The sequence below is a fragment of the Aulostomus chinensis genome, chromosome 4, assembly GCF_037954235.1.
Source record: "Aulostomus chinensis isolate RoL2024-O1b breed Wild chromosome 4, RoL_Achi_v1.0, whole genome shotgun sequence".
In the NCBI taxonomy this organism is placed as follows: Eukaryota; Metazoa; Chordata; class Actinopteri; order Syngnathiformes; family Aulostomidae; genus Aulostomus; species Aulostomus chinensis.
The window spans coordinates 31745073-31805895 of record NC_141323.1 but is presented as its reverse complement, the minus strand read 5'-3'; the positions used below and the strand labels follow the sequence as shown (position 1 = coordinate 31805895).

Here is a 60823-nt window from a genome sequence, read left to right as displayed (position 1 = left end):
CAGGTAACATTATTGACACTAACAGTCATGTGACTGAGATCCAGGACAAGTTGTCTTTGGCTGTTTACATGAACACAAATATTCTTCTATTATTCTGACAATGATGATATCCATTTTTAACCTTTATTTAACCAGAGGAAACTCCCTGAGTGACTCACATTTGCAGCACCACTCTGATAATGTTCACAAAAACCAAAACAAGCTGCTCAGTTCAGCCACTGAGGGCCTTGCTCAAGGGCCCCATGGTGGTGGTAGTGAGGGAGGCAGCAGTGCTGCTTGTAGCTCAATCCTGGTGAGACAAAGGTGAAGTGTACTGATGTTTCCAGTAGCTTTTTAATCTTTTCAGCTTTCAGTTGTATTTTAACATAATTTACTGTCTCTCTGTTTCATTTTTGTGTTCAGAAAAAAACCTTCAGAGCTAAAAGACAGATAAATGAAATCAGTTCTAAATAAAAACACAAATTTTAAACGTCAGATGTGCAACATGAACAATCTTCAAAACAATGAATCACAAAAATGAGTCATGTTCACCCATAGTGTGCTCATGTGGTGAGGTAGAGAAGCTAACAAGACTGAGAAACAGTTGTGACCAAAGCTCATGGTTTTAGACTCCATTGGTTTCCATCAGTCTGCAGGTGAGCCCACTCACTGTCTCAGTCACACCCTCAACCTCGTCCTGTCGTATGGAATTGAAGCCGAATATCAAGTTGTATTTCCACAGAACTCTTTTTAATCCCCGTCCCAATCTGTCCATCAGTCTCTTCCACTTTCTCTCTGTCTTTACATCTGTCCCTCTCTTTCCTTCTGTTTATCTGTCTTCCTCCCTTTTCTGTCTTGTCCTGCTCTCCTGCTCTCTTTCCCCCTGCTATTCAAAGCAGAAGGCCGTTCCTGTTGAGCCTGGATCTGCTCGACGTTCCTGCCTGTTAAAAGGAAGGCTTTTGTCACTGCTTTTGTGCCTGCTGATGGAGAATTGTTGGGTGTAGATTCATTGAAGAAGTTTGGTGCTGGACCTGCTGTACTTGTAATGTGTCATGAGATAACTTTTGTAGTGATTAGGCTCAATACAAATAAAAGTGACTTGACTTGACTGATGTCAGCATAGCCTTTACCTCAACACACAGATACAAAAACCCCACCCAAAACACAGAACATGGCATCAAACAGAAAAATGACAGAAGACCTTGTTCTCATTCCAACTTGGCGCTTCAAAGTTTTGAATGATTCCTACATGTTTGGAGCCTCGACTAAAAAAGGCCTTAAGAAAATAAAAGCTCACAGAGTTTAACCCCAATAACAGCCTATCAGATTCATTTACACTCCTTCTTCCTGCCTCTCCTGATGATTGAACTGACAACCCTCCCATCACAAGTTCACTTCTCTATGTGGTCAGGATGCTGATGTAAACCAGAGATTCCAGTTGAGTTCTCTGATTTAGAAATGTGGGATATTAAATCCTGGGATATTAGGTTCAGTAAGAAATGAGCAGGAATATTGTTTCCCAGTTTCAACAATCACATGAATTTTTCCAAGGAGGATAAATTCCTAGGAAATCTTTTTTCCTGTCTCATTTACAGGATTTGCTAGTTAACATGTCAGAGGCATGAACAGGTGAGTTCATGTTGACATGACTTCATTCTCATCATGAATCTGCCTCTTGTTGTCTTTTTCAGAGTCTGTCAGGCTGGTGGACGGGTCGGACCTTTGCTCTGGAAGACTGGAGGTGAAATCTAACCAGCTGTGGTCCTCAGTGTGTGAAGAGGACTTTGACATGCAGGATGCAGAGGTGCTGTGTGGAGAGCTGAGATGTGGGACACCTTCAGTCCTGGAGGGGGGACTTTTTGGACCAGCAGAGTCTCCATTCTGGGCTCAGGTGTTCCAGTGTGAGGGCCATGAATCTTCCCTCCTGGACTGTGGACGCTCAGGGTCTGGAAACACCTGCTCACCTGGCAAATCAGTTGGACTCATCTGCTCAGGTGCAGCTTTGGTTCAGGTCCTCCTCCATCCTGTTGCATATTCATGTATTAATGATGCTCTTGTCTCTGCTCAGATGCTGATGATGTCAGGTTGGTGGAAGGAGCAAACCACTGTGCTGGTAGACTGGAGGTAAAACACCTGGGAGAGTGGAGAGCAGCAAAGACAGACTGGTCCTGGACCCTGAAGGAAACAGCTGTGAGATGTAGACGGCTGGACTGTGGTTCTGCTGTCTCAACACAGCAGAGAGACGAGTCCTCAGAACGACTCGTGTGGTTCATCGACTCTGAGTGTGTTCAGTCTACATCAACACTGAAGGAGTGTGTGAGATCATGGAACTCTCCTGGTTTCACCATCCTGGAAATCACCTGCTCAGGTAACATTATTGACACTAACAGTCATGTGACTGAGATCCAGGACAAGTTGTCTTTGGCTGTTTACATGAACACAAATATTCTTCTATTATTCTGACAATGATGATATTCCATTTTTTAACCTTTCCTTAACCAGAAGAAACTCCCTGAGTGACTCACATTTGCAGCATCACTCTGATAATGTTCACAAAAACACAAAACAAGCTGCTCAGTTCATCTACTGAGGGCCTTGCTCAAGGGCACCTCAGTGGTGTTCATGAGGGAGGCAGCAGTGCTGCTTGGAGCTCAATCCTGGTGAGACAAAGGTGAAGTGCACTGATGTTTCCAGTAGCTTTTTAATCTGTTCAGCACTCAGCAGGATTTTAACATAATTTACTGTCTGTTTCATCCTTTTCTTCAGGAAAAACCCTCAAGTGCTAAAAGACAGATAAATGAAATTAGCTCTTTTTTTAAACGTCAGATCTGCAACATAAACAATCTTCACAACAACGAACCACAAAAATTAGTCATGTTCACCCATAGTGTGCTCATGTGGTGAGGTAGAGAAGCTAACAAGACTGAGAAACAGTTGTGAGAGAAGCTCCTGTTAGCATAGCCTTCATCTCAACACTCAATCAAGTTCCCTGATTCCCATAAATTGACATCAAACAAATGAAACACAGAGTTCCTTGTTCCAGTTCCAGCCAGGAGCTTCAAAATGCTGCCTGCCAGATGTGCAGGAACTTAACTGGATGCTCTTCAATATAAAAGCCTCAACTCCTGAGAATTGCCTTAACAAAATAAAAGCCCACGGGAAATTTTCCCTCAGAAATGGACCGACATTAGAGTCATTTACACTGCTTCTTCCTGCAAATCCTGAGGATTGAACCAGCAACCTTCCAATCACAAGGCAATTTTCTTTCCTTTTGGTAACATGTCAATGTTGGGGGTTGAGGATGGTGTGGGAGACCCAAATGCAGACAATTTTGGGAGGTGCACAAAAGAGGTTTATTGAAGCTGGGTGACTGGGGGCTGGACGTGGCGTGAGGGCGAAGGCTTGAGACGTGGCGTGAGGGCGGAGACAAGACGTGAGGCTGGAGGCTTGACCGGTGACTGATGAACTTGACAGTATACAAGACAGAACAATCAGCGACGACAGCGACATCATCAACAACGACAACAACAACAATGACCCAACAACCTAACAGGGGAAAACACACGGGTTAAATATGAGAGGGGAAACAAGACACAGGTGGTGCAATCAACCAGGTGAGACACATGAGGGAATCACAGGAGGGAGGTCAGGAAGACAGGACATGACTACAAAATAAAACAGGAAGCACGAGACAGGGATCGTGACATAACCAGTGCTCAATTTTGCAAGGGTCCAGAAGGTGATGAAAACCAGAGATTCCAGTTGTGTTCTCTGATTGACACATGTGGGATATTAGATGATATAAGATCATCAGGGCGGCTCTATGGGGAAGCAAGATCTGTCTCAAACAAATGTCCTGCCCCCTCAAATCAAAATTTTAGAAGTTAAAAAAAACACATTTTGATATACAGACAAAATTGATATATTATGAGTTGACAAAATTATCTGCAGTAGCGGAAAAAATGCAAAAAAAGGTGTGTGATACAGTCTCAGCTTCCTCTCATCTCCCTGTCACTCAGCTGCACGCACATCTGTATTTGTAGAGTCAACTAAGGACCAGCCCGTTTTTTCTTCTCACTGTTTGACTCTGTAAGAGAAGTGTTTCTTTCTGGATCCCACAAGCACCACAGTGAGCTGGTCTGCTGCATGGAGCCAACAAAGACCTTCAATGATGTTGGTTGTCGAGATCTGGATGGATGTTTTATTTTATTCTTTATTTTATTTATTTTCTATTGATCGGTTTTGTTTTTCAAGACTTGGTGAAGGGATTTTTCTTTAATAACCTGGCCTACCCTTTTAGTTTTGTTGACATTGGCAATAATGATAAGTGTTATTGTTGGGTTTGAATATATTTGATTCAGGCCATCCAATGAAGGTAGATGTCAAGATTTAGTTGTTGTCATCCTAAGAAATGTTTTTTGTTTTTTTTTAGTTTTTGTTCTTTTCTCTTTTTAATTTTGCCCCGAGGTATTGCCACCTCATCAGGGTCAGGGGGTTTGTGGGCCTCAGTGACCTGAAGAGTTACACCAGCAGAAGCTTAGCCTTCAGGTGGGCCAAGTGGGACCAAGTGGGACCGGTCTTAGGGTAAAGGTCTGATAAAGAGCAATCAAACTACATGATAATATCAGTTATCCAGAGAACCACCTACCCCCCCCCCCCAACACCGCCACCACACCATTTCCCCACATCTGTTGCCACCCTTTGCCCCCTTCACATTTCCATTTCATGGAAATCTATGTTTTCCTGTCTCATTTCCAGGGTTTGCCAGTTAACATGTCAGAGGCATGAACAGGTGAGTTCATGTTGACATGAATTCATTCTCATCATGAATCTTCCTCTTGTTGTCTTTCTCAGAGTCTGTCAGGCTGGTGGACGGGTCGGACCTTTGCTCTGGCAGACTGGAGGTGAAATCTAACCAGCTGTGGTCCTCGGTGTGTGAAGAGGACTTTGACATGCAGGATGCAGAGGTGCTGTGTGGAGAGCTGAGATGTGGGACACCTTCAGTCCTGGAGGGGGGACTTTTTGGACCAGCAGAGTCTCCATTCTGGACTGAGGTGTTCCAGTGTGAGGGCCATGAATCTTCCCTCCTGGACTGTGGACGCTCAGGGTCTGGAAACACCTGCTCACCTGGCAGATCAGTTGGACTCATCTGCTCAGGTGGAGCTTTGGTTCAGGTCCACTTCCGTCCTGTTGCATATTCATGTATTAATGATGCTCTTGTCTCTGCTCAGATGCTGATGATGTCAGGTTGGTGGGAGGAGCAAACCACTGTGCTGGTAGACTGGAGGTGAAACACCTGGGAGAGTGGAGAGCAGCAGAGACAGACCGGTCCTGGACCCTGAAGGAAACAGCTGTGATATGTAGACGGCTGGACTGTGGTTCTGCTGTCTCAACACAGCAGAGAGACGAGTCCTCAGAACGACTCATGTGGTTCATCGACTCTGAGTGTGTTCAGTCTACATCAACACTGAAGGAGTGTGTGAGATCATGGAACTCTTCTGGTTCCTCCATCCTGGAAATCACCTGCTCAGGTAACATTATTGACACTAACAGTCATGTGACTGAGATCCAGGACAAGTTGTCTTTGGCTGTTTACATGAACACAAATATTCTTCTATTATTCTGACAATGATGATATTCCATTTTTTAACCTTTATTTAACCAGAAGAAACTCCCTGAGTGACTCACATTTGCAGCATCACTCTGATAATGTTCACAAAAACACAAAACAAGCTGCTCAGTTCATCTACTGAGGGCCTTGCTCAAGGGCACCTCAGTGGTGTTCATGAGGGAGGCAGCAGTGCTGCTTGTAGCTCAATCCTGGCCAGACAAAGGTGAAGTGCACTGATGTTTCCAGTAGCTTTTTAATCTGTTCAGCACTCAGCAGGATTTTAACATAATTTACTGTCTGTTTCATCCTTTTCTTCAGGAAAAACCCTCAAGTGCTAAAAGACAGATAAATGAAATTAGCTTTTTTTTAAAATGTCAGATCTGCAACATAAACAATCTTCACAACAACGAACCACAAAAATTAGTCATGTTCACCCATAGTGTGCTCATGTGGTGAGGTAGAGAAGCTAACAAGACTGAGAAACAGTTGTGAGAGAAGCTCCTGTTAGCATAGCCTTCATCTCAACACTCAATCAAGTTCACTGATTCCCATAAATTGATATCAAACAAATGAAACACAGAGTTCCTTGTTCCAGTTCCAGCCAGGAGCTTCAAAATGCTGCCTGCCAGATGTGCAGGAACTTAACTGGACGCTCTTCAATATAAAAGCCTCAACTCCTGAGAATTGCCTTCACAAAATAAAAGCCCACGGGAAATTTTCCCTCAGAAATGGACCGACATTCGAGTCATTTACACTCTCTTCCTGCAAATCCTGAGGATTGAACCAGCAACCTTCCAATCACAAGGCAATTTTCTTTCCTTTTGGTAACATGTTAGGGTTGAGGGTTGAGGATGGTGTGGGAGACCCAAATGCAGACAATTTTGGGAGGTGCACAAAAGAGGTTTATTGAAGCTGGGTGACTGGGGGCTGGACGTGGCGTGAGGGCGAAGGCTTGAGACGTGGCGTGAGGGCGGAGACGTGGCGTGAGGGCGGAGACAAGACGTGAGGCTGGAGGCTTGACCGGTGACTGATGAACTTGACAGTATACAAGACAGAACAATCAGCGACGACAGCGACATCATCAACAACAACAATGACCCAACAACCTAACAGGGGAAAACACACGGGTTAAATACGAGAGGGGAAACAAGACACAGGTGGTGCAATCAACCAGGTGAGACACATGAGGGAATCACAGGAGGGAGGTCAGGAAGACAGGACATGACTACAAAATAAAACAGGAAGCACGAGACAGGGATCGTGACATAACCAGTGCTCAATTTTGCAAGGGTCCAGAAGGTGATGAAAACCAGAGATTCCAGTTGTGTTCTCTGATTGACACATGTGGGATATTAGATGATATAAGATCAACAGGGCGGCTCTATGGGGAAGCAAGATCTGTCTCAAACAAATGCCCTGCCCCCTCAAATCAAAATTTTAGAAGTTAAAAAAAAACACATTTTGATATACGTACAAAATTGATATATTATGAGTTGACAAAATTATCTGCAGTAGCGGAAAAAATGCAAAAAAAGTGCGTGATACAGTCTCAGCTTCCTCTCATCTCCCTGTCACTCAGCTGCACGCACATCTGTATTTGTAGAGTCAACTGAGGACCAGCCCGTTGTTCTTCTCACTGTTTGACTCTGTAAGAGAAGTGTTTCTTTCTGGATCCCACAAGCACCACAGTGAGCTGGTCTGCTGCATGGAGCCAACAAAGACCTTCAATGTTGTTGGTTGTCGAGATCTGGATGGATGGATGTTTTATTTTATTCTTTATTTTATTTATTTATTTATTTTCTATTGATCGGTTTTGTTTTTCGAGACTTGGTGAAGGGATTTTTCTTTAATAACCTGGCCTACCCTTTTTTTTTTGTTGACATTGGCAATCATGATAAGTGTTATTGTTGGGTTTGAATATATTTGATACAGGCCATCCAATGAAGGTAGATGTCAAGATTTAGTTGTTGTCATCCTAAGAAATGTTTTTTTGTTTTTTGTTTTTGTTTTTGTTTTCTTTTTTTTAATTTTGCCCAGAGGTATTGCCACCTCATCAGGGTCAGGGGGTTTGTGGGCCTCAGTGACCTGAAGAGTTACACCAGCAGAAGCTTAGCCTTCAGGTGGGACAAGTTGGACCAAGTGGGACCGGTCTTAGGGTAAAGGTCTGATAAAGAGCAATCAAACTACATGATAATATCAGTTATCCAGAGAACCACCTACCCCCCCCCCCCAACACCGCCACCACACCATTTTCCCACATGTGTTGCCACCCTTTGCCCCCTTCACATTTCCATCTGCCCCCTTATATGTGACTGTCTCGAACCAGCCCTGTTGGATCACATGAATTATTTCAAGGAGGATAAATTCCTTGGAAATTTGCGTCTTCCTGTCTCATTTCCAGGGTTTGCTAGTTAACATGTCAGAGGCATGAACAGGTGAGTTCATGTTGACATGAATTCCTTCTCATCATGAATCTGTCTCTTGTTGTCTTTCTCAGAGTCTGTCAGGCTGGTGGACGGGTCGAACCTTTGCTCTGGCAGACTGGAGGTGAAATCTAACCAGCTGTGGTCCTCAGTGTGTGAAGAGGACTTTGACATGCAGGATGCAGAGGTGCTGTGTGGAGAGCTGAGATGTGGGACACCTTCAGTCCTGGAGGGGGCACTTTTTGGACCAGCAGAGTCTCCATTCTGGACTCAGGTGTTCCAGTGTGAGGGCCATGAATCTTCCCTCCTGGACTGTGGACACTCAGGGTCTGGAAACACCTGCTCAACTGGCAAATCAGTTGGACTCATCTGCTCAGGTGCAGCTTTGGTTCAGGTCCTCCTCCGTCCTGTTGCATATTCATGTATTAATGATGCTCTTGTCTCTGCTCAGATGCTGATGATGTCAGGTTGGTGGGAGGAGCAAACCACTGTGCTGGTAGACTGGAGGTGAAACACCTGGGAGAGTGGAGAGAAGCAGAGACAGACTGGTCCTGGACCCTGAAGGAAACAGCTGTGATATGTAGATGGCTGGACTGTGGTTCTGCTGTCTCAACACAGCAGAGAGACGAGTCCTCAGAACGACTCATGTGGTTCATCAACTCTGAGTGTGTTCAGTCTCCATCAACACTGAAGGAGTGTGTGAGATCATGGAACTATCCTGGTTCCACCATCCTGGGAATCACCTGCTCAGGTAACATTATTGACACTAACAGTCATATGACTGAGATCCAGGACAAGTTGACTTTTGCTGTTTACATGAACACAAATGTTCCTCTGTTATTCTGACAATGATGATATTCCCTTTTTTAACCTTTATTTTACCAGAGGAAACTCACTGAGGGACTCACATTTGCAGCATCACTCTGATAATGTTCATTATCACATAAAACAAGCTGCTCAGTTCAGCCACTGAGGGCCTTGCTCAAGGGCCCCATGGTGGTGGTAGTGAGGGAGGCAGCAGTGCTGCTTGTAGCTCATTCCCGGTGAGACAAAGGTGAAGTGTACTGATGTTTCCAGTAGCTTTTTAATCTGTTCAGCTTTCAGTTGTATTTTAACATAATTTACTGTCTCTCTGTTTCATTTTTGTCTTCAGAAAAAAACCTTCCGAGCTAAAAGACAGATAAATGAAATAAATTTATCTCTTAGAAAAACAACAATTTTAAACGTCAGATGTGCAACATGAACAATCTACACAACAACGAACCACAAAAATGAGTCATGTTCACCCATAGTGTGCTCATGTGGTGAGGTAGAGAAGCTAACAAGACTGAGAAACAGTTGTGAGAGAAGCTCCTGTTAGCATAGCCTTCATCTCAACACTCGATCAAGTTCACTGATTCCCATAAATTGATATCAAACAAATGAACCACAGAATTCCTTGTTCCAGTTCCAGCCAGGAGCTTCAGTGTCTTTAACAGGATCAGCACACATCAGGAAAACCCTGTTTAACCTCACTTCATTCTGTGAAGGCATCAAATTGCTGCCTGCCAGATGTGCAAAACAGGAACGTAACTGGATTCCCTTCAAAATGAAATTCTCAAATCCTGAAAATTACCTGAACAAATTAAAACCCCTCAGGAAATTTTCCCTCAGAAACAGACCGACATGAGAGTCATTTACACTGCTTCTTCCTGCAAATCCTGAGGATTGAACCAGCAACCCTCCAATCACAAGTTAATATTTCTTAACTTCAAGCCACCGGTGCTCAAATTTGACAAGGGTCAAGATGGTGATGAAAACCAGAGATTCCAGTTGTGTTCTCTGATTTACACGTGTGGGATTTCAGATGATATAAGAGCATGTGAATTATTTCAAAGAGGATAAATTCCTTGCAATTCTAAATTTTCTTTTTCATTCTCAGGTTCAATTCCTTGGAAATCTGTGTTTTCCTGTCTCATTTCCAGGGTTTGCTAGTTAACATGTCAGAGGCATGAAACGGTGAGTTCATGTTGACATGAATTCATTCTCATCATGAATCTGCCTCTTGTTGTCTTTTTCAGAGTCTGTCAGGCTGGTGGACGGGTCGAACCTTTGCTCTGGCAGACTGGAGGTGAAATCTAACCAGCTGTGGTCCTCAGTGTGTGAAGAGGACTTTGACATGCAGGATGCAGAGGTGCTGTGTGGAGAGCTGAGATGTGGGACACCTTCAGTCCTGGAGGGGGGACTTTTTGGACCAGCAGAGTCTCCATTCTGGGCTCAGGCGTTCCAGTGTGAGGGCCATGAATCTTCCCTCCTGGACTGTGGACGCTCAGGGTCTGGAAACACCTGCTCACCTGGCAAATCAGTTGGACTCATCTGCTCAGGTGGAGCTTTGGTTCAGGTCCTCCTCCGTCCTGTTGCATATTCATGTATTAATGATGCTCTTGTCTCTGCTCAGATGCTGATGATGTCAGGTTGGTGGGAGGAGCAAACCACTGTGCTGGAAGACTGGAGGTGAAACACCTGGGAGAGTGGAGAGCAGCAGAGACAGACCGGTCCTGGACCCTGAAGGAAACAGCTGTGATATGTAGACGGCTGGACTGTGGTTCTGCTGTCTCAATACAGGAGAGAGACGAGTCCTCAGAACGACTCATGTGGTTCATCTACTCTGAGTGTGTTCAGTCTCCATCAACACTGAAGGAGTGTGTGAGATCATGGAACTCTCCTGGTTCCTCCATCCAGGAAATCACCTGCTCGGGTAACATTATTGACACTAACAGTCATGTGACTGAGATCCAGGACAAGTTGTCTTTGGCTGTTTACATGAACACAAATATTCCTCTGTTATTCTGACAATGATGAGATCCTGATTTTGATGAGGGTCATGTTGATGATGTGAAATACGGAATCCAGATGTTTCACTTTAAGCAGAGAGACCAAGTTGTCTCAAATATGAGTGTGTGTGTGTGTGTGTGTGTGTGTGTGTGTGTGTGTGTGTGTGTGTGTGTGTGTGTGTGTGTGTGTGTGTGTGTGTGTGTGTGTGTGTGTGTTTGGGGGTTCAGCCTCATCAAGCAATAACAAGAGGAAGGTGAGTCAGGAAGGGAAGTTTCATGGTTCTTGTTTTTTCCGATGAGTTTAAGCAGGATTAGTAGCTGAGAAAAATGGGTGAATATTAGAATGATGATTTCCTGATGTCTCCACAGAGTCTGTCAGGCTGGTGGGGGGGTCCAGTCTGTGCTCAGGCAGACTGGAGGTGAAGTCTAACCAGTCATGGTCCTCTGTGTGTGAGGAGGATTTTGGCCTGCAGGATGCAGAGGTGGTGTGTAGAGAGTTGGGGTGTGGGGCTCCGTCCCTCCTCCACGGGGGCCCGTATACAGACATGGAGACCCCAGTCATGGCAGCAAAGTTCCAGTGTGGTGGAGATGAATCTGCTCTGCTAAACTGTGGAAGGTCTGGCTCAGTGAGGAAGACCTGCTTACCTGGGAAAAGCGTTGGCCTCGTCTGCTCAGGTGAAGGTCATAGATCTGCTTCATCCCACTGCTTTACTTCTACCACTCATGATTCCTGTGTCTGCTCAGAGCCTGATGGAGTCAGGATGGTGGGAGAGCCCAGTCGCTGTGCTGGGACCGTGGAGATCAAACACCAGGGAGAGTGGAGACCAGCGGCCCCTGGGGGTCCTGAATGGCTCCACCAGTCTGCCTCTGCAGTGTGTAGACGGATGAATTGTGGCTCTGCTGCTTTGACAAATAAAAGACAGAACTCGCGATCCAGGCCTGTGTGGTGGATCAGGTCTTCTTGTGTCCAGTCAGCATCTGGACTGCGGGAGTGTGTAGTGGAGACTGATGAAGTTCAAAGTGCTACCAGTCTGATGGTGGTGTGCTCAGGTAAAACTGGACATTCCAAACAAGCTGCTGCTTCCTCGATGACACCAGCACATCTGCTGATTCAGCCTTTCTTCTGCTCCCCCCTCCACAGATTTGCTGGTCCAGCCAAACATCTCCTTCTCTGCCTTCACTGACGGCGTCTCTGAGGTGAGGCAGCAGGAGACTCTGCTGCTCCGGGGCTCCAACTTCACCATCAGTTGCTCTGTTGAACCACAGTACCCAGGAGGCCTGTTCCAGCTCATCTTCTCCACCTCCAGCACGGCACAGAACTACACCCTACCAGCGCTCAAGTACTCCGCCCAGTTCCTGTTCTCAGCAGCAGACCACACCCACCGAGGGAACTACAAATGTGTTTATCACCTGTCCCATGTTTTCCCCCATCACTTCTCCTCTGAGAGCCAGGAGCTCCACCTCATCATAGCAGGTGACAACAGGACCAGCTGGAGTCAGACAGAAGAATGTGACCCTGACTACATTTACATGCACTTTCTACTCCTCTGTTCTCCTGCTTCATGTTTTTAGCCTGAAAATGACAACATTCTGATGAAGCTGTTTACATGACTATGGAAAATAGTCCAGCTAGCTAATTCTAACTAGCTAGGCTAGTCTGAGAGATGAAGGGCGGAGCTAAAGTTCACTGTCAAATTGATCATTTTCTTGACAGTCCAACAGGCTCCTTAAGAACAACTTTGGACTCAAATGCCCCGTTAAAAAAGAAATCTATAAGTCCAAGGAAACAAGCACCTTGGTACAATTCAGAAAGCAGACACCTGTAAAGTGTCATGAGATAACTTTTGTTGTGATTTGGTGCAATATAGATAAAACTGACTTGACTTGTCATTTGTTTGTCTCCCGTCCAGTTAAAGTGTCTCACACTGTGAGACTCTACAGTTTTAATTCCTTCTGAAGTTCATTCATGACAGAAAAGCCTCAAACCTAAATAATATTGGTCTGTCCTACGTTTTCATTGAGAAATGCTCAGTTTTGAAAACCCACCCAGAATAAACTCTTTCTAGAATCCTGATTAAATCTGGACTGTTGTCATTTTCAGAATAACAGTGGAACGATGGCGGACGTGTAAAAATAGTCTGTGTTAAATGAATCCACCAACCTTCTGGGAAATATGCTTCTTGTCCATCATCCCCAGAACCAGACAAGGAGACAGAGACTCTCCTCTAGGGAGCTGAGACCCTCGCTAGTTAGCTTAGCACATTGAATCGTAGCGGTTGGGAAGTGTTAGCAAGTGTTAATAGTTTCTCCAGAAACATTTGTTCGTCCTATCATTTGCTCATGTGAAGGTCCCACTTCAAACTCAGTGTCAGAACGAACCTGACAGGAAACGATCTCGTTGCAAGAGGCCCCAGACTTGAACTGGACAGTTTGAACAAACAGGAAACAAAGAGAGAGGAAACTGCATGAGGTTCAACACGTTGGTGAAATCAAACCAAGAATGTTGTAATTACATGTTCTGTGTGTCCATGAGGGAGCTGAGACCAGCAGAGACCAGCAGACCATGAGTTAGCTTAGCATAATGAATGGTAGTGAGTGGGAAGTGTTAGCATCAACTGTCTCAGGATCATGATGTTGGTTTGTCCTGCAGTCCTCCTCCTCCTCCTCCTCCTCCTCCTCACCCTCTCTTCCAATGTCGGCCATGATCAGTAGCAGCAGTCGCTCTCCTGCTCCAACAAACATTTGGTTTTGGTGGCCAAATCACTGCTCCCAGTCAGGAAAGTAGTCCCAGCTATGTGTCTGATTCTAAAATTAGAATGTCTGTTAAAAGTGATCCACAAGCCCAGATATATGAATGCAGGTGTAGCGGCTCCAGACTGAGGGGTATCTGGACGCTACATGTGATACCCAGGATGAAGACTGAGGATCAATGAAGAGAGAAACGATGGATGAACGTCTTCTCAAGTCCGTTTGATTTCTGAGGCGTCGTTGGGCCTGTGGGAAAAATCTCTCAGCCTAACCCACGTAAGCGTCAGAGCTCCACCTACTGGTCAGGTGGAATAAATTCAAAAAATAGGGGGTGTCTGTTTTATGTGAAAACACATGAAATAACAACATTTTCTGTCTGTTTATATTAAAACTTCTATTTTCTTTTTTTTCAGTTCCTTCCACAGGCAACGACTGTTTGGGACTTTTATGCTAACACTTCCCACCTCCTACCATTCATTGTGCTAAGCTAACTAGCATGAGTCTCAGCTCCTAGAGAAGGGTCTCCATCTTCTAGTCTGGCTCTGGGGATGATGGACAGTCAGAGACTTCTCCTAAAATTTAGCGTGTTCCTTTAACATGCAGCCTTCCATCAAGAACCTTCAACCATCAACATGTCTGTGGCGGTCAGTGGTGATGTCATTGATCAAATGTGATGATTCTAAATGTTTTTCAGTGCCTTTAAGTGATTTCATCATCAGAGCGTTCATCCACCATCTGATCCTGGGGTCATGTGCTGTCTTCTTCTACTGCTACTTCAAGGTAACACGACGTAGCTTCGTAGTCCTTGGCTATGAGCAGTTGTTTCAGCAGCAACTGGAGGTCTGAGCTGTCATGTCTTCCAGGCCAAAATGGAGCGGCAGGCAGGACACCAGGAGAACATTGAACTCAACGCTGGTGATGCTACAGAGGAAGGCTTGGTTGATGAAGAGGCTGGAGTTCACCACCAAGACACCACGGACGTGTGACTGCAGGGCCGCCACAACTGAGCTCCAGGCTTCTTCTGCTTTCACCGTGATGATGTTTAAAGCAACAGGACGTCTCCTAATTGCAGTCTTGTGGTTTTTCTCATGTTTTCATGATCGTCCATCTCTGTTCTCAAGGTCAAGTCTCAGTTCTGGCCTGTTTTATCAGATAGATCAAAGGTTGTTGAAGGTCCCTGAAATGAAAACTCCATGTTCTCAGTTCTGATCCTGCATCTCTGTGGTCATGGCTCATTTATCTCTCCACACATGACAAACCAAAAACTTTTCCAGTGTTTTTACATCAAACTCCCGGTTTTTCTTTTTTTCTCTTCCTGTTAAAACAATTCAAACATTTGAGGACTCATCCTTCCCTCAGTGGTGTCGACTCATTTTCCATCCAATGGAAACGTCTCCTCAGATTTGGATGCTCCTCCCCCATCCACCACGTGATGCACTGTGGCCCCAAAATACTTTTTTCCCATAAACATCCAAGAAGAAGTGGCTGCAAAACATTGGCTTGATTGTTTTAGTCTCTACAGCCCAAACTGACTCGTTCCACTGACAGAATAAAACTGAAGGAAAGTCTGAAGGGACCATGATTCCATTTTTGTACCCACTTTTGTTAGCAGCAAGCTAACCACAAGTAGCCAGAGCAGGTCAAGTGAACATGTTCTGCTGTGCGGGGGTGCGTTCACTGCTTCTGGCTCATGTAGAGGTCTCATCCTGTCACATGACCCATGAGGACAGAGGTTCTGTTCATCATCAGAACTGTTGAGGAGCCGTCTGAGCACATTTTGTTGAAAAATAATCACAAAATCAACTTAGCAGAGATCAGCTCATGGTCCAATACTGGGCCTCCTCCTGATTAGTAGGCTGGATTTTTACAGTGAACATTTGAAGTCACCAAATGAGAGATGGAAACAAAATGAAGTCCAGTTTGATGCTGGAAAACCACTTCTTTGACAAAACTGTGTTTTTCTCAGCTTTCGTTAAAAAAATGACAGTTTTTCATGAAACCATCCTTCATTCAGGTGTTGATGAAAAATATAATAGACTCACTGACAACAAATCTTTTGAAATGAAAACAGACACCTTGGTCTTTGTTCTGATGAGCTCTGATGTTGTTCAACTGTTGGTCTCTGAGCCTCAGCACCCCTGCCTGTTTGAAGGCGTATTCTGTCCAAGTAGAGCTCATGATGTGTTCATCTGACCAAAATAAAAATGGATGAAAATGTCAAGAACCTCCCTCCCAAATGTGATGTCTTCCACTGAAACAACTCTGGAACATTGAGAGGTTTCCTCCTCCAACAGTCCTGTCTTCTTACCAGCTTTGCTCTCTCACTACTGTTTAGTGTTGGAGAGATTTTGTTCTGTGACACCTGTGAGGAAGAGACTTCTATTCTTCTTTATGATGTCATGACCTGATTTCTGGAGTGAAAGTAGTTAGTGTGATGTCATAATGAGCTCCATGATTTTCTGTTATTTTTGGTAAGAGTTTCATTGTTTCACCTGTACATGCGTAGTTACACCAGAAGGGGGCAGTTTAGCTCATAGAGTGCTTGGTGACATGAAAAATCTGTAAAAAAAAAAAAAGTGTTCTTCTTCTGTGGTGGTTCTGCTGATGCTTCCAGTTCTTGCCAATGCTGAAGTAATAAAAGAAGGTGTTGTCCAGCAATGCTGTCTGTCTTCATGGTGTCTCATTGATTCCTTCATCTACATATCAGGCCACAGCAACAGTGCTGTCCCTCACTACACAACATTGACACTGAGATTCCCACTAATGATGAGTCAGCACATCCTGACTGTTATGATGACCTCAGCCTGAATGCTCCTCCTTCTTGAGATGCCAGACCTCAAAGGACTCCAGTTTGACTCAGAGTCACTTCTTCTTCTCTTGGGCAAATAAATGGATGAACAAACACTAACATATCAATCATGATTTAAACCCACTGGCAAAACCAATGTTTCCACTTTGTTGATTTTTACAATTTCCTTTAATAAATACAAGTGGGTGGAGCCCAGATGGTCCAAACCTGTTTCCTGTCTCCTGTCATTGTGGAGAGTCTCTGTTCTGTCCTGCTGCTGTCCAGTTGTCTCAACTGAGCCAACTCAGACTCACACCCTCTTCATCAAAACATGATGTTTGGTCGAGTCCTGTCACATCAACAGGTGACGTGGAGGAAGTCATCAGGAGACACGGCGATGTACAGCTATGTGACATCAGCAGAACTGTGGAAGTTTATACTGAGTCTCCTGATGACAAGTGGCAGTATAGAGATATTAAAGAGAGTCTGAGCTAAAACTGAACCTTGGGGAACTTCAACCTTTGATCTCAGAGTTTTGTGTTTGATCTTAGAATTCCTTCTTTGATCTCACCTTGATTTCTCAATGATTTCTTTGTGGACACAAATTGTCTTTGATCTCTCAGTCTTCTTCTGTAACCTCACCAGTTGAAGCTTTCTCACCACTTGGATCTCATGTTTCTGACATCTCTGAGCTTGTTTCCTATCCCCCTGTCTCATATTGATGAGGTCATACAGCCTGATGATGTCTATGGTTCTCCTTTGAGTGGTTCCCTCTGGGAGAGTTCTCTCTCTGTAACTTGTGCGTGTGTTTGGTCGTATCCTGTTTCTCCTTGACAGCACTTTAGTGTTTTTACCACTGGTGTCTCATCTGTGATTCACCTTTTATTTTACTGTTTTGTCAAAGATGAAGGTGTGTTTGTTGTCATTCATTAATCATGTGATTGCTCATGTGACTGTGGTCACGTGTATGCCAGATGGCGCTGTTCTTTTCTTTTGCAGATGAAGCGCTTGTAACATCTCTCACTCTGATCACTTCATGCTATTGAAGCTACTCAGATGTAGCCTAACTAGCTCAGTCAGTAGAGCATGAGATGCTTAATCCCAGGATTGTGGGTTCAAGCCCCACGTTGGACGTTCAACTTGAACATCACTGCTTGTCCTCTCACTTTTTGCAGCTGTGGGAGCTTTGATTGTGAAAATTGATTCTGCAAAGACCTGCCGTGAGGCTGGGCTCTCCTCTGTATTTGGTTGCTAGGAACCTGAATCAGTCCTCAGTGGAGCGGTGTTGCTGAGGCTGAGTGAGGCTTGAGTGAGGGACTGAGCAGGAGCAAACAGGTTCAAGCAGGTTCAGGCAAACTCCACTCAGTCCACCAACATCAAAGCAGAGGAACTGAGTTCATCGAACAAAATGATTCATATCATCTCCATTTGGAATGCTCTGGAACTACAAGTACACTTAAAATGGCTGACTTATGACAACAGAAGGAACTTTGAAGTAGATTAGATTTATTTCAGTCAGTGACAGTTTTTTTTTTCAAGAATTTAGTTCAGGTAACTTCATTGTTTTACTAAGATGAGCTTAATGTTATAACATTGAAACAAGACCGAAAATATAGTAAATATAGTGGAATATATTGGAAAATATCCTGCAATATATTAAATATTATATTTCCATCCATCCATGTTCTTCTGTCTCACACGTGAAAGCCACTGGGATAAGGGTTATTTTAAAGCTCTAGAATATCTTGTGAATATCTGGAGCTTAATTCCAGCAGCAGACCTCCTCAGGTGATGGAATTTATATTTGACATGTTTTCCATTAAATGAGACACATTTGCAGTCCATTGAAATCTACTTGTGTTCATGGTGAGTTGATTTCAAAACATGAGCTGACAGAATCTACGTTTAGGGAGGAACCACCATATCCAGGGGTCTGGACCTTTTTGTAGTCAGAGCCATCAAAGTAGCAGACTAAGCTAGCAGACATTAGCATTGAGAAGAAACTGACCAAACACCACCCTATTGCATTGTGGGAAATTTCAGCTTGGTTTGTGTCCATCGGTACACACAAGAAATTTGTCTCATGCTGCCGTGACCTGGATTTGAACCAGGGTTGCTGAGGCCACAACACAGAGTACTAACCACTATACAATCACGGCCTCCTCAACAGCAGTTTGAGCTTCCGTGTCTTTGTCTCAGGTGAGATCAAAGACAGATTTCTAAGATCAAACACAAAACTCTGAGATCAAAGGTTGAAGTTCCTCAAGGTTCAATTTTAGCTCAGACACTCTTCAAGGTGGAACCAGCAGAGGAGCTCAGTAGAGACAACTGGACAGCAGCAGGACAGAACAGAGGCTCTCCACAATGGCAGGAGACAGGAAACAGGTTTGGACCATCTGGGCTTCTGTCCACTTTGATGGTTTTTAAAACATTGAAGGAAATTGTAAAAATCAAAATTGCGTTTTAATCATGATTTCTAGTTGAGAGTGTTTGCTCATCTGTTCCAGAAGCTTCTTCTAGAGTTGACCCTGGATGAGTGGAGGGACCTTTTTGATCATCATGACTGGTTTTTGATGCCCTGATGGTGCATCGGGGTCATCATGGTCCTCCACCATCTGCAGGGGTTCCAGGACTGTTGTGGTGTTTGTGTGAACTGCAGGGAGAAGCTGAGACCTGGAGAGGAAGTCCTGGACTCCAGCAGACCTCTCAACACCTGCAGCATTTTTTCAGCTCCACCAAACCCAACATTCACTGCCTCCTCATCATCTGGGCATCAAAAGCAGCTCAGACCTGTTGCAGCTCAGCAGACCTCAGCCATTTTTAGGATGTCTCAATGATTCTCCTTCACATGATTTTCATTCAGAAACAATAGAATTGTCAAATACCACAACAGTTTTCAGCTTGCTGGTAAACAACACACACACACACACACACACACACACACACACACACACACACACACACAAATAGTTTGTGTTTATGAGAAGATTAAAAAAATCTACTGTGCTTCAATGAAGATAAATTGTTGAATATCAATCCTCTACTCATGTTCATGGGAGTGTAGTTGTTGTGGCCGAGTGGTTAAGGTGGCGGACTAGAAATCCTTTGGGGTCTCCCCGCGCAGGTTCGAGTCCTGCGAAAAACGTTAAACTGCTGTTCCAGAGGAGACAACATCTGCTCTGACTTTAGGTCCATGTGTCAAAGGTTTTCTTTCAAGGGCTGTAGCAGCTGATGATGAGGGAGAGAGAGAGGATTGGTAGCATGTTGTCTTGTCTCAACCATTCTGGTGTTGACCAAAATCTTTGTTGATACTCCAGTGGTGGTGAAGGTGATGGAAATTTTCCAAGTGGGACGGTTCCATGTTCAACCAGTTTCATCTGGAACTGAGGTGGAGCTTAGGGTTAAGTAGGAATTGGTTTGGTTTAGTCCCTGGGAATGTCAGTTGGTGTGTGTGTGTGTGTGTGTGTGTGTGTGTGTGTGTGTGTGTGTGTGTGTGTGTGTGTGTGTGTGTTTACATGCAGACTTTCCCTTGTGACAGCTGATTTGGTTTGGAATCCATCTTAGTCATGACATTTTGAGAAAATTCTATCATGTCGTTGTAGTTATTTTGATTTACAACACTGGAAAAAAAATCACCTCCCCTCCAAAAACCCTCCTCTTCAACTTTGTACCCAAGTTGTCTCCTCATCAGGCACCACAGGATCCAGTAGGTTTAGTTAAAACAAGTCATTAGAGATTTAAAAAATGTCCATCAAACACAAAATAAGGCTTCAAATAGGTTTCCAATTACATTTCATGTTGACACATTTTGTCCATTTGACATGAGGACTGCTCCCAGATCATCTCAATGACCTCATCCCAGCACCAGAGTACGGCTTTCACCATGACAGTCAGACTCTCATCTGTCCTTCATGTTCCCTCAAATGTGCAGTGTGGACCTCACACTCTGAAATTTAGCCTGAAAACTCTTCATGAAAAGCAGGAGACTCAGAGTCTCTATGGCTCAATCGGTCGGCTGTTAACCGAGAGGCTGGTGATTCGAGCCCACCCAGGGACGATGGACAGGCTCTCCTGGTGCTTAGGACTCTGTTGATCAGCTGCTGAGTTGCTACTTGATGTCAATATTGGTCTGTTTCATCCTGAGTAGTTTGATCAGAACAGAGTCGTTGCATCAATGATCTGAATGTGGACGGACAGATTGACCCTCCCCAGCAGATGCATGTGAGAGATCTCTTAATGAGACACTTTGTGGTAAAGCCAGATTCTGCCAGTCCCACTGACATATTTCAATCACACATGTTCAGAGATGATTTTGTTTTCCTGAATACATTTATTATTTTCTGATCACCTTGTGGATTTTTCATCATTCTCCTCATTACCATACTTTAGGTTGCAGTATGTACACCTGAGTTAGCCTTGGGTTTCAGAAATCATACAGCATACAAATAATAGCAGGTTGAAACACATTTATTTAAAAGAATTTAACATGGTTACACACACACACACACACACACACACACAGACACACACACAGCCTGTCTTTGGTATAAAATGGTCTGTCATGTTCTCTCACATTGCACAACAACAAAACAAACAAAGACGGCCATGTCCAGTGTGGTCCTGGATATGACGACTGGACTGCAGGGTCCCAGTATCACTGTGACAATTCTTTTACCAGCTATGACCTTGGACAAGAACTTCTCAGGAGGAAACTTATCATGGTGGCACAGTGAAGAAAACTAGACCTGAGCTGCCTGCTGAAATCTTGCAGGTGAAGGACAGAGCTCCACCTCTTTGACAGACACCACCACTGTTGGCTCATGTTGTCAGTTTTTGACACACACGCATCTAAACACACACACATACACATGCATGTTCTTACACACAGAGACTTTTCCTCTGTTTTTGTTTTTTACTGGTTTTGAACCAGTAGTTGGTTTCTGTTGGTTTGACTTTCTTGACTGGTTGTTGTTTGTTTGTCTAGAGGCCCACATCAAAATATTCCAATCAATATTTCCATGGATAAGGAAGCCTAACAAGGTAACCAAGAGATGGGAAACAACTTGGATGATAGAAAATTGTTTTTAGTTTATTTTACAGCCGATTGAAGACGTGGGTCAAAACAGACCTGTTAACATCAGAGATGGGAACAGAAAGCTAACACAAGAGGAAGGTTCAAGCTGTGAAAAAGGAGTTTGATAAAAATCTTGAACTGACAGTAGAAATATCCTTTTGTATGTTTACCTTTGTTGACAGAAGTCACTTTAGCTTGGCAGTGAAAAGAATCTCTGCTAGCTTGACAAATAAGTGGCACAAACTGGGTTCAAGCTGGACTTTGGACACTGGTATCTGCAACAACTCCCATCAACTCCTAATCTAGCATCTCTGCTGTGGCTCAAACTATTTTACAGAACATTTGACAGACCTGTGGAGCAGTGAGGACAGACATGAGTTGATCCACATGATCCACTGAAGCGCCATTTTCCCCTGCCACTGAGGTCACCAACATGAGCTGGAGTTGGGACTCTTGAACTGAACCTGGTATCACAGCGACACCTACTGCTGCAAAATGGAAAAGCAACATTGAACCCAAGTACAGGATTGGAGGGAGACTGATGGTCGCTGTTTGGGTTTTTGAAAAACAAGGAGGGCGTTGGTTCAAGCTGGATTCTCAGAGACTATTTCCCCAACCTCTACATTGGAATCTACACTGTCATCCAGTCATGTGACTGAAGTCATCCATTCATGTCAGTGATGTCACTTGGCCACACATTCTAGAAAAGAAGGCAGACTCCACATTTACTCCTATCTATTATTGTGTCCCACCCTCCTGGTCCTTATTCTGAATTCTGAAGTGGAACATCCACAGCACCTGAACAGGGACTTGAACCCTGGACCCTCAGAAAAAAAGTCTGATGCTCTACCGTCTGAGCTACTCAGGCTCTTTCTACAGTATTTAGACAGGAAAAGAAACACCTGTGAAGGTCAAACTGCTGCTTTCTTGACTTGTTCAATCCTCCATGTTAAAGTCCACCATGCTTTTGATTGGCTCTGATTCTCTGTGGCAAAATCCAACAAGAGGCTCCAAAAATGTCTTGAATGTCATAAGAATACACAGGACAAGATGTTAGTTTCCTTCATGTCTGCAGTTCCTCCACTGGAAAGTAAAGTCAATGCTGTTCCTCTGCTGAAACCTGGGATCGGACCAGGGACCTTTAGATCTTCAGTCTAACGCTCTCCCAACTGAGCTGTTTCAGCTCTGAGTGAGGGCCCTGCTTCTCTCATTTTATAATCTCTTCCACTCTCACTAGAACTTAGAGAGGATTTGAGCTTCTGAAGTCATGACACATTGAACAGTTCTACAGGACCAAACTGAACGAACTGAAGAAGCTTCTTGGAACTCTAAACTTCTTAACTCGCTTTCTCCAAAAACTGTGCCTGGACGAAGGCCGTTTCCAGCTGTCCTTCAAGCTGACGAGGGCCAAGTTTGATGACCTGTTTGGAGGATATCAAGGATGGACACCAACTACAGGCCCCAGGTTCGTTGACATGACTTCACTGACACCAGGGGAATGTCAACGCTGACAGGCTCTCTGGACTCATTGTCATGAGAATTTGTCACATAAGTTGAACATCTTCACATACGTGAATTCATTGAAGGAGTGTGGTTCTAGACCTGCTTTACCTGTCAAGTGTCTTGAGATAACTTTTTTTGTGATTTGGCACAATATAAATAACATTGACTCGACAATAAATCGACTCTTTCCCCCCAACCGTTTAAAGCAAACAGCCGTTCCCACTGATCCTGGATCTGCGCAACGTTCCTGCTTTTTAAAAGGAAAATTGTCATCATTGCTTTTGCAGGATGTGCTTGCTGATGGAGAATTGTTGGCTATGAACTCATTGAACTCACTCCAAGTCATTATTTTTGAGCAAACTCATGACTCCTGATGTTTAGCCACGTTACCGGTCTTCCCCATGATGGGTCGGTGGCAGCACTCGTCTACGTTCTCCCGCAGACTTTCTGCGGTTCCATCTTCCAGATTTTATAGATGAGGATTGTTGGTGGATGAGAGAATTGAAAATTTCTTACTGCAGTTTGAGGTTTGTATGATTGAAACTGTGTAGATTGGCGTTAAGAAGTTAGCTGGTTTGGATAAATTCAGGTATGAGCCACCACACTGAATCAGGCACAGGTATGACGTTCACCCTGACATAGAACATCAACAGCTTAACATTGTTGGCAGGACTCCAACCTGAGCAGGGAAACCCCAATGGATTTCTAGTCCATCGCCTTCACCACTCAGCCACAACAACCACATTGACACACATTTGTAGAGGATGGATATTCACAAAATTATCTTAGTTTCTGTCACAAGCCCATTTGTGTGAGGTCCTATTTTCTCTTTTTCAGCATTCCTTTGTTTCCAGGTCTCTAATAAGTGCAGAATTACAAAGACAAGCAAGCTTGATCCATCCTGGGCAGGTGATAGGAGCCCATTGACCACTGGCCAGAGACCCTGGCACAGACGTTGGGGTGGTGATAGAGAGCATTTATACAATTATATTCTACATTTATAAAATTCTACAATCCTACAATTTCATTGAGCAGATGCTTTTGTCCAAAGCCATGTACGTATATCACATGTATAGAATATATATGTTACTCTTTTATCTACTGATTAACCACAAAATTCAGTCAAATGCCAGTAAATTCTGAGTATTTATTCATTATTTATGATAATTTATTATTTTTGAATCCATTTTCACTGTCACTCTTCTGTTCATTTTCAGTGTGACTCATAAAAATGAACAAACTTTGACGTGTTTTCTTCTCTTGTGTATCAACAACTTCGGATTTGGAATCATTTTTCAAAATGTCCTCAGGAAGATGGTTTGTAATTCTGTCTCTCCCTCATCCTCAGCTGCTGCAGCACTTTAAAGAAAACCTTTGACTCGTTGATCTAACAAAGATCAGATGTTGTCTCCTCCAGAACATCAACACTTTAACGTTGTTGGCAGGACTCCAACCTGAGCAGGGAGACCCCAATGGATTTCTAGTCCATCGCCTTCACCACTCGGCCACAACAACCACATTCACACACACATTTGTAAAAGATTCACATTTACACAATTCTTTAAAATTGTGTCACAAGCCCATTTGCGTGAGGTCCTATTTTCTCTTTTTCAGCATTCCTTTGTTTCCAGGTCTCTAATAAGTGCAGAATTACAAAGACAAGCAAGCTTGATCCATCCTGGGCAGGTGATAGGAGCCATTGACAACTGGCCAGAGACCCTGGCACAGACATTGGGGTGGTGATAGAGAGCATTTCTACAATTATATTATACATTTATAGAATTCTATAATCCTACAATTTCATTGAGCAAATGCTTTTGTCCAAAGCCATGTACGTTTCTCACATGTATAGAATATATATGTTACTCTTTTATCTACGTATTAACCACAAAATGCAGTCAAATGCCAGTAAATTCTGAGTATTTATTCATTATTTATTGTTATTTATTATTTTTGAATCCATTTTCATTGTCACTCTTCTGTTCATTTTCAGTTTGATTCATAAAAATGAACAAACTTTGACGTGTTTTCTTCTCTTGTGTGTCAACAATTTTTGATTTGGAATCTCCTGACAAACAGACCACATGACCAAGATGAAGTGTTTTTGGTGAGTTTGGCTCCTGAGCTCAAGACAGTTGTGACTCATAAAGGACAGCTTCAAATGCAGCTGTGAAGCCTCATTGTCAGCTGGGAGGAACGACAGGTGTCTCCCTCTAGTGGCTCCTCACAGCAACACGAGCCTCATTTCATTCACATGCATCCACCACCTCACTACCAAAGGCCAGTTGGGCCTCGACAGACAGGTGAGTTTCAAGTGTTGGACAAAGGTCTTTAAGATGTTCTTATTAATTCTATAAAACCTGAGATTAAAATCTATGGAATTACAACTAACAAGTAGTCAAACACCTGATCAGATGCTCCTTCATGAGGCTGAGAAGAATCAATCAAAACTGGGATGTAGAAAATTAATTGAGAAGAGAAACCTACTGATTGGATGACATGGACTCACCTGATCCATGTCAGCCTTGTTGGAGCAGAAAGAGGTGGATCAGAGGAATCAGTGGATCAAGACTCAGGTGTCAGATGAAGAATCTCTTTATTCACAATGGAGTCAGAGAAATCTTCCAACGTGAGAGAACCTGACAGACCATTTTATACCAAAGACAGGCTGTGTGTGTGTGTGTGTGTGGGGGGGGGGGGGGGGGAGACGGGACAATGGCTTAAGGGAGCTCCAGGTAACTGGTTTGAACTGGTCCCTCATCTCTGTGAGTAGAAACCATCTGAGGTGGAGGGTGAAGATCTGCTTTGACCTCCTGATCTCCCAGTAAAGCCAGCATAGATGTTGAGCTTGGAGGAGTTGATGGCCTCCTTCATCTTCTTGTTGGAGATGTTTGCTAAACTCAGCACCACCACAGATCAGAGGAAAGTCCACTTGTCAGCTGGACACTGGAGTTTCTAGTGACCTGCAGGATCTTAGTTGTGGTGGCAGCAGGCCTGTTCCAAGAGCTTTGCTCACATTCATGATCAGGCTTCAGAATGGTTCTGGACCACTGAGTGACAGAAGCTGATCCTGGGGCAGCAGAAGACAAATATAGAGAAGAAAAGACAAAAGACTGAGAGAAAGGAGGGAGAGAATGACAAAAAGATGGGAACAAGATGAGGGTGAAAGACAAGCAGAGAGAAAGACAGGGGGATGGAAGACAGACAGACAGACAACCAACAACAGCAACAGCAACAGCAGCAATAATAGTATCGATATTGTCCTGTTATTGATGTTTTCATGTGAAAGTGGCATATTTAAGATAAAAGACACTGTTAGAACAGAAAGATCCAGAAAACCCACCAACAAGAGGTGTGTCTGGTACAGATGTGGAATTATTGGCTCTCACAATGTTGAGGCAACTGGGAAGAAGACAAACAAAAAAGGCTTGTGTGATTCAGACATTCATCAAAAATGGTCCTGTCGAACTGTTCAATGTGTCATGACTTCAGAAGCTCAAATCCTCTCTAAGTTCTAGTGAGAGTGGAAGAGATTATAAAATGAGAGAAGCAGGGCCCTCCCTCAGAGCTGAAACAGCTCAGTTGGGAGAGCGTTAGACTGAAGATCTAAAGGTCCCTGGTCCGATCCCAGGTTTCAGCAGAGGAACAGCATTGACTTTACTTTCCAGTGGAGGAACTGCAGACATGAAGGAAACGAACATCTTGTCCTGTGCATTCTTATGACATTCAAGACATTTTTGGAGCCTCTTGTTGGATTTTGCCACAGAGAATCAGAGCCAATCAAAAGCATGGTGGACTTGAACATGGAGGATTGAATAAGTCAAGAAAGCAGCAGTTTGACCTTCACAGGTGTTTCTTTTCCTGTCTAAATGCTGTAGAAAGAGCCTGAGTAGCTCAGACGGTAGAGCATCAGACTTTTAATCTGAGGGTCCAGGCTTCAAGTCCCTGTTCAGGTGCTGTGGATGTTCCAGTGTTTGACAACATGGTACTGGATGAAGTTCAGTGTTGAACGAACTGTCATCATTAAAAGTAGAAGTGTTCTTGTCTTGCCACTGTGAGACTGTCGCAAGAAAAGTGACCAATAAGAATTTCATGTGGCATGAAATTAACAAAAGACCACAAATAACACTGGTCAAGTTAATTTTATTTACATTGCACCAAATCACAACAAAAGTTATCTCATGACACTTTACAGGTAGAGCACGTCCAGTACCAAACTCCTTCAATGAATCTACACCCAACAATTCTCCATCAGCAAGCACATCCTGCAACAGTGGTGACAAACCCTTTAAACAGGCAGGAACATCAAGCATCAAGGTGATACCTTCCAGGGGACCGATCTCATGAGATAAACTTGTAAAGTGTCATGAGATAACTTCTGTTGTGATTTGGCATTTATAAATAAAATTGACTTGACTTGACTTTGAAGTTAGAATTAAATTTAAAGTAGAAAAATCTTCCCTCTTCAATCCTGTCACTCAGTGTTGTAAACTGTTTCAAACAAATTCTACTGTTCAACAGTTCAAGTGTTTCTAATGAAGCTGAATGTGCTCTCTTATACTTTCCTCAATTGTGTTTCTTTCATGTCCACCTGAGATCAAAGACAGAATTCTAGGTACTGTCAAAGCCCTGATGACATCATCAGGAATTCTGACTTTGATCTGGAGACTCTTGCTTTAACCTGAATTTGATCTGACTAATGTTTTAGTTTAGGTTGCATGATACCGACCACCTCATTTCTCCTGATGGACTGGTGACCTGTCCAGGGTGAACCCTGCCTCTTGCCCAATGTCACCTGGGACCCCCCCCCCCCCCCCCCTCGTGACCCTTAAAGGATAAGAATAGAAAGTGGATGGAGGGATGGACTTAACATTAAAATCAGCTGATCTGATCCACATTCTAATTCTTCCTGTCCCTCTTTAGGAGTCATGGAGAATAGTAGTGTATATAATAATGTGTATACAACCTTGGAGTATCTTTCCAAAGCTTTTAGTATTTAATCTTGTTTCTACTTGTAGTTTTAGTGTCTGGATCTTTTCTTTTTATATCCTGCTGTCTGCTCTTTGCTTTTGGAGCTTCCTTCAACAACTACCAAGCCTCCTGGGTACTGTAGGAAACATGGTCAAGTTCTTCTTACTTTTGCAGTCACGTCCTGCTCACATTGGTCTGTCTTCATTTTGACTCCTCCCACTGCCACAATGACCAGCCTTTATACACTTGGTGACTGGGGCCCTGGTTGCTGCAGGCCTCAACACCAGCCTGTGGTTGTGAGCAGGGCAGAACAGAACTGACAGTATCTCACATGCAGGACCTGGGTCAGATCCTGGTGCCAGCTGGGGCACCGCTTTAACCTGGACGCCCTGGAAGATCTTCTCCAGGAACTCGCCTTTTTCAGTCGAAACAGCATGAAACTTCAAGTAAAGAATTAAAATTATTTCATTAACAATGAGGTCTCTGTAATAAAACAAAAGGGACAACTGACTACATCACCATTTCTACCTCTTTTTAACAGACTCACATTTCAAAACAATCAGGTTTATTTTGCTCCTTTCTTTCAGCAGAGAATGGTTTTGTTCCATCAACCTCTGGGTTCTGCGCCCAGCACGCTTCCTCTGCTCCACTCTGCTCTACCATTCATTGAACAGGCCTTGATTGAGGAGAGCAGGATTGTGACAAGAACAGGAATGTGAGTGTTGAAGGTTTCACAATTTTCTCTGAAGCAGGCCTCAGCAGGTAAAGATTCATCTCTTATTTCAGAGGAGGATTTGAAGAATTCATTGTTGCTGAACTGTTTATGCTTCAATTTCTGGACGTTCACTGGTGGAATGTTTGTGGGTCAGAGGTGAAAAGAGTACAAGTGCACCTGTTGTGTGTGATGGGGCACCAACATGCAAGAAGTTGTGTCTCCTCAGAGACTGGAGTCTTAATCCAGCACCTTAAACCGCTCGGCCACACCACCTCACTGTGCTATTCAGGGAGTTGGTCTGTTGAAGGCATCTTGAAGAGGCAGTAACATAATGATATAAAACTTATTCTGAAGGGGGACCCCTTTCCCTACCACTGTCACAGGAAGTGACGACAGCGCCGCCAGAAGCAGCCAGGAAAGAAATGGTAAAAGGACTCAATTTGTACAGCTCCTTTCTACCTCAGCAGGCCACGCTAGCAAACCCCCTTTTGTTTGGTTTGGTTGTTGTTTAGTGACTGTGGATGAACACACAGGAGAAGTTGTGCATGAATTGGTGTTCCCTGTTCACTTGAATATATGCAGGAGTATGAGGTGGAAATAATACTGTTTATTTTTGTTCTTATTTCAGAACTGTTGACACAACAGTGTCAGATTAAAGCATCTTCACCTTCCAGATGCTGGTCTCCTTCTGGTGTCCTGACTGACACCCATCTTGTGTTCTGGATCCACCTGAACGAAGCAGCTCCAGATTCCTGAACTCCCTTACAGGTAAAGAAAATGGATGGCTGGATGGAAGTCCCCCAACTGTGGCTGTTCTGAAACTCTTCTCCTCAATCACTCCTGAGTTGACACTCTGAGATGGGAAACTCTGAGTATCTGGTTCCAGAACAGCTGATCTGAGTTGCTTCCATCAACTGTGAGTACGTTCACCTTGAGTTGCACACGTGCACAACCACGACAAAATGCCATCATCAATGGAGCCCCGACACCACGAGTCACCATGACAACCACGAACAAAATAACAAGTTATTTCACGCCAATTCATTGAAACAAGACCTTCATGTATTTATGGATCCATCACAAATATGAGCCTTCCCAGTCTGTCAGGTGGTAGAATTCAGTCAGCACCAATAACAGGAGAGTCAGAGTTTAGAAACCAAAGACAGACATTAAAGTCTCTCTGATAAAACAAAAATATAGTGAAGTATACTGGAAAAGAATATTGCAATATATTAAATATGATATTTCCATGGAGGGGCAGTTTTACATTTTTATTCTTGGATGCATTTATATTTTAGAATCAGAAAGGCAGTTACAATGACATCATCAAGAAAAAACCTGGTGCTGACAAAGGTGAGGTGAACAATTTTCACAATCAATCCCAAATTTAGGCCTGAAGTTAGAAAATAATATTAGCTAGCTAGCTAACGTTAGCTAGTTAACGTTAGCAAGCTGGCAATATTTAGCACCATCAAATAGTTCAAACAAGGTCAACAGCTGTTATAATGATGGTCACATGATTTCACCTTCCTCCTGTGTGACCTGTTTGGAGGTTTTAAATGCATCAAAGAAGCACATCAATTTGTTTATTGCTTTTTGACTTTGTCAGGAACCTCCAGTTCAACAAAATAAAGCAAAAACATTTTTGTCACTAAATTATAAAAGAGTAAGTATCGGTTTTGACCCAGTGATCAAAATAAGACCACAAAGCAACAATTCGAGCCAAACCTGAAGTCAGAAGTGCACTGTCAGCAACCCACTGACAGCAGCTCCTCTCCCAGTCATGGGAGCTTCAGGGGATTCTCATTTGGCCTCGTTTTCCCATCGACCTGCACAACAACAAAACAAACAAAGACGGCCATGTCCAGTGTGGTCCTGGATATGACGACTGGACTGCAGGGTCCCAGTATCACTGTGACAATTCTTTTACCAGCTATGACCTTGGACAAGAACTTCTCAGGAGGAAACTTATCATGGTGGCACAGTGAAGAAAACTGGACCTGAGCTGCCTGCTGAAATCTTGCAGGTGAAGGACAGAGCTCCACCTCTTTGACAGACACCACCACTGTTGGCTCATGTTGTCAAAAAATGAAGTGTGTCACACACATCTAAACACACACACATACACATGCATGTTCTTTCACACAGAGACTTTTCCTCTGTTTTTGTTTTTTACTGGTTTTGAACCAGTAGTTGGTTTCTGTTGGTTTGATCTGCTTGACTGGTTGTTGTTTGTTTGACCTTGCAAATCCATATTTTGGGTTCTGGCTTGTTCTGCTTTTCATTTTGTGTTTGTATTAAAGTTCATTTGCTGAAAAAGAGACTTTTTTCCTTTTTGTTGAGGTCAATATATGAGGGTCGAAACTGACCCATAACACCATGGATGTTACAATAGTTAATAATATTAAAATGAATAATAAATAAAACCAATCCATGTCAGAGATGTGTTCTAACACCCCTGAGTAATGGTCAGGAAACACAACAACCTTTTGTTTATTTCTATGATTTTCTTGAGGTTCATTTTATCATTTTTTTAACTGAAATCGAGGGTTTACTGACTAAAAAAAGGTCTCTCTATGTTGGCCCTGCGATGGACTGGCGACCTGTCCAGGGTGAACCCCGCCTCTCGCCCGTTGACGCTGGGATAGGCTCCAGCCCCCCCGCTACCCTTAATGTGTAGGAATAAGTGGAAGATGACAGTGGATGGACTATACTATACTAATAGTACTGACAATGAAAATTAAAACAAAATCGCTGTTCACTATAAGCTGACGAGTAAAAACGTGATGAAAAGGATGACGGCGGCCGGTCGGACTCTCAGGGTTACAACCATCCTTAATGCCTTGATTTCTTTTCTTTTGAACCAATAAATCATCTCAAAACAAATTTGAACTCTCAGTCCGACTTTTTGATTGGCGGCCCCGACCCCACACCCGCCCCGCCCTCCGTGGTGTTTCAGTGCACGTTGCAGAGACGCTGTGTAGACGAGCAGCAGACCTTCACCTGTGGCGGCAGCGTGGAAAGTTGGAAGAAAAAGACGAGCGGATTTATGGACGCATTTCTGTTATCATCCTGCTGAACAGAAGACGGAGTGTGTTGTTCCTGACAAGGATGGGGAGCGTTGTGGATCTTAGATTAGTGGAAAAAACACGACCAGTTTGAAAAGACACATGAAGGCCCGCCATCCCGCAGCTGGAGCTTTACTCTTGTGGCTTGTCAGTCAAATACAGAAAATAAACAAGAACTTGCACTTTTTCTAACAGGCTTCTGACGTTTCATTATTATGATCATGATCCTTATTGACAAGAGCAATGTGCTTCAATCTCAGTTTAAATGACAGTTTCATGTTTGCTTTGTATGGAGTTTTATAGAACATCACATATCCCTTTGCAACATCTCAGGAAAATGAAACATTGCTTCAGACTAAAATGAGACTAAAACTTAAGACAAAAGACTAAATTTAAACTAAAACTTTTCTAAACTAAAAGGCTAAGATGGGAATTTAACTGAATCCAGTCTTCGATGACTGACGATAACTAAAACGAAAGGAAAAATTCTTGTCAAAAAGAATCTCTGCTAGCTTGACAAATAAGTGCACAAACTGGGTTCAAGCTGGACTTTGGACACTGGTATCTGCAACAACTCCCATCAATTCCTAATCTAGCATCTCTGCTGTGGTCAAACTATTTTACAGAACATTTGACAGACCTGTGGAGCAGTGAGGACAGACATGAGTTGATCCACATGATCCACTGAAGCGCCATTTTACCCTGCCACTGAGGTCACCAACATGAGCTGGAGTTGGGACTCTTGAACTGAACCTGGTATCACAGCGACACCTACTGCTGCAAAATGGAACAGCAACATTGAACCCAAGTACAGGATTAGAGGGAGACTGATGGTCGCTGTTTGGGTTTTTGAAGAACAAGGAGGGTGTTGATTCAAGCTGGATTCTCAGAGACTATTTCCCCAACCTCTACATTGGCATCTACATTATCATCCAGTCATGTGACTGAAGTCATCCAGTCATGTGACTGAAGTCATCCAGTCATGTGACTGAAGTCATCCATTCATGTCAGTGATGTCACTTGGCAGGACTGTCATTGCCGTCACATTCTAGAAAAGAACCCAGACTCCACATGTGGCTCCCATGATAACTGATGGACCTCTGGTTGGAGGCTGGACGATGATGTTTGGACTTGAAGGAAAACTCCTTGTCCAAATTCCATTGTGTTCAAATTTAAAGTCCCACAACAAGAAGTAGCTGAATCTGACAGGTGAAGGTTTGGAACTCCAAGATGGTTGATGTTTTCTTGACTTGATGCCCTGACTGTCAGGGTAGATGACAGCTTCTTTCTGCTGCTGCATCTGAGTGGCTATGATTGGAGGTTTTACCTCCCAAGGTTGTCTGGTTCCAGGGGAAATTTGAAAATTTCAGTCCCCAACCTTGGCTGTTCTGAAACTCTTCTCCTGAATCACTCCTGAGCTGCAGCAAGAAAAAATACCAGTGCCCAACCAGATCAACTTTATGGCTGCTAACAGCCTCAGACACTTGATTTCCATCAATCTGGAGCCAAGAAGGCCCTCACCTGTGGTTCTCCTCCAGGAGGGTCCAGGTTCTGCCATTGTGGCTCCTTGTGCCACTGCCAGAGAGCCTCAGCTGCACACTGCAACATTTCAACAGGAGATTTACATTCCTTCAAATGTCCTGACATCTTATTCCAATGATTCTGTTCCATATTTATATTTTAAAATCAATCACACAATGAAAGCTGCCACAGCTGGTTTAAGAGAGAGAACACACTAAGAGATTAGAAACCAGTAAAATATGCTTTTCTGTGTGCAAACTAGTGAGGGGCATGGAAGGATATTTTACCACCAATACAGAACCCAAACTTTAGTCATGTGATGAGATGGTGACTCTGATTATGAAATTAATGGACAAAATGTGAATTGAAAGAAAATGCATTTCTTCAGTAGACTTTGATCCAACATTTGTAGTTAGATTTTGGTGGCTGCTCCATGTTGGAGGAAACCAGGCCAATGTTGGAACGTCACAGGGAAACTCGTTTGCCTCCTCTGCTGCCAGTTCAACCCACTTTGGCAGACGACCACTCACTCCCATCAGTGGAGAGCAGCTTCAACTTGGTTTGGAATTTTCCATTGTGGATGCATAGGAATGTGGAGAAAACATCCTTTGTTAAAAGTGGGATTTGAACCCACGCCTCCAGGAGAGACTGCGACCTGAACGCAGCACCTTAGACCGCTCGGCCATCCTGACAGAAACTTAAAATCGCAGACTTCAATATCAAATGAATTAATTCATTGACAAAGTAGAATTTTTCCACAGGAGCGACTGGCTCCTGAGTTGTTGCATTTATTGTTAACATAAAACACACAGTCTGTGTTCATGGCAGTAAGAAATGAATTTCATTTTTCTAAAGGACAAGAAATGAACCAGAACATTAGAACCTCATAATATCTCTTTATCAGTTTGTTCCATGGGACACATTCCAGACAGGAAGGTCCCCCTGAGACTTGAACTCTGATCACTGATTCAGAGTCCAGAGTGCTCACCATTTCACCATGGAACCAAACACAAGGAGGAGTTTCCTCAAAATACAGCTTGACATCACCTGCAATCCAAACTGTTGATATTTGGAGGTTCATCTTGCTCTTGTTCCAGACTACATTGCTAAAAGAAACATGAACCACAAGGAAATCATGGAACTCCAGATTTATTCAGGACTTTCTAACGACATCGTATGACCTGTGAGCAAAGACTGGCCACGCCTTCCTTAATTTATCAGTTAATTACTGCTTCAACAAACATGCCACTTAATTAAGTTACCAGAATTTCTCTCATTGAAAAACCCACCAGCCTGATTTCTTGACATGACATGAAAAATTCTCAAAAACACACAGTTGGGGTCCACAGATACAAGGTTAACCAGGAGCAATCCTGCTCCTGAACCATGGATGGAACAAAATCCACTGGAAAACTCAGCAATTCCTGAGTGCCACATCCATCCAGGAGCTTGGGTCTCCACTTGACTGTGATGATCCATGAGATCCAAGGAGGACAGAGGAAAGAAGGATCTTGTTGGAGATCTCCTACCTTCTTCCTACAAGTCAGAGGTTCATAACCTCACTTGTTGGTGGTGCCCTCAACCTGCTGAGAGCATCACTTAGTTAACTACAGAGAAACATAGCAGCTCTTCTGAAGGTTGCAGGAAACCTGCTGGAACAGAGACTTGGACTCAGGTCACTGGATTCAAAGTCCAGGGTGCTAACAGGTCCACCATGGCATCTGGGCTTTACTTACCGTGTAAAAAGGACCACAGTGGTCGTCTGGTTTTAATTTTCACAAACAAATACGGTTTAAAACTTGTAGACAGTGACACAGGGCTCTTATTCGAAGGGCCATGGGATGTGAAATATCCCAAACCTCTGAGATCAGAGCGCTCACTTTGAACTCAGGGTCCTGACTTTGGGGGTTCTTCCTTTGGTCTTCAAATACTTGCGGTTTTTATTGGCATAACTTTCAACTTGCATGCAAAAAGAGAATCACAGTCAACTTAAACCCAGCAGACAGTGTTTATTTCTAATGAATCAGACAATCGCACAAATGAGAATTAAAGGAAAAACAAAAAAAAAGGTTTAAAAAAAATCATTCTCCACTCTGAAGCTTTTGAAAGTTCATTTGAAGGTTTAAAGGTGGTGGTGAGGAGGACACCCTGATCCTCCCTGTCGTCACTGCCAGGATTCTTTCTTCTGGTGCTGTGGTTCTTCTGATGAAGGGCGGCATGATGTTTGCTGTCTCAGGCTCCACCAAATGTCCTCTTCAGGACGCCACAATGTGTCCTCTTCAGTGCTCCATCTTCCCTGCATCGGAGACACAAGGGTTTCTCCTGGTGCCGACCCTATCATCCTTCTACCGAATGGTGAGGCGATGGATCCTCAGAGGACGCTGGGATCCTTCTTCTCATCAGTGCCACAGTTTTTCATGGAGGGAACAACAGGAGCTTTTTAGTCATGTTTTGCTTGGTGTTTCCTGCACAGATCATCAGGATCTGTGACGCCATCTTGTGATAGTGGGTCATCATCTTGTTGTGTGATAGTGGATTCATTTATCTGCTATTTCAACACATTCAAGTTCATTATCCCTACATGTCAAAATACATTTGGTGTGGAGTTTTAGTTTCTGGCCTCAATCATAATGTGTGCATTTATTCTTCATTAACATTTCTCAGCTTTGTAAGTTTATGATATTTTTTCTTCCTCTGTTTTCTATTCCATTGTTGTTGATGATTCTATTGCAGGTTTGAGTTCCCTGTTGACTGAAGCAGAAACAGGAACCAAAACCTGGAGGTGGTCAGAGCTCCAAGTTGGGACGCTGATATTAAAGTAGGAGATGAACACATCCAGGTTAGCCATCACTCTCAGAACCTGCTACTTTACCTCTTCAGAATGTAGCAGCATAGCATAGCTTCCTCTCACCAGTTAGTGGCCCACTTTGATGTCTGGTATATGAGGTTAAAGGTTCTTTACAGCTCTGAATGAAGGGTTTATAAAGTGTTAACAATGCCATGAATAACACAAGCATTCAGTAATCCTTGATAAAAGGAGACTCACCATCAAGTTGGACAAGTTGAAGAACAAAAGGACTTCTCCACGATCACATTTATCCTCTCTCTCTCTCTGCGTGGACACAACAAATGAGCTGGTTCAGAGACACGAGGCAAAAAAAGCTGGATGAACTCTTCTTCATTCCAAAAATGACTTCACCCTTGAACACTGACGTCAGGTCATTTTATAGGGTCCTCCATTTTTTCATTCATGTGACGTTGCACATTGGGAAATAATTAATGATAAAAAAATAATATTTTGATGAAAACTATATTTGATCAGGAAAACTACATTGGGTCAAATAAATCCATCGTTAGTGACAGTGTTACTAATTTTAACTTTAGTGCTCTGGTGCTGATTGCCTCATTAAGATCTTCATGAAGAAATAAACTGAGATTTGTAAAAAAAAATTTTTTTTTTACAGAGTTGGCAGTTGTCTGAGCATTGAATCTTTCTTTGTGTTGAGAACAAACCCTCAAAGCCTTCATGTTTCAGTTTGCTTCACAGCTAACAGACAAACACCTCTTAGCCTGGTTCTGGTAGTCCAGGTTTAAACACCAACACAAGGATTTTATGCTGATTTCTTCACATGCAACTGAAATCTAGACTTCAAGTGTTCATGTGAGGTTACAGCTTCATGCCTATTTAGTTTTCAACAAATATTAAGTCATTTTAATGCATTGAGCTCACTAACGAACTTTAGTCTCAGTAGCTGAATCTGTTAGGGGGAAGGCAGTGTGGACCGGCAGGAGCCTCCTACAAAATGCAATGGAGAGAAGAAATCCTGAGGAGTCGCTATGAGATTGAAGTGTTAAAGACGTGGCTCCTTTGGTGGTGATAGGATTTGAGCTATTGACTCTATTTTTAGTTTATTTCAATGTTATTGCAAACATCAGCTGCTCACTTATCAGCTAGCAAGTAAACAACAGTATTGTTCAGTGTGCTAGCTGAAGTAGACCGAGCGGTCAGTTGAGTCTTTATTTCCATGTGTGCTCATGGTAGCAGGGGTTTAGATTTCTAAATGTAACCCTTTTACCACCGGCTCCAATATTAAAACCCACCTTAGGCTTACAGGGAACACTTTAACTCATTTCAAATATCTTGTATGGTAAAAGTCCCATCTGGAATAATTAAAATCAATCTAGGGCAATGTATGATTCTCACTCTTAAATATTCAAATGCAGGCTATGGGGAGTACACTTGACCTTTAAACTCTGCTGTAAAGCTTCAGTAACAACACACAAATTCAATGAAACCAACACAAGATTTCAGTTTAGAAAATGTATTAAAGGCTCGCAGAAAAACACATTCAAACCTTGAATAAACAAGACTATAGAAAATAAAAAGAATCCCGGGGTATATTGTTTGTCTTTTTTTCAACTGTCTAATTTTATTTCGAGTGCAGTCCGTTTACTTTCGTTGGCCCGCTTTAGTTGGAGCTCATGATGGAAACCTTTACCAGATCCCCCCGTGTGTCGGTGACGTCAACAATACTGGACCGCAGCCGATGAATCCCTCGCTCGTTGTGGCAGCAACCGTCCCGCTCGCAGCAGCCCGCAGCAACAGACCTCCGTGACTCGGCAGCAGTGACGCGTCCTCCATTAACGACTCTCCCGAGGCGACTATCCGAAGCTCCTGTCCCGTCCGTGCAGCGGCGTCTCCCTTCAGCGTGGACAGCGTTAGCCTAGCTCCCGCTAGCTTCTGTAACTGGACTTGCCTGGTGCTCAAAACACAATCGGTGGCGGAGAATCCGACTCACGCACTCCGATCACGTCAGTCAATTACAGTTCACAGTCCGTTACCGATAAAAACTCCTCTCCGACGACACACAGTCTCGAAACTCCAATAACGTTACGCAATTCACACGATTCCTCGCGCGCGTTTCTCCCGGAAGTGTAAACACTAAAGGTCATGAACTCACGCACATAACCTAATTTAATAGAATTACTTTAACATTTTTTAACGACATTCACACCCCATGAAATTATGTTTTTTTTGAAAGTTACTAATTTTAAACAAACAAATATTTATGTAAATTTTAGCTTAACCATGAACTGGCATTTTGTTTTTAACTTATTCGTATGAAAATCATGACATAAATACCACTGATTTATCAGAGTATTACATAAACCTAGGATTAAATTAAAGCTGCAGTCAGCGTTGTTTGGGCCTGAGCCTCCTCCCGCCCACCGGGGCCGAGCAGCAGGGGTCGTCCTGAATCCAGTGATGAATTTTATGAAAGTCTTGGGACTTGTACATTTACAGCAATTGCTTGCAGTGTACTACCAGATTTCAACAGTATCACCCTGTTTATAAAAATACAGTACTTTGCCGTTAATTCTAATAGGAATCTGTTAAATTACACCCCATGACTGTTTAACAGAACTATGCTGTAATGCTAAAATACAGTACTTCACTGTAAATAAAGCAACAGTATCATGCAGTATCTTTGCCTTATGGACGCAAGGAGAATCTCCTGAGCTGCACGTGAGGCCAGAGCCTTGGTTTTCGTCATCCATCTCAATCTCAGTCATTTGGTGAGTAGCGATTGCATTTATTGTAGACACTGGCGCAAAGTCTGTAGGCCAGTGGAGGCTAAGTGAAGTTTCCAGTTTGTGTGGCGACACACACGAGTGGGGGGAGCACTTATTAAAATATAATAGTGACCAAAGCCGGACAACGGCACCTTGGGAATTTTGACCAAGGAAATAGTTAACGTAGCGACCAAAAGGCACTCACAGGTTCATTTACTAATTGGCAGGAGACGTGGTTCCATGACAAAAATATTTTATTGTAAACAGGCCAGCAGATTAAAAAGAACAAGAATAAATCTAAACAAGTCTGGAGCTTACCAGTGGGGGTGAGGGATCCCAAGGCAGAAGACACCCTGATCAATTGGGACATCACATTTAAAAACATGATTAAAGCAAAACAGGGGTGCACAGCACACAAGAGGCAAAGCGACACCAGGACCGTGAGCTTCCAGTACCTGAAACGAAATGACAAGAATTATAATTTAACTCCAAAACTAAAAAAAACAAAAAACAAACTCAAACCACAATTTACAAATTAATTTGAGAAACAATATTTAATTATTAAACACAAATTAGCAAGGAAAAATAATACAATCCAAAATAACCAGAAACGAGTTCATTTCTCCATTGCTAGACCAGGGAGCTAACGGATAGCCGTTCAGCAGCTTGCTGCACCCTGAAGCCCAAGCGGAGGAATGGGAAACAATGCAGATCCAAACCTTCAGAGCACCATGAAGTACAGTTTAGTGGCGCCACACGGTGGACATCAGGATCTGGCAGACTCTGGTTAAACAAGGTGAATTACTGAAACAACCTCCAGTTCAACACACAGCAGATTCCACTTCGTTAACACAGAAGTAGAGCACTCCAGTGAACACAGTAAACAGTGAACAAACAAACAAGCAAAACGTGTAGATGGCCAGTAGGTCGCAGAACAGGCTAGTAGCAGAGCAGGCTAATAGAGCAGGAGCCTGTAACAAAGCAGGACAGTCTGTAGCAAAACAGCCAGAGCAAAGCAGGGTAGTCTGCAGCAAAACAGCCAGAGCAAAGCAGGGTAGTCTGCAGCAAAACAGCCAGAGCAAAGCAGGGTAGTCTGCAGCAAAACAGCCAGAGCAAAGCAGGGTAGTCTGCAGCAAAACAGCCAGAGCAAAGCAGGGTAGTCTGCAGCAAAACAGCCAGAGCAAAGCAGGGTAGTCTGTAGCAAAACAGCCAGAGCAAAGCAGGGTAGTCTGTAGCAAAACAGCCAGAGCAAAGCAGGGTAGTCTGTAACAAAACAGCCAGAGCAAAGCAGGGTAGTCTGTAGCAAAACAGCAGCCAGAGCAAAGCAGGGTAGTCTGTAGCAAAACAGCCAGAGCAAAGCAGGGTAGTCTGTAGCAACGTGCATGATCAGCATGCAACACGAGCTACAGGGAGCTACTGCTACATACCAACACAGACGTTGGTGAGAAGGCAGACGTGAGGCGGTCAGAGGCGGAAGCGAGGTGACCAGGAAGTGGGAGGACCCCGGACCCCAAGAGCAAGAGATTGACCAGGTAGATGCTGCCCCTATTTATAGAGCAGCGCCACACACTGGTTGGCTAATGATGGTACAAGCCAAGTCAGGCATCACCAACCAGTCTCACTGCTAGGATGGGACCTCTCATCCTGCCACATTTGCATTGATAATTACACTCCTGCACATCATGCTAGCCAGATTTAGCAGCTAGCCAAAATGTTGAAAATGCTTGCAAATTCATCCAAAAAACACAGAGAGTTGACTTTACTTTTTACATCTCAAGCCTCCACAAATTAATGTGTGCGACATCTATATTTTGCCTGTGAATTCATGAAGCTTTCTGATAGTCTGAACCATTTTACAGTACACACAATATACGTGTCACACAACAGTTAAGTCGGTTCATATTAAGATGAGTGCACACTGACTGTGTTTACATGCAATTACGTTCCTCCATCTTGTGCTAGGCTACTGCTCTGGCATGAGTCTGTCTGATGGCATGATTACAGTGTAGTTAAGGCCATAGATCAGAAGCTGTGGTTGTATTTGTTTAAAAAAGAGTGGTTTTAGCATCGTTCAAGTGCCTGCTCATTTGTGTTGATTTTTCTTTGTCTCTGATATTGCCTACAGATGCAGGAGCCTATTTTCCAGCTGCCCTGATCCTAGTAAGTACTTGCCTGTCCATCACATTTCACAGTTAATCAGTTATTTTTTCAGACCTCAAACATTGAAATAGACAACTATGTTATCTGGTCAAAGAAGCTGTTTTTTTCTTCTTCTTCTTCTTCTCTTCTCTTTTCTCCCTCTTTTCTTGGATCTCCAACACTACACCTACATGTATATATTTGATGGCTTATAATGTCTCATTCATCTGAGTGAGTTCCAACTCTCCTTTTTTAGGCGCTTCATTGGAATAAATCCTGAGAGTGTCTGCATGTTTTCCCTGTGCTGGTTCTCTCCAGGTACTCCAGCTTCCTTCCACAGTCCAAAGACATGCAAATGGAAATGCAACTCTAAATTGACCGTAGGTATGGCTGTGAGTGTGAATGGTTGTCTGTCAATATTTGTTGGCTGCGGTGGACTGCGATGGACTGCTTACCTGTCCAAGGTAATGTCCCTTCTGGGATAGGCTCCAGCCCCACCCTGTGACCCTTAACAGGATAAGCGGAAAAAATGGATGGATGGATGGATGGATGGATGGATGGATGGATGGATGGATGGATGGATGGGTGGGTGATCACTCACAGGACTGTGACTCTCTCACTCTGACCACTTCATGCTATGGGACTTATACTGACGTAACCTGATTAGCTCAGTCAGTCGAGCGTGAGACTCTTAGTCTCAGGGTTGTTGGTTCAAGCCCCATGTTGGGTGTTGATGTTAAACACCACTGCTTGTCCTCTCAGTTTTGAAAGCTTTGTTTGTAAATTGTCAGAAAAATCAGTGAATAAACAATACAAACTTAGGCTTTGTCAGAAATTCCATGCTTCCAAACTAACCAATATGAAAAAAACAAAAGGTGAGACTTTTTCGTGCGTTCGAAAAATTTGTATGCGCTTCATTGTATCCGCTTTCTATACTTCCATGCATCCCAGCTTATTTCTGTTAAGGGTTGCAGGGGGAGGCTGGAGCCTTTCCCAGTGGCTTTCAGGTGAGAGGCAGGTTTCACCCTGGACAGGGAGCCAGTCCATTGCAGGGCCAACACAAATAGACAGACAACCCACGCAGGCACGGGGAGAACATGCACACACCACACAGAAAGAACCTGTGCTCGAGCCAGGACTTGAACTTGCTTTGAGGCGACACTGTTAACCACGGTACCAACGTGCCACCCATTGACTGTAACACATTGTAAACAATATACACTCTTGTTATCATACGACATGTAGCCGTGTACAAAAATCAAATAAATTACATAGCATAAAAAGCATAAAAAGATGTGTTAAAAAGTTCAAAAATAAATAGAGTTCATAATCGTTAAAATTGGTTATAATGTGAGCAGGTTAAAAGCATAAATATAATATGTAACATTTAAAAAGTAAAACTATTTACAGTTAAAAAATAAATTCATCAAAAGGTCTTTAAGTTCTCTGAGTCTGTAAAAGATCAGTGATCTGAGAATAAGGAGAGGGGAAGAAGCCGAGTTTACATGTAACCTCAATTGTTTCCTGTCAATCATTTCATTCCTGTTTTATCTTTGGGTGTATTAAGACCGCAAAAGCCAATGAGAGGAAAGTTACTGTGTAAGGGGTGGGACTAGTGGCGCAGGTTTGTGAGGTGAGTCGTTAGCGCGCATGGGGAGAGAAACAGAGGCAATGATCAGAGAGTTAAGAGGGGAGGCATCATTTGTGTGGAGAGCATTTAAGTTTATTTTGGAGGTCGACGACTGGTGGTCCTGATGTAAACTTCTGTGTGACCTTCGAGAGGTGAATATTTATGCCTGTATTTGCGCTTTATCTCACTGTTGTAGTGAAAAGAGACTGGGTGTGTACGTGGTTAGCGACGTGCTAGCTAGGGATAGCATTCCATGTTAATGTGCCTGCAAATCGTAGCTTTAGCGTTGTAATATTTTTGGAGCGAAAGTAAAGGTAATGCGAATTCGACACGAGATAATGTTTGATAATTGTGGCTAAATTAAGATAATATGCTTGAAGGAGACGGACACTGGAGAGAGAGAGAGACGGGTTTCCATCAGATGGCTCTGCTGTTCTGCTGTGCCCTGTCCTGCTGTGTTTTCTTCTTCGTGACTTTCGCTGTCCCGCCATTGCGTGTGAGTGTTTGGATTGTGACTGCCACCACCATTGCCATTACCATTCAGACTCTCATCCTCCATTCCCGTTCTCCCCCTTCTAATAAAACCCTGGATTTGTGAGGACTAACATACACATGCACTTGCTTTTATTGTGTGCTCAGCTGCGAGTGAAGCGGCCATTACAGTTGTGAAGCCCCGACCGCACACGAGCTTCAATAAACAGGCCTGAAACAGGTAAAAATTAAATTAAAGGTTTTTCATATGAATGTGTGTGTGCCCACAGGTAAAATATTGAGTTTTAGTTGTTGTAAATTAAAGAATACCGTTTTAGAAAGTAACTTAAGGATTCTGAAAGGGATTAAATATGATGTATATTAAAAAAAAGAAAAGGGTTATCTTTTGTAGAGGAAACTGTTTTTTCCTTACAATTGAGGTGTTAAGGATGAATTGAGGGTATTTTATGTGAAACTATCTAACTAAAAAAGATTTTTATTTTCAGTGGAACGAAAGCTCAGAACCAAGAAAGACACTGTTTGTTTTGTTTTGAAAATCCTCTTCCTCATTGTTAATAATTTTGTTCATTGTATTTTTATAATACGAGAATATATTCAATTTTTATTTCATCCATCTCCGTGAACAAGTACCTGTGAAGGATTAATTTGCAATTCTTTTAACTTCAGCTTGAGGAAAGGGCAGCTTTGAGTCTTTAGGGACCAGCATGAACGAGCTTCCCTCACACACCTTTTCTTGAAGCGCCTTTCTGCAGCTTTGAAATTGAATTTCATGCAGCGTGTAATTTGAAGTAGACAGATTGCAGATGCAGTACTTTTCTCTCGATGACATCAACATTCTTTTCTTTGTATTGACAGGACACCTATTTGGCGTGTGAAAAGACCGTGAGGCTGTTGCACATCACTTTTTTTCTGAGATTGTAAAGTGAGTGAAATGGATATAGAACCCATGTGTGTAAGAGTCAAGGGCTTACGGCCATACCCCTCTGAACACGCCCGATCTCGTCTGATCTCGGAAGCTAAGCAGGGTCGGGCCTGGTTAGTACTTGGATGGGAGACCGCCTGGGAATACCAGGCGCTGTAAGCTTTTTTGTTTCTTTGTGAGGAAAGGGCAGCTTTGAATCTTTGGGGACCAGCATGAACGAGCTTCCCTCACACACCTTTTCTTGAAGCGCCCTCCGCAGCTTTGGAATGGAATTTCATGCAGTGGTTAATTTGAAGTAGACAGATGGCAGATGCAGTACTTTTCTCTCGATGACATCAACATTCTTTTCTTTGTATTGACAGGACACCTATTTGGCGTGTGAAAAGACCGTGAGGCTGTTGTACATCAGTTTTTTTCTGAAATTGTAAAGTGAGTGAAATGGATATAGAGCCCATGTGTGTAAGAGTCAAGGGCTTGCGGCCATACTGCTCTGAACACGCCCGATTTCGTCTGATCTTGGAAGCTAAGCAGGGTTGGGCCTGGTTAGTACTTGGATGGGAGTCCGCCAGGGAATACCAGGTGCTGTGAGCTTTTTATTTTCTTTGTGAGGAAAGGGCAGCTTTGAATCTTTGGGGACCAGCATGAACGAGCTTCCCTCACACACCTTTTCTTGAAGCGCCCTCCGCAGCTTTGGAATGGAATTTCATGCAGTGTGTAATTTGAAGTAGACAGATGGCAGATGCAGTACTTTTCTCTCGATGACATCAACATTCTTTTCTTTGTATTGACAGGACACCTATTTGGCGTGTGAAAAGACCGTGAGGCTGTTGCACATCACTTTTTTTCTGAGATTGTAAAGTAAGTGAAATGGATATAGAGCCCATGTGTGTCAGAGTCAAGAGCTTACGGCCATACCACTCTGAACACGCCCGATCTCGTCTGATCTCGGAAGCTCAGCAGGATCGGGCCTGTTTAGTACTTGGATGGGAGACCGCCTGGAAATACCAGGTGCTGTAAGCTTTTTTGTTTCTTTGTGAGGAAAGGGCAGCTTTGAGACTTTTGGGACCAGCATGAGCGAGCTTCCCTCACACACCTTTTGTTGAAGCGCCTTTCTGCAGCTTTGAAATGGAATGTCATGCTGCGTGAAATTTGAAGTAGACAGATGGCAGATGCAGTACTTTTCTCTCGATGACATTAACATTCTTTTCGTTGCATTGACAGGACACCTATTTGGCGTGTGAAAAGACCCTGAGGCTTTTGCGCATCACTTTTTTTCTGAGGTTGTAAAGTGAGTGAAATGGATATAGAACCCTTGTGTGTAAGAGTCAAGGGCTTACGGCCATACCACTCTGAACACGCCTGATCTCGTCTGATGTTGGAAGCTAAGCAGGGTCGGGCCTGGTTAGTACTTGGATGGGAGACCGCCTGGGAATACAAGGTGCTGTAAGCTTTTTTGTTTCTTTGTGAGGAAAGGGCAGCTTTGAGTCTTTGGGGACCAGCATGAGCGAGCTTCCCTCACACACCTTTTCTTGAAGCGCCTTTCCGCAGCTTTGAAATTGAATGTCATGCAGTGTGTAATTTGAAGTAGATAGATGGCAGATGCAGTACTTTTCTCTAGATGACATCAACATTCTTTTCGTTGTATTGACAGGACACCTATTTGCCGTGTGAAAAGACCCTGAGGCTGTTGCGCATCACTTTTTTTCTGATGTTGTAAAGTGAGTGAAATGGATATAGAGCCCATGTGTGTAAGAGCCAAAGGCTTACGGCCATACCACTCTGAACACGCCCGATCTCGTCTGATCTCGGAAGCTTAGCAGGGTTGGGCCTGGTTAGTACTTGGATGGGAGACTGCCTTGGAATACCAGGTGCTCTAAGCTTTTTTTGTTTCTTTGTGAGGAAAGGGCCGCTTTGAGTCTTTGGGGACCAGCATGAGCGAGCTTCCCTCACACACCTTTTCTTGAAGCGTCTTTCCTTTGCTTTGAAATTGAATGTCATGCAGCGTGTAATTTGAAGTAGACAGATGGCAGATGCAGTGCACTGGACTTCTCTCTACTCCTCTCTCTCCTCCTATATGTGTCATACATTAATTATACTCATAGGTATTACTAACTTGTCTCCTTCTCAGGATCCTTTTAGGCTCCTCTCATTCCAGATCTGGGTGCTGCTGGAGGAGGCTGCAGAGCTGAAGAGGCTCAAGCTGCCACCCGTAGCTCCACCTACTCACATCACCGTCTGTCCATCAGTCTCTCTCTCTCTTTTTCTCTGTCCCTCTCTTTCCTTCTACATATCCGTCTTCCTCCATTATCTGTTTTGTTCCTGTTCTCTTTCCCCCCAACCGGTCAAAGCAGAAGGCCGTCCCCATTGAACCTGGATCTGCTCGATGTTCCTGCCTGTTAAAAGGAAGGTTTTTGTCGCCGCTGTTGCAGGATGTGCTTGCTGATGGAGAATTGTTGGGTGTAGATTCATTGAAGGAGTTTGGTACTGGACCTGCTCTACCTGTGAAGTGTCATGAGATAAGTTTTGTTGTGATTTGGTGCAATATAAATAAGATTAACTTGACCAGTGTTATTTGTGGTCTTTCGTTAATTGCATGCCACATGAAATTATTATTAGTCACTTTTATCTCACATTTGACCTGCAGCTGCAGTCTCACAGTGGCAAGACGAGAACACTTCTACTTCTGATGATAACAGTTTGTTCAACACTAAACTTCATCCAGTACCATGTTGTCAAACACTGGAACACCAGCACAGCACCTGAACAGGGACTTGAACCCTGGACCCTCAGATTAAAAGTCTGATGCTCTACCGTCTGAGCTACTCAGGCTCTTCCTACAGCATTTAGACAGGAAAAGAAACACCTGTGAAGGTCAAACTGCTGCTTTCTTGACTTGTTCAATCCTCCATGTTAAAGTCCACCATGCTTTTGATTGGCTCTGATTCTCTGTGGCAAAATCCAACAAGAGAATCCAAAAATGTCTTGAATGTCATAAGAATGCACAGGACAAGATGTTAGTCTCCTTCATGTCTGCAGTTCCTCCACTGGAAAGTAAAGTCAATGCTGTTCCTCTGCTGAAACCTGGGATCGGACCAGGGACCTTTAGATCTTCAGTCTAACGCTCTCCCAACTGAGCTATTTCAGCTCTGAGTGAGGGCCCTGCTTCTCTCATTTTATAATCTCTTCCACTCTCACTAGAACTTAGAGAGGATTTGAGCTTCTGAAGTCATGACACATTGAACAGTTCGACAGGACCATTTTTGATGAATGTCTGAATCACACAAGCCTTTTTTGTTTGTCTTCTTCCCAGTTGCCTCAACATTGTGTGAGCCAATAATTCCACATCTGTACCAGACACACCTCTTGTTGGTGGGTTTTCTGGATCTTTCTGTTCTAACAGTGTCTTTTATCTTAAATATGCCACTTTCACATGAAAACATCAATAACAGGACAATATCAAAACTATTATTGCTGCTGTTGCTGTTGTTGGTTTTTGTGTCTGTCTTCCATCCCCCTGTCCCCCTGTCTTTCTCTCTGCTTGTCTTTCACCCTCATCTTGTTCCCATCTTTTTGTCACTCTCTCCCTCCTTTCTCTCTGTCTTTTGTCTTTTCTTCTCTATATTTGTCTTCTGCTGCTCCAGTATCAGCTCCTATCACACAGTGGTCCAGAACCATTATGAAGCCTGATCATGAATGTGAGCAAAGCTCTTGGAACAGGCCTGCTGCCACCACAACTAAGATCCTGCAGGTCACTAGAAACTCCAGTGTCCAGCTGACAAGTGGACTTTCCTCTGATCAATGGTGGTGCTGAGTTTAGCAAACATCTCCAACAAGAAGATGAAGGAGGCCATCAACTCCTCCAAGCTCAACATCTATACTGGCTTTACTGGGAGATCAGGAGGTCAAAGCAGATCTTCACCCTCCACCTCAGATGGTTTCTACTCACAGAGATGAGGGACCAGTTCAAACCAGCTACCTGGAGCTCCCTTAAGCCATTGTCCCCATCAGCTAACATCTGGATCTGGACCTGCACCGGTGCTGATTTGTGTCTTGAGTTCCCAGAGTTTGTTGAACCAGAGAGGCTTCAACTGGTGACGGTCGTGCAACCAAGTGTGAAGGTGAGCCTGCATTGTCTGATCTGGAGCTAACAGGGGAATTAGCAAGTGCTCTGACTGTTCTAGAGTTGCTGCTTAGTTGAATTTGAATTTATTTGTTGAAATGTTCCAGTTTCTATGAGGTCAGGGAAGATTGGTGTGGATCTAAAGGTCCCTGGTTGGATCCCAGGACATTGTTTTGGCTCATTTGAACATTTTCAAACCCTCGTTGCTCAGATTTTACATGAATTTGATCATGACTTTTGGACAAATGTTTTATGTATGAATTAAATAATCACTTCAGTTATGAATTTAGTGAGTCACCCAGACTTGGTCAATAACAAAAGTTAGTCTGGTTATTATTCAGTTTCCAGTCAGTAGGGACACACACACACGCACACACACACACACACACACACACACACACACACACACACACACACACACAGCCTGTCTTTGGTATAAAATGGTCTGTCACGTTCACGTTGGAAGATTTCTCTGAAAGAGAGATTCTTCATCTGACACCTGAGTCTTGATCCACTGATTCCTCTGATCCACCTCTTTCTGCTCCAACAAGGCTGACATGGATCAGGTGGGTCCATGTCATCCAATCAGTAGGTTTCTCCTCTCAATTAATTTTCTTCATCCCAGTTTAGATTGATTCTTCTCAGCCTCATGAAGGAGCATCTGATCAGGTGTTTGGCTGCTTGTTAGTTGTAATTCCATAGATTTTTATCTCAGATGTTATAGAATTAATAAGAACATCTTAAAGACCTTTGTCCAACACTTGAAACTCACCTGTCTGTGGAGGCCCAACTGGCCTTTGGTAATGAGGTGGTGGATGCATGTGAATGAAATGAGGCTCGTGTTGCTGTGAGGAGCCACTAGAGGGAGACACCTGTCGGTCCTCCCAGCTGACAATGAGGCTTCACAGCTGCATTTGAAGCTGTCCTTTATGAGTCACAACTGTCTTGAGTTCAGGAGCCAAACTCACCGAAAACATATGCAAGTGGCTTTGGACAAAAGCATCTGCTCAATGAAATTGTAGGATTGTAGAATTCTATAAATGTAGAATATAATTGTAGAAATGCTCTCTATCACCACCCCCAACGTCTGTGCCAGGGTCTCTGGCCAGTGGTCAATGGCTCCTATCACCTGCCCAGGATGGATCAAGCTTGCTTGTCTTTGTAATTCTGCACTTATTAGAGACCTGGAAACAAAGGAATGCTGAAAAAGAGAAAATAGGACCTCACACAAATGGGCTTGTGACACAATTTTAAAGAATTGTGTGAATGTGAATCTTTTACAAATGTGTGTGTGAATGTGGTTGTTGTGGCCGAGTGGTGAAGGCGATGGACTAGAAATCCATTGGGGTCTCCCTGCTCAGGTTGGAGTCCTGCCAACAACGTTAAAGTGTTGATGTTCTGGAGGAGACAACATCTGATCTTTTTAGATCCACGAGTCAAAGGTTTTCTTTAAAGTGCTGCAGCAGCTGAGGATGAGGGAGAGACAGAATTTCAAACCATCTTTGTGAGGACATTTTGAAAAATGATGACATTTTGCCACAGTTATTATTGACTTGGAACACTGCAAAAATATCCCCTCTCCAAAAACCCTCCTCTTCAACTTTGTACCCAAGTTGTCTCCTCATCAGGCACCACAGGATCCAGGATGTTCAGTCAAAAAGTCATTAATGATTTTAAAAATGTCCATCAAACACAAAATAAGGCTTCAAATAGGTAAAATCACCATCTGTAGACTGGACCAATATGCTGATGTGATCCTTTGATTAGTTTAGGATCAGTCAGAGATCAAAGACTGAAGCAGGAGATCAATGCTCAGAACCCAGAGATCAAAGACAGAATTCAGACATCAAACACATACCTGATGGAGGCTCCACCCCCCCCCCAGACAGTTTCCATGTAAGTCGTAAGTTTTATTTTTAAAGCGCCAAATCACAACAAGTGTTATCTTCTTTTTATTCTTTTTATTAAAGATTGAAGCTCCATACAAGACAGAGTTTGTAGACAAGAACATCACAGCCTGGGAAGCTTTCACTTCTTTTGATGGACAGCTTTGATTTCAGGTTCTACCTCTGTAAAATTGAAAGTAAAGTAAATGAAGCACCTGTGAAGGTAAAACTGATGATGTCATGACTTGTTCAGTCCTCCAACGTTAAAGTCCAGCAAGCTTTTGATTGTCTCTGATTCTCTGTGGCAAAATCCAACAAGAGGAAACAGAAAATCTTGAGGTTGTCTCACTTTTTTTTTTAAAGAAACTCTGCATAGGACAGTGATAGGATGCTTGTTTCCTTGGATGAAAAAGTCTGGTACTCTCATCTTCTTAAACATTTACTTGTTCAATCAGGACAAGAGAATCTGAGCTTGGATGTCATTTTGTAGTAAGAGGTGAATTAAACTTGTAAACATCAGCTGGTGTTCACTCTGATGATGTATCGATGGTTTGTATTCTGCCTTCTGTAGCACGATGCTGCTGGGAAGAAGCCTGATTATGTCAGAGTTGTGTTCAGTGGCTCCTGCTGGGTCCATTTCTGACAAATAGGCTCCAAAGAGTTCAGGTGTTTAAAAGCTCAGGGTTGCTGTCAGCAGACGAGGTGGCCGAGTGGTTAAGGCGATGGACTGCTAATCCATTGTGCTCTGCACGCATGGGTTCGAATCCCATCCTCGTCGTGAGCGACTCTGGTTTCTACTCCAACATTATGGAATTACTGTGAGGCTTTTAACTGACACAGATACCAGTTGGGTCAACTTCCCTTTCACAACCTGACCAAAACAACTCTGACACCCAGAGCTCACATGTGTCAATCACCTCTGTAGAAGGTCCCGCCCCCACAGAGCTATAAATCCTCCCATCAGTGAAGAAAACTGAAGACACCTCTTGGATGAGAGCTGAAGCATCTTCAAGAAACCTGAAACAGTCCACTTGGTATGTTTAAATAATTCTACAATTTCTATAAGCTTTTGTCCAAAGCCACGTGCATGTATCACATGTATATAATATATATGTGATACTCTTTCATCTACTCATGAACCAAAAATGCAGTCTAATACCAGTAAATTTGTGCAGAAAAATGTCATTTGTGCTCCTTCTTTTATTTATTTGTTTATTTAGTATTTTTTTAATGTATTTTCTTTCAATTCACATTTTGTCCATTAACTTCATAATCACTCTTCACAGTCGCCATCTCATCACATGACTAAAGTTTGGGTTCTGTATTGGTGGTAAAATATCCTTCCATGCCCCTCACTAGTTTGCACACAGAAAAGCATATTTTACTGGTTTCTAATCTCTTAGTGTGTTCTCTCTCTTAAACCAGCTGTGGCAGCTTTCATTGTGTGATTGATTTTAAAATATAAAGATAGAACAGAACCATTGGAAGAAGATGTCAGGACATTTGAAGGAATGTAAATCTCCTGTTGAAATGTTGCAGTGTGCAGCTGAGGCTCTCTGGCAGTGGCACAAGGAGCCACAATGGCAGAACCTGGACCCTCCTGGAGGAGAACCACAGGTGAGGGCCTTCTTGGCTCCAGATTGATGGAAATCAAGTGTCTGAGGCTGTTAGCAGCCATGAAGTTGATCTGGTTGGGCACTGGTATTTTTTCTTGCTGCAGCTCAGGAGTGATTCAGGAGAAGAGTTTCAGAACAGCCAAGGTTGGGGACTGGAATTTTCAAATTTCCTCTGGAACCAGACAACCTTGGGAGGTAAAACCTCACATCATAGCCACTCAGATGCAGCAGCAGAAAGAAGCTGTCATCTACCCTGACAGTCAGAGCATCAAGTCAAGAAAACATCAACCATCTTGTAGTTCCAAACCTTCACCTGTCAGATTCAGCTACTTCTTATTGTGGGACTTTAAATTTGAACACAATGGAATTTGGACAAGGAGTTTTCCTTCAAGTCAGAACATCATCGTCCAGCCTCCAACCAGAGGTCCATCAGTTATCATGGGAGCCACATGTGGAGTCTGGATTCTTTTCTAGAATGTGACGGCAATGACAGTCCTGCCAAGTGACATCACTGACATGAATGGATGACTTCAGTCACATGAATGGATGGCTTCAGTCACGTGAATGGATGACTTCAGTCACATGAATGGATGACTTCAGTCACGTGACTGGATGACTTCAGTCACATGACTGGATGATTTGAAAATTTTGTTGTTGGCCTCTGGACCTTTTTTAAATCAGTAGTTGACCACAGGTAGCTTAGCCAACTGTTAACTAATTAACTTTTAGTCCAGACAAAGAATGTGGGTTGACAGTTATTCATACACAGTCTTTGGTTTCAGATGCAGCCTCAACTGAGACTCCTGGTTCAGAGGATGGGTTTGTTTGCTGTCAGGTTGCCACCTTTCAGAAATGAAAATCAGGGACGCCCACCACGGCTCCTGGGGGCCATGACCACCAGGGGCCTGACTCCCATGAGGTGGGTGCCCACAGCAGTGGTGTGTTTTATTTTGTAGGTGTTATTAGTCAAGGGGTGATCAAGAAAGCAATTCCTCCTACTTAAAGCTTGAAATGCTTTATCACCAATAAACACATTCTTTATTGTTCAACACTGAACTGCACAATTAAGTTTTAAAATACAAACTCAATAAATGGAGAACTTTATGTGACTTAAGTTCATAACACATCAGCAGGTTTCCCTCCCTTCTTTTTCCAAGTCTCCTTCTTGTTCCTCCTTGCAGCTCTGGGGAACTCTTGGTCTCTCAAAGCCCTGTTGGAAAACTCTGAACAGGACTGCTCAAAGTTGAGAGTGATCACTCCTTTGAGCTCCATGGAGCTCCTGTTCCTGCAGTCACTCCATTTCTGCTTTTCATTTTGTGTTTGTATTAAAGTTTTATTGCTGAAAAAAAGAGACTTTTTTGCCTTTTTCTTGAAGTAAATATATGAGGGTCGAAACTGACCCATAACACCATGGATGTTACAATAGTTAATAATATTAAAATGAATAATAAATCAAACCAATCCATGTCAGAGATGTGTTCTAACACCCCTCAGTAATGGTCAGGAAACACAACAACCTTTTGTTTATTTCTATGATTTTCTTGAGGTTCATTTGATCATTTTTTAACTGAAATCGAGGGTTTACTGACTAAAAAAAGGTCCAGAGGCCCACAACAAAATATTCCCATCAATATTTCCATGGATAAGGAAGCCTAACAAGGTAACCGGGAGATGGGAAACAACTTGGATGATAGAAAATTGTTTTTAGTTTATTTGACAGCTGATTGAAGACGAGGGTCAAAACTGACCCGTTAACATAAGAGATGGGAACAGAAAGCGAACACAAGAGGAAGGTTGAAGCTATGAAAAAGGAGTTTGATAAAAATCTTGAACTGACAGTAGAAATATCCTTTTTTATGTTTCCCTTTGTTGACAGAAGTCACTTTAGCTTGGCAGTGAAAAGAATCTCTGCTAGCTTGACAAATAAGTGGCACAAACTGGGTTCAAGCTGGACTTTGGACACTGGTATCTGCAACAACTCCCATCAACTCCTAATCTAGCATCTCTGCTGTGCTCAAACTATTTTACAGAACATTTGACAGACCTGTGGAGCAGTGAGGACAGACATGAGTTGATCCACATGATCCACTGAAGCGCCATTTTCCCCTGCCACTGAGGTCACCAACATGAGCTGGAGTTGGGACTCTTGAACTGAACCTGGTATCACAGCGACACCTACTGCTGCAAAATGGAACAGCAACATTGAACCCAAGTACAGGATTGGAGGGAGACTGATGGTCGCTGTTTGGGTTTTTGAAAAACAAGGAGGGCGTTGGTTCAAGCTGGATTCTCAGAGACTATTTCACCAACCTCTACATTGGAATCTACACTGTCATCCAGTCATGTGACTGAAGTCATCCAGTCATGTGACTGAAGTCATCCATTTATGTCAGTGATGTCACTTGGCAGGACTGTCATTGCCTTCACATTCTAGAAAAGAACCCAGACTCCACATTTCCTCCTATCTATTATTGTGTCCCACCCTCCTGGTTCTTACTCTGAATTCTCAGAGTTTATATCCAGTTCAGTTCTCAAAACAGATTCAGTCATGAGTGTAGATTAGTTTCCTTTTCTCCACTGATTATATGTCAAGGTTTGTGTGTGGGGGTGGAGCCTATCCCAGCAGCCTTCGGACAAGAGGCAGGGTTCATCCTGGACAGGTCACCAGTCCATCACAGGGCCAACACATAGAGACAGACAACCATTCACACTCACAGCCACACCTACAGTCAATTTAGAGTATCAATCAGCCTCGTCCCCTCTTGATGTCTTTGGACTGTGGGAGGAAGCTGGAGTACCAGAGAGAACCCACACAGGAACAGGGAGAACATGCAGACTCACACAATTGGGGCTCAAATCTGGAACCTTCTTGCTGTGAGGCCACAGTGCTGACCACTGCACCATTGTGTCCCCTGAAAATGCCACCAGATCGTTTGGATTGTCTATAAAATCAAGTACACATGAACATGAAGAGGTTTTCACAGGGCTGGTGGTGCAATGGATAGCATGACTGACTACTGTCAGAAGATTCTAGCTTCAACTCCTGGCTCGCTCACTTAAAACTTTATACTGAGAAGCTTTCACACCTGAAGTGTGAACCACTGCTAAAAGTCACTGAAATCCTCCAAGGTTTCCTCCTTGTCTGCTGTAAACATGAACACATGCATGGATCCTGCTACCTCTCACATGTTAAGCTGGCACTTGACAGTGACAGCAGGAGAACAAGAAATCCCAGAGTGTCATCAACATTTCCTGGAAACTAAATGACAGAAGCCAGTGGCGGCTGGTGAAAAAAATTCTTGGTGGGGCTGGTGTGCCAAAAACATTTCCGTGCCTAGTCTAGTATAATCATTCAAAAAGAGCAGCCGGACAATTATTCAATGTTTTAAAATAGTATTTACTTTCCTTCTTAAAATCGACAGTTTCAAAGACAAAAAAAAACAACAACAATTTACAACTACAGTCAATTTTATGCGATCAAATATTATACAATGATGTTAACTTTACAGAAGGTGATTTGAGCTTAATCTATACAATACAAATCAACAATGTGTGTGTTTGTCTCTCTCTCTCTCTGTCTCTCTCTTTGTTCATCTGTGTCTGTCTCTGTCTCCTTCTCTGTGTCTCCGTCTTTGTGTCCTTTTCTCTGTGTCTCTATCTCTGTTTGTCTGTCTCTTAGTGTGTGTGTCTCTCTCTGTCTCTCTCTCTTTGTGTCCGTCTCTCTTTCTCTCTTCGTCTACCTGTCTCTCTCCCTCTGTCTCTCTGTCTATTTGTTTCAGTCTTTCTGGGTGTGTGTTTGAATTCAGCAGTTATTTGTACAGGAACTTTGCTCGTCTCTCTTTCTGGGAGGCAAATTTCTCAATGACCCTGGTGTTGAAACCAGGAGTGTTTCGTGTCAGTTTTTTCTCAATGGAGAGCATAGCCAGAGCGTTGAGCCGATCTTGTGCCATTGCATTTGTAAGAAAAGTTTTTATCCTCTTCAAAGTGGAGAAGCACCTCTCAGATTCTGACGTTGTCATTGGTGTGGTGATGAGGATGTTGAGCAGACTTACAGTTTCAGTGAACGTGTCTTGAAGGTTATTTTCCATCAAAACCTGATAGAGAGCCAGTGCACCACTGCAACTCTGAAACTCTTCGTTCCCGTAGATCAGAGACAGCTCTGTTTGAAGTCTGGCCTTGTCCAATGAGGGATAGGCTTCCACTGTGGTTTTCAGTGCTGAATCTGGGAACTTTCGGCTGTGCTGTGGGAACAGGTCTCCTTGCAGGAGTGTGGCGCTGACAAGATGCTTGGTGAAACTAAATCTCTCCTTGGCATGGCTCACAATGGTGTCACATACCTATGCAATGATATAATTATACAAAATAGGAATTATTGCATCTTCACTTGTCTTAATACATTGACCTGATGAGCTAGCCTACATTATGTAATAAACATACTGTAATGATTCACATCATCATAAAAGAATATACATTTAAGTCTGGACCACTGTATCATATGGCCAACATCTTATTTTGATTTTATTTAATAATGTGATTCAAATCACACTAAGAAGCAAGTTCTTACCTCCAGTGCCAAATGGTGCAGTGTGTCTTCTCCCAAGGTTCTGCGTCTCTTTGCGGGTGGCTCCTGAGCAGGTCCCCTGAACTCCTCATCCTCAGCCAGAGTAGGCACATCCTCCCTGACCCAACACATAAGTTTCATGAGTAAGTTCTAAAAACTGGTTAGGGATACATTAACAAAACCAAAGGTGGATATCATTACTGTCAATTATATTATACAGATAAATCAATTCTTTAAATAAGATGATATATAAGCATTTAAGTCTACATATACAGAGAAATTTAGGTTAGGCTACAAATTAATTAATTTAGCATACCTGATAGCCTGCATGTGGTCAATGAATGTCTGGGTGACTCCTGCCATGTAGACAGCATCAATGTTTCTCTTCTGCAGCTGGTTGTAAAGGATGTCCACATGTGGCATGATTTTGTGGAACAGGGCCAGTAAAAAACAAAAAGTTTCATCTTCCAGCATTCTCACATAGCCACCAGCTTCTCTCTTTGTCTGGCTATCAAACCCTTCACTGTTCCGGATAGCCTGAAAGCAATTCACCAGATCCTTCTTGTGCTCATAAACTGTGTTAACACGACTGTTGAAGTTCCAACGTGTTGATGATGCACTTGGAAGTCGGTGCGCAACCATCTCATCAAGCACTGCAGTTCTCTTGCTTGACTTAGAGAAAAGAGAAGCAAATCCCCCCATGTCAGAAAAAAAGTGACTGATCTGAGGGATGTGGGAGGTTGCTTGCTGCAGTATCAGGTTTAACTGATGGGCATAGCAGTGAACATAGTGAGCGTTTGGATAGATGTCTTGTACCTTTCGCTGCACTCCTCCTTTGGCACCCCTCATCACAGCTGCCCCATCACAGGCCTGGGCAATCAGCTTCTTTTCTTGTCCCTCAGAAAGGATGCTGTGCAGCCTCTCCAATAAGGCACTGGCTATTGCATCCGCACAGGTGTTGGGCAGTTTCAAAAATTCAAAGAACCGCTCTTGAATATTGTGGCGGTCGTCAATGTATCTCAGAACTAAGACTAACTGACACTGTGTTGAAACGTCAGTAGTTTCATCAGCCTGGATCGCTAAAAAGTCTGCCGATTTAACTTCATCCAGGATCTGTTCTCTCAAAACTGCCAGCATACAGTCCAGGAGCTCGTTCTGTACTGTCTTCGAGGTGCCTTTAAAAACGGTTGCATTTTCAAGGTGCTCCCTCAAGTCCCGATCAATGGATGCCATCAAGTCAACTGGACCTCTGAATATTCCAGCGTTGTCAGAGGAATCACTTTCGTCATGTCCCCGCAGAGCCAGTTCAAAAGCACCACAGAATTTAACAGTTAATTATCTTAGATAAGATGTTACGGTTCTTATCTACGTCATCATTGTGCTTCCTTACAGGGATGCGGTGACTGTCATCGAGCTGCGTTGCTATGCTAATCTTCCCAAGAACCGCTAGCTTCACGCAGTTTTCCATGTGAATTTTCGCTCTTTCGTGTTTCTTAATCCGCTCGGAGAGGTGCTTTAGGTCAGTGATTCCTGTCTGTGTCCATGCTGAATCACACCGGTCACTCCTGAAAGGGATGCAGGGGAAGCAAAAAAGTGCGTTGGCTGCTCCACAACCCGTCAGCCACGGCTTGCGCTGAAACCAGCTCCGGCAAAAAGTCCTGTTGTAGGACTGCTGGATGTTGATTTCAGGCTTGTCCGGTCCCAGCTCCTTAACGCGGATTTTTTCCGCCATGGTCCTCCTCGCAAAAGGGACATTTAAAAGGGATCTCACCGAATTTGGTGGAAACTGCTGCTCTTGAACTTCGATCGTTGTTGTCGCCATTTTCTCTCTCACTCACTTCTCGCGGTATTTTTTTCGTAGGGATTCGGAAATCTGGGAATCTCACTACGCAAAAAGAATATCGCGGGCTCCTCTGCTAGCTTTAGCAATCCAAACCTTCACGCATTTTACGTTGGCGTAGGGGCGACTTTTCCAGCGCCCCAACGCCGTTAAATTTGGCGATGTTGATTGGCCAATTATTCATTATTTTTCCCTAGCAACCATACAGGATTGGCTAATTAATTGCAGGTCTGGGGCGCTTTGACGAGCGCCCCTAAAGACAAATTATACAGTCTATCAGAGTAAATTCACTATTAATTGAATGAGTCAGTTGGCGTAAATGTTGTTTAAATGACCCATATTGCATGTAGACACACACAATTAAGTAAGGCTCACACTGACGATACAAATTGTAAACATATGCACATATATATGTATCAATACATGTAGGGATTTTCCTCTCCACAGCTGGTGGGGCGGCGCCCCAGCGCCCCCTATGAGCCAGCCGCTACTGATACTGGCTTTACTGGGAGATCAGGAGGACAAAGCAGATCTTCACCCTCCACCTCAGATGGTTTCTCCTCACAGAGATGAGGGACCAGTTCAAACCAGCTACCTGGAGCTCCCTTAAGCCATTGTCCCCATCAGCTAACATCTGGATCTGGACCTGCACCGGTGCTGATTTGTGTCTTGAGTCCCCAGAGTTTGTTGAACCAGAGAAGATTCAACTGGTGACGGTCGTACAACCAAGTGTGAAGGTGAGCCTGCATTGTCTGATCTGGAGCTAACAGGGGAATTAGCAAGTGCTCTGACTGTTCTAGAGTTGCTGCTTAGTTGAATTTGAATTTATTTGTTGAAATGTTCCAGTTTCTATGAGGTCAGGGAAGATTGGTGTGGATCTAAAGGTCCCTGGTTGGATCCCAGGACATTGTTTTGGCTCATTTGAACATTTTCAAACCCTCGTTGCTCAGATTTTACATGAATTTGATCATGACTTTTGGACAAATGTTCTGTTTATTAATTAAATAATCACTTCAGTTATGAATTAAGTGAGTCACCCAGACTTGGTCAATAATAAAAGTTAGTCTGGTTATTATCCAGTTTCCAGTCAGTTAGGACACACACACACACACACACACACACACACACACACACACACACACACACACACACAGCCTGTCTGTGGTATAAAATGGTCTGTCACGTTCTCTCACATTGGAAGATTTCTCTGACTCCATTGTCAATAAAGACATTCTGCATCTGACACCTGAGTCTTGATCCACTGATTCCTCTGATCCACCTCTTTCTGCTCCAACAAGGCTGACATGGATCAGGTGGGTCCATGTCATCCAATCAGTAGGTTTCTCTTCTCAATTCATTTTCTTCATCCCAGTTTAGATTGATTCTTCTCAGCCTCATGAAGGAGCATCTGATCAGGTGTTTGACTGCTTGTTAGTTGTAATTCCATAGATTTTAGTCTCAGATGTTATAGAATTAATAAGAACATCTTAAAGACCTTTGTCCAACACTTGAAACTCACCTGTCTGTGGAGGCCCAACTGGCCTTTGGTAGTGAGGTGGTGGATGCATGTGAATGAAATGAGGCTTGTGTTGCTGTGAGGAGCCACTAGAGGGAGACACCTGTCGTTCCTCCCAGCTGACAATGAGGCTTCACAGCTGCGTTTGAAGCTGTCCTTTATTAGTCACAACTGTCTTGAGCTCAGGAGCCAAACTCACCAAAAACATATGCAAGTGGCTTTGGACAAAAGCGTCTGCTCAATGAAATTGTAGGATTGTAGACTTCTATAAATGTATAATATAATTGTAGAAATGCTCTCTATCACCATCCCCAACGTCTGTGCCAGGGTCTCTGGCCAGTGGTCAATGGCTCCTATCACCTGCCCAGGATGGATCAAGCTTGCTTGTCTTTGTAATTCTGCACTTATTAGAGACCTGGAAACAAAGGAATGCTGAAAAAGAGAAAATAGGACCTCACACAAATGGGCTTGTAACATAATTTTAAAGAATTGTGTCAATGTGAATCTTTTACAAATTTGTGTGTGAATGTGGTTGTTGTGGCCGAGTGGTGAAGGCGATGGACTAGAAATCCATTGGGGTCTCCCTGCTCAGGTTGGAGTCCTGCCAACAACGTTAAAGTGTTGATGTTCTGGAGGAGACAACATCTGATCTTTTTAGATCCACGAGTCAAAGGTTTTCTTTAAAGGGCTGTAGAAGCTGAGGATGAGGGAGAGACAGAATTTCAAACCATCTTCGTGAGGACATTTTGAAAAATGATGACATTTTGCCACAGTTATTATTGACTTGGAACACTGCAAAAATATCCCTTCTCCAAAAACCCTCCTGTTCAACTTTGTACCCAAGTTGTCTCCTCATCAGGCACCACAGTGTCCAGGATGTTCAGTCAAAAAATCATTAGTGATTTTAAAAATGTCCATCAAACACAAAATAAGGCTTCAAATAGGTAAAATCACCATCTGTAGACTGGACCAATATGCTGATGTGATCCTTTGATTAGTTTAGGATCAGTCAGAGATCAAAGACTGAAGCAGGAGACCAATGCTCAGAACCCAGAGATCAAAGACAGAATTCAGACATCAGAGACAGAATTCAGACATCAAACACATACCTGATGGAGGCTCCACCCCCCCCCACAGTTTCCATGTAAGTCGTAAGTTTTATTTTTAAAGCGCCAAATCACAACAAATGTTATCCTCTTTTTATTCTTTTTATTAAAGATTGAAGCTCCATACAAGACAGTTTGTAGACAAGAACATCACAGCCTGGGAAGCTTTCACTTCTTTTGACAGACAGCTTTGATTTCAGGTTCTAC

At 43.3% G+C, this 60823-nt stretch overlaps 1 long non-coding RNA gene, 4 other non-coding genes and 4 pseudogenes across 5 annotated transcripts; 7 read left to right on the top strand and 2 right to left on the bottom strand.

Moving 5' to 3' along the window:
- The first annotated feature begins 42613 nt into the window (after positions 1-42613).
- On the top strand, positions 42614-43437 carry LOC147267045 (uncharacterized). The gene is made up of 3 exons (XR_015112665.1): positions 42614-42709; positions 42938-43053; positions 43197-43437. It is a non-coding gene; the product is annotated as an uncharacterized LOC147267045 (long non-coding RNA).
- Positions 43438-44014: 577 nt separating this feature from the next.
- LOC147267044 (5S ribosomal RNA) lies at positions 44015-44133 on the top strand. Its single transcript, XR_015112911.1, has one exon. It is a non-coding gene; the product is annotated as a 5S ribosomal RNA (ribosomal RNA).
- A 310-nt stretch (positions 44134-44443) lies between these two features.
- Positions 44444-44562, top strand: LOC147267043 (5S ribosomal RNA; annotated as a pseudogene).
- Positions 44563-44872: 310 nt separating this feature from the next.
- On the top strand, positions 44873-44991 carry LOC147267042 (5S ribosomal RNA; annotated as a pseudogene).
- Positions 44992-45302: 311 nt separating this feature from the next.
- LOC147267041 (5S ribosomal RNA) lies at positions 45303-45421 on the top strand (annotated as a pseudogene).
- A 311-nt stretch (positions 45422-45732) lies between these two features.
- LOC147267040 (5S ribosomal RNA) lies at positions 45733-45851 on the top strand (annotated as a pseudogene).
- Positions 45852-46727: 876 nt separating this feature from the next.
- Positions 46728-46800, bottom strand: trnak-uuu (transfer RNA lysine (anticodon UUU)). The gene has a single exon. It is a non-coding gene; the product is annotated as a tRNA-Lys (tRNA).
- A 243-nt stretch (positions 46801-47043) lies between these two features.
- On the bottom strand, positions 47044-47116 carry trnaf-gaa (transfer RNA phenylalanine (anticodon GAA)). Its single transcript has one exon. It is a non-coding gene; the product is annotated as a tRNA-Phe (tRNA).
- Positions 47117-50673: 3557 nt separating this feature from the next.
- Positions 50674-50755, top strand: trnas-gcu (transfer RNA serine (anticodon GCU)). The gene has a single exon. It is a non-coding gene; the product is annotated as a tRNA-Ser (tRNA).
- The last annotated feature ends 10068 nt before the right edge of the window (positions 50756-60823 follow it).